Here is a 72089-nt window from a genome sequence, read left to right as displayed (position 1 = left end):
AAGAGAAGAATCACAAAATTTCAGTACTAAAGACATGACCGTTTAAACGCATATAAATGACAATGTGACCTAAACTTTGCCCGCAGACCTCAGTTTATCAAGTCTAATGAAAACTAAAGTGCTACCTTTTTAACACAAAGGAAAGCTGTGAACTGGAGTACTGACAGTATGCACCAGAATGATGCATAATCCAGTCACCCAAAATGTTGCTACAGGATGGCCTGATTAGCTCCAAACGCTACAGTAATGTCAAAGTAGCACTAATTGCCATGGGCCACAACAAAACTTTTTCAGTTGGTAGGAAAATGTCCTTTGTCATATCCCGTGCTGAAAGCAAAAATCCGCACAGTGAGTGTCATATTGTCATGGAGCAAAATTTAGGTCTCCATTTCTACCCAAAGATAATATGAGGTGATTTCACAATGAGTTCCTCCTCTCTGGCTGGTATGTTAATAAGTAAAATCACTAGATGTAGTCTCCGGGAAAAATTAAAAACCTGCAGTTCCTCCTGAACAAAGGTTGACACCTCTTACACAGACAGACTATGATAATTATGAACAAGTTACTGTTTTAACAAGGTAAATATGACTGCCAGTAATGCACAGATATATTGGTACACATCTTTCTCACATGCTGTTGTCTTTCTCTTATCTGTGACAGTATCCCTTGGAGACGTGTGCGTGTGTGTGTGTGTGTGTGTGTGTGTGTGTGTGTGTGTGTGTGTGTGTGTGTGTGTGTGTGCGTGTGTGCGTGCGTGCGTGCGTGCATGCGTGCGTGCGTGCGTGCGTGCGTGCGTGCGTGCGTGCGTGCGTGCGTGCGTGCGTGCGTGCGTGCGTGCGTGCGTGCGTGCGTGCGTGCGTGCGTGCGTGCGTGCGTGCGTGCGTGCGTGCGTGCGTGCGTGCGTGCGTGCGTGCGTGCGTGCGTGCGTGCGTGCGTGCGTGCGTGCGTGCGTGCGTGCGTGCGTGCGTGCGTGCGTGCGTGCGTGCGTGCGTGCGTGCGTGCGTGCGTGCGTGCGTGCGTGCGTGCGTGCGTGCGTGCGTGCGTGCGTGCGTGCGTGCGTGCGTGCGTGCGTGCGTGCGTGCGTGCGTGCGTGCGTGCGTGCGTGCGTGCGTGCGTGCGTGCGTGCGTGCGTGCGTGCGTGCGTGCGTGCGTGCGTGCGTGCGTGCGTGCGTGCGTGCGTGCGTGCGTGCGTGCGTGCGTGCGTGCGTGCGTGCGTGCGTGCGTGCGTGCGTGCGTGCGTGCGTGCGTGCGTGCGTGCGTGCGTGCGTGCGTGCGTGCGTGCGTGCGTGCGTGCGTGCGTGCGTGCGTGCGTGCGTGCGTGCGTGCGTGCGTGCGTGCGTGCGTGCGTGCGTGCGTGCGTGCGTGCGTGCGTGCGTGCGTGCGTGCGTGCGTGCGTGCGTGCGTGCGTGCGTGCGTGCGTGCGTGCGTGCGTGCGTGCGTGCGTGCGTGCGTGCGTGCGTGCGTGCGTGCGTGCGTGCGTGCGTGCGTGCGTGCGTGCGTGCGTGCGTGCGTGCGTGCGTGCGTGCGTGCGTGCGTGCGTGCGTGCGTGCGTGCGTGCGTGCGTGCGTGCGTGCGTGCGTGCGTGCGTGCGTGCGTGCGTGCGTGCGTGCGTGCGTGCGTGCGTGCGTGCGTGCGTGCGTGCGTGCGTGCGTGCGTGCGTGCGTGCGTGCGTGCGTGCGTGCGTGCGTGCGTGCGTGCGTGCGTGCGTGCGTGCGTGCGTGCGTGCGTGCGTGCGTGCGTGCGTGCGTGCGTGCGTGCGTGCGTGCGTGCGTGCGTGCGTGCGTGCGTGCGTGCGTGCGTGCGTGCGTGCGTGCGTGCGTGCGTGCGTGCGTGCGTGCGTGCGTGCGTGCGTGCGTGCGTGCGTGCGTGCGTGCGTGCGTGCGTGCGTGCGTGCGTGCGTGCGTGCGTGCGTGCGTGCGTGCGTGCGTGCGTGCGTGCGTGCGTGCGTGCGTGCGTGCGTGCGTGCGTGCGTGCGTGCGTGCGTGCGTGCGTGCGTGCGTGCGTGCGTGCGTGCGTGCGTGCGTGCGTGCGTGCGTGCGTGCGTGCGTGCGTGCGTGCGTGCGTGCGTGCGTGCGTGCGTGCGTGCGTGCGTGCGTGCGTGCGTGCGTGCGTGCGTGCGTGCGTGCGTGCGTGCGTGCGTGCGTGCGTGCGTGCGTGCGTGCGTGCGTGCGTGCGTGCGTGCGTGCGTGCGTGCGTGCGTGCGTGCGTGCGTGCGTGCGTGCGTGCGTGCGTGCGTGCGTGCGTGCGTGCGTGCGTGCGTGCGTGCGTGCGTGCGTGCGTGCGTGCGTGCGTGCGTGCGTGCGTGCGTGCGTGCGTGCGTGCGTGCGTGCGTGCGTGCGTGCGTGCGTGCGTGCGTGCGTGCGTGCGTGCGTGCGTGCGTGCGTGCGTGCGTGCGTGCGTGCGTGCGTGCGTGCGTGCGTGCGTGCGTGCGTGCGTGCGTGCGTGCGTGCGTGCGTGCGTGCGTGCGTGCGTGCGTGCGTGCGTGCGTGCGTGCGTGCGTGCGTGCGTGCGTGCGTGCGTAATGTAAAGGATGTCATCTGTCTATTAACATGTCCACGTGGGAATGAATATGTGGGAAAAACAACCGGAGATACCAAACAAAGAAAAGTGGAGCACAAAAGTAATATTCAAGACATTTGTCCAGTAGCTACTTAATAAAAATGAAGCCTGTTATAGTATGAGCATGGAATAGAGAAAGTACAGTATCTGTCAAAAAGGGGACCTTGAATTTCCAAACTTGGCACTTGAGGCATGAGATGTTTTAAAGTAGACTTTCTTACAGAGTAATTGGTCTTACATTTGTTATTTTCAAAAACAAATAAAAAATGTAGAACAGGATTAACATTGGCTAAATAGAGGGAATTGTTTATGTCAACTGTTCACCCCTGTATATACATATTTGTTTAGATCTAAAATATGTTATAGAAATAAGGAAACGAGCGCAATTCGTATGATGTATTGAAGATTTCAAGTAGGAGTGAAGCGGGACTCATGAGGGAAAAAGTGAGAAGAAAGACTGTATTGCAGAACCGACATTAACCAACTGTTTATGAGTTAGCCAGGTTTATTCCGATCGATCCAGAGGCTTCCAACTTCGATTGAGAGATAGAGATTCACAGGCGGACAAACAAATGCTGTCAAATTTTCTTTGGTTGGTTTTAGGGCAGTGCTCTGTCACTAAGAGGTAACGGACAGAATATAAGCAAAAACATGTCAATAAAGTTTATTTGTGCGCTTAAGTGTATGTATCAGGTACTTCATAGATCATGATCATCATTTTAAAAACACTGCCATTTTCTAACTATAGCTATAAAGGTACACCTTTTTTCCCAGGGTTAAACTTGTGTTTTGTTCTTCAGCAAAATTAATAATAATTAGAAGTACTCTGTTTCAATTTTTTCACAATATAATTTCCAAAAGTAATTCCTTTTATGCATACATCATGATGCAATAACTATTTATTGCAATGTCAACACTATTAACCCGTTTTCCCCATTTTATCCTGCCTTGTTGCTTGGTATAATATCATTGTGCCAAGTAACTAAAGATACAGTATGTTGCAGTAAAAAGAATGGGGAATAAACATATTGTTACAGAGCTGTTTGATTTTGATGGACTTTGAGGCATTGCTTTTAGCTGAATCTACTGTGAAGCCATTTTGGTCATATATTCCAGCATTGTGTCTCACACTAAAACGTTCATCTGTCATTTTGCGACCAATCATAGCCGAGATGGGCCCGTGCTGCTCACCCAGGCCTCCTCCAGCTCCTCTGATGGCCCACTGGAGAGCTCACTTCTCTGCAATCCCTTGAGAACTATATAAAAGCATAAAGCAAAATTATGCAAGCCTAATGTCCTCTTTAGAGAAAATATGGTATAATATTTATAAACTCTCCACTTTCTACACACACCCCTGAAGAGTGCAAATGTAGACACATAGCTGTGGATGGTAATGCAAGTTTAATGGAGTCACATGGAAGGGCACATATTCATATTAATGTGTCAAAGCCATAGTGTTATGTCAGCAAAGTTAAGGCATTTTAAAACTACATATCTCTGATATTTTCTTCTTCTCTGAGGCATCCTGCCCATCTCAGAACATCACACGTACCTATGTCATCCATATGTTGCTATACAGTCGGTAGATCTGTCACTGCTCCTTGTGCTGAAGCTCTTGCACTGTTTACTCTGGTCCTAATTTCAAGTTTGAAGTGAGAGGTACATTTTGCGATGTCTTTACGTGTTTTAAACCTGTACCTAGCAATGTCTATGCTATAATAATAATAATTGGATGAAAAAAAAAATCACTCCACATGTGAATGTGTGAAGCATACTTGTAGATGTGCCATACTGGAGATTGTGAATTCTTCTGTTTTTCAGTCAGTCTGTTTAGCCTTTTTTCATGCATGCCATGACACACGAGGGCCTACACTAAAGCAAAATACAGTATAATGGAGATGCCACTGTAAAAGGAACACGTCCTTTTTATAAAGATCATCAATTGTTTAGAACTGATAAATGAATATCCTGCGTGTGAGAAGTGTGAAGCAGTGGATCAAGAAGAATAGCAGGACCATTCATATTAGCACTCTGCCCCGACTTTCAACCCTAATATTTAGTTTAGTCTCTTCATTAGTCGCAGTTTATAGTAGCTTCCTGAACAACGTGTTTAATAATGGGTTTTTCTCTTTCTTTTTCCCCTCCCAGAGTGTTTTAGTTATAAAAAGGTAACATAATTTCAATTAAAAGGACATGAGAAAGTTTGTGAAGTTTTGTCGTACAAACATCAACCTTCAGGTTTTTGTTTGCACTACTACGGAGCACATGCAGAGAGTTGTACCACAGAGAGTTTGGCGATACATTATGTTATTCTGTACATTTACCTTTCCTCCTTGTCTCTTTTTCTCTCACAGGAGAGGAAGCTGTGCGCATTCCCAACTATCGAGATCTGTGGTTCAGACGTCATTAACTATATGGTCCCACTGTCCCGTCAGACAGACTTCTTTGTTCCAGAGATGAAGGAGGAGGTCAAAACAGATGTGAAAGAAGAGGACTCTGACGAGGACAGAGGAACTGACATTACAGGTACTATTATGTTAATTCCAACCCAACACCTTTGTTACTGTTGAGCCCTGAATTAGGAAATAATTGACAGCATCAACCAAAAAGCTCTGCCAAAGAACAGAGTTTAAGATGCTGAAAGAAATGTCCATTTGTTCCACTGAAAATTAAAGTTTTAAAAAGTTTAAAAAAACAAAACAATGAATCACGTGGCAGTTGTTTTTTTGTGCTCTGTTGTTTTGTCATCTTATTGCAGCCTAATGAAGCGTGTTGATAGAAACGCAGGTTAATGGTTTAGGCACAAACAAAGAGGAAATATGTGGCAACTCTTAGTTTGTCCAGCACCTCACTGACTCCCCTCCTGCTCTTGATCACATAGGACAAATGATATATGAGACTCTGTAATTGTTCTGTCACTGCAAGTATGTGTCTTCAAAGGCTAATGTCTTCTCTGCTGCTATTACTCTTTCAAACTTGCTGGACGTGTAGGTTGGACCCGTGGCAGTATTGACTTTGTCATTGTACAAATCACCAGAGAAAGTAAATGTTGCTGGGTTGATGGGACAGAGTGGGTGCACGTGGGTTGATTTACACCAGGTCCTGACTGTCCTGAGCTTAGATCATGTGAAATCTCTTGTAAACACAGCTTTAATATAGAGGAAGAATCAGGGAGAGGGTCTTACATGATCTGTACATGTTTACAGGTTCTGGCACGTTTAGATTGCGGTCACCATCAAAGCAAAGTGGTGCTACCCGAGACAGGTGATGGCCATTCTCCAGAGACACACAGCAGGGTTGTCTACTGTAGAGCCACTGACATTCTGCTGAACTGAGAATCAGGGCTATTCACAACTTTAAATTAGTTTGTCAGCATCACCAGACCGAGACTAAGTTTAGGTTATTGCTTGTCTCTCTAACAAATGAGAAAGTTAATAGCAAAGTGCTAAAGTGCTAGAAAATATTTCAGTAGGTTCATCCAGATAAAATTAAGTTGATCTTGCATGTTTTCTAATCACGATTAGAGTCATTTTGCACTGGTGCATTTATTCACACACACGTGCACAAACAAACACATACACACTCACATCCCCATGTGCACACAAATGTCTCCAAATCTGTAGTTGATTTCCGTGTTCTTTTTCATTAATCCACCCATCGTTTTCCCCTCAGACAGTCAGGCACTTAATGCCGAGTTTCTGAGTCCGTACCATCTAAAATGGTTTTAAACTATAGGTTTTAATTTTCCAGAAAAAGGTGGGCTTTAAAACATCAGCACCTTGGGCAGCATAAACCTAGTGTTAGCAATGGTTCGATGTTAGGTGAGATGGATACCACACTCATGCCTGTGTCTAAAGTGCTACAGTAGAGAGGTAATCAGCTTAGCTCAGCATTAGGACTGGAAGCAGGGGAAATAGCTAGTCTGGCCCTCTCCAAAGTTCGAAAAAACATCTACAAGCTGTATTAATTAACGTGTTATATCTCATATATCTAAATGTAAAGCCGACAAGTTGTGATTTTACTGTGTTCAGAAAGAACGCAAAGTGAATTTTAGAAGATGATTGTACACAATGTCAATGTAAAGACATGATTAGATGCAAATTCACCCAGGGGAGTGCAAATTGACATAAAGATGCGTCTTTGAGGGCTGAAAATGTCTCAACTTAGGAAAAATTTGTAGGGATCCCAGGGCTTTATGAATCTGTTTCATAAACATACAGACATGAGAAGACAAAGGAGACAGGTTGGAGAAAAATAACAGAAAACCAGTCTCTGGTGAGTTCTGAGGTTGAGCTCCCACACAAACAGACACACACAGACACGGTTGGTGCATCCGTTGCTAGTCAGCTTACAACTAATGCGCAGTCAGTACATTGGCTGTTTGGGGGGAATGAACACAACGGTCCAACTGTGAAAAAAGCGCGACAGACGCAAGGTGAAAGTTTGCTTTGCTTTCTCTATGAAAAAACCTTTAGAGGGAGTTAGGTGTTTTAACAGATTCTTGACAAAGAGCAGCCAGGTACAGTGACTTCCTGGATTCTCCACAAGGTAAGCGTATTTCCCTAAACGTCAAACTATCCCTTTACTGCAGTATTCAAAATGTTGCTATATAGAGGTATAAGTCAAATTAGTGTTCATCACATGTAATTAGAGAGTTATTTAGTGTACTCAGTAAATGAAAATGAAGAGCATTAGGAATGGCTACAAAAACACTTGACTTATGCTTTATGAGCTGTTTAAAGGGGTATGAGATTCTTTTTATGCTCCTTTTGAAGCATTTAACACCCAGGGCTGCTTTATTGTCCACAAGAGCTGAGAAGAAGCTGTTGTGTGTTTGGCGTTGGCAGAAGGATAAACTGAGTTTCAAGAGTGATAGAATTTTTATTGTGAAGTGTTACTTTTATCAGACTGTAGACCGCTGTATATTCTGCTGTAGTGAAAATTTGAATGTAAACTAATCTAGGTTGTTTCTTTGTAAAGTTTTGTTGAAAGCTTTTAAAGCAGATTTTTCTTTTCAACTGAATAATTCTCTAACCTGTTCAACATTTGCACAGTCAGCACAGTTACTCTAAGTTATACGTCAACAAGAAGGCAGGCATGAGGCTGTTTAAATGTCTACCTGACTGTGTGCAGTGTTTCTGTGTCATGGCTGATATGACACAGAAACACTGTCATGGCTGGTATATATGTGTGTTTTTTGAATTACTGTTGGTTTGTTACATGAATTTTAGGGCTCAGGACCCACTGTTAGAAATAGAGACTTGTGTGTGTGTGTGTGTGTGTGTGTGTGTGTCTGTGTGTCTGTGGTGTGTGTGTGTGTGTGTGTCTATTTTGGTTGCGTGCGTGCGTGCGTGCGTGCGTGCGTGCGTGCGTGTCTGTGTCTGTGTCTGTATCTGTGTGTGCATCTGTGTCTGTGTGTATGTTCTCAGCCTCAGACACACTCGAGCTTTCTTAATGAGAGACAGATCAATCAGTGGAGCTAAGCTTTGTCTGACAAGCCACCCGTGGAAATCCCTCCCCGGCACCTGGAAGATTGCCTTCGACTTTTCATCCTTCATCCACTGTCCAAATTATAGACTGACTTGCCCATAAACTCTGACTGTGCGTGAACACTTGTCCTGCTTCCACCATCACAGCACAGAGTGAGGCGGTGAACACTCTTTATGATAATCTGGTGACCACAGCAGCCACAGTTTGTGCTGCGAAAAGCTTGTTAATCTTTTAAGGACACAAACCAGCCTCACTGTAAAACAGGCCAGTGGGCTTCATTTTTATACCATTTATGCCAACGATGAATATTCACTTCATCACAAAAAGCCACAGGGGACCTTTTGAAATCAGCTAAGGTACAGTACAACCTTACAAAACATGGCATGCTAAACTTATCGACAAATTTGAAATCGTTAGTTGTACACTTTTTTATTTAATGTCTGTTTTTTAATTGTAAGCACTGTATAATTGCACATCATTAGGTGATAATGCTTAGTACATGTGTGTGGTAACAATTATCAGAGGTAGCAATTATCATCAGAACCCGCTTTGTATCTATATAAAATGTGTTGGAACAAGTCCGAAAACAATGCACATTTTCATTTTGTGCAGAAAAGAAACCAACAACCTCAAAATATGGCAAAAAAGTTTTTAAACTCGGTTGACATGGAGAAGCTGGTGTATCAGTAAAGCTAAAATGTGAAAAGTGCAACAGAAACAGGAGCAGTGAGTAAATTTTGACATCCATAAAGCATATGACTTAAACATCCACTTAAGTTTCCACTCCACTGTGCAGAGACGATGTCACCAGTTAGGAGTCCGTATCCTTCCTCGACTTATTACATGAAACAAACATAAATGTCATATTTTCTATCAATTTTTGCACATTGTTTTTGATAGTTTGAGGTTTGACGGGCCACTTTTAATTACGCCATCTCTTGCTACCTTCTTCTTCCGCAGTGGCTTAATGGCACCCAGCTGGAGAATTAGCACCACCTGTTTATCTCAATGTAGCCAACTCCTGATAATCAATTAACAGTAGTGGATGGAAACTCACATTCACTCACATTTTCTGTCGCAGATTGTGTGGGAATTCAGTTTTAATTTGCACTAAATTTAGTTAGAAACTCGAACACTGTTATATGAAGATGAACTCCTTAATTTTTAAAATTTTGACTGTACACTGAGCCTATTGCCTTGTTTTGTATTTACTCTGGGTTTTTTTTACTATATTACACTCTTTTATAAACACACAATTTTTTTTATATAACATACTGCACATTGGAACAATACAAGTATGTATTTCCATCCGAGCAGCCCAAATTAAGAATTGTCATTAAACACAACAATACATTGCATTTTTAGGGATGAGTATCCTTAAACGCTTCTTCCTCCCAGCCCTCATTTGTAAACAAGAAGATTCACCTACTGTATCTCTTCTTAAATTCGATTTATGTATTTCCTGCCACACTTTTCTCACCATCAACCTAAACTCTGATTCTCCGAACTCTCAGCATGCCTCAGCCCTGTCTGTGTCTAATTACCTCCTTAAAAAAATCCTCTCCTCTGTTTTAAATAGTTTGAAGAACAAGACCTTGATTTTCTACTAATAATCCCAATGGGCCCAATTTAGCAACTAATTTAGGCAAATGTTATCTAAAAGACTTTCAGAGGCACAGCTGGCTTCAACCAGGGTACCAATTTCAGGACTTGCTTGCAGTTGTAGAGGGGGTGAAACTTGTCCAGTGTGTTGAGGCTCTTCCTCGGGGGGCTGTCCACCCAATTACCCTAAACAGACCCATTATTTCTCGCAAAATTCCTTGTATTGTAAAACGAGTCTCCCTGGAAAAGTCCTTTTACGCAACATGCAAATGAAATATAAATCACTACAGAATCTCCATTTATATTCATTTTAAAGCAATACCTCTGAGCCACACCATATTCACACCAGACTCATTGCACTGAAGACCATTTCCCAGCAGTTATGTTTGGACCTGCTAGCTAATTAACAGGCCCATAAATAGGTAATATAAATAACTTTAATGGACTTCCCATATGCAATATTCTTTACTGCAAACAGGATTAGATCTGCTGGATGTGATAATTACATTTCTGAGTGATACTGAGATTTGAATGGATGAAAAGAAAAGACTGACCTTAGTCTGGAGCTCCGAGACTCCCTGTTTATTGTTTTTGGGCCCCTGATGACAAATTTAGTGCAAACACACTTTGATGTGTGGATGAGATTTATTTGGAGTTTGAAAGCAGCATGAAAATGGATCGGACAATAGTGTTTCAGTGTCCTGTGGGGGAGTCAAGTCAAGTCAAGACAGATTTATTTGTGGAAGACATTTTATAGCAAGGCCATTCATTTTAAACAAAATAAGATATCTTAAGTGCATACTAAAAAATAGAAAATCGTCAGTGTACTGCACAGGAACAGAAGAGACAGAACTCTAAAAAACAAGTGTTGGATTGGCCCACATTACGGCATTTATCTTGTGGATGGCACAAACACCTAAGAATAACAGTAGTCAGGGATAATGAATGGCTATTCGGTCACAGAGCTCATAGATCAAAGACCAATTAGAATCAGGTTTGGTCTGAACGCCTTATCAAGCTGATTGTGTGGGTGAGGAAATCTCCATCAGTTAGGCTAACGGACGTTCTTCTTGATGATTTCGAATATGTATTAGGTGCTGCAGTCAACGCCAGCAAGACCATTCCCTCCCTGCAAAGCTATAATTAGCTGTACAGAACCACAATATGGAATAATTAGATGCAAGTTATGTCACTAACATGTTGGTCCGTGATCTGTGACCTCATATAAAAGATCTTTTCTCTTTTTAATTATATTAACCTGGTTTCCCTGTGCGCCGTTGAAGCATATCCTGATGAGCTTTAATAACCAGATTGAAGCTGAAGGAATTTAGGTTTGTATCATTATAATAAAGTATTGATTTAAATTTCTCTGAGACAGATCTGGTGATTTTTAAGCGACCAGAGATTTAGGAGTTTTATAAGACCAACATAATGTTTCTCATCTTTGATCAAAGGATGGCGGAGGACGTAACTGCATGGGCACATACCTTTACATCCTTGCATCATCTTTGATGAGCTTTAATACAAAGCTCAGTGTTAATGTTACTCAATGTATTAACCTTTGTTGTATACAAATGGTGATGCTTTTTAGCCGTGCTAGTGGCATGGCTCTAGGGAAGGCAATGCCGGTCAGTCTGTTCCAGATTAAAATGTCTCAACATTTGTACAGACATTCACGGTCCCCAGAGGATGGATCCTGACGGCTTTGTTGAGCCCTCTTCCTCTAGCGCCACAGGAGGTAGACATTTGCAGTTTCGAGTAAAATATCTTGATAGTTATTGGATGATTTGTCATGCAATTTGATGCATACATCCCTGTCCCCAGAGGATGAATTGTAAGAACTCAGCTGATCTCTTAGCTTTTCATCTAGTGCCATCATCAGGTCAGAAGTTTTGTTTGTCCAATACTTTGGTTTATGACCAAATTCCTGCAAAACTAAAGACATTCCCGTCAGCCCAAGCTGTACTTTGTGTTAAGTGCTAATCAGCAAATGTTAGCATGCTAACAGACTAAATAAGATGATGAACTTTGTAAACACTATACTTCCTAACATCAGCATGATAGTATTGTCATTGTGAGCATGTTAGCATGCTGATGTTTGCATTTATCACAAAGCCGGGCTGTGCTTAAGTACAGCCTCAGAGAGCTGCTAGCGTGGCTGTAGACTCCTATTACCTTTGGTTTTCTCCTAACAGAAAACACTTGGTTACAGACCGTTAAATGGTGTATCTAAACAAAATATCATTTTTCCTTTTCCTGTGATCATTTTATTGGACAGGTTTTGCACAAAGATTACTTAGACAGCCTACTTTAAATGTGTCTTTTTCCTATGCTGCTACAGGTGCAGATTCCCACAGTGACGTGAGCTCAGTGAGCGGCAGCATGCCCTGGGACAGCAGAGAGACATCCCTGGCCGCCTCCACAGCTGCCTCCCTGGCCTCATCCCTGCCTCTGAGGGATGTAATGGATGCAAACGAAGACATTAAGCACAGGGACCACAGCGACAGAGACTCAAATGAGTCTTTGGGCAGCGGCTCGTCCTTTGAAGAACTTGACATGGATCAGGAGGAGCAGGGGGAGGGACAAGAGAGGGAGGAGAAGGAAGAGGGAGAAGCAACGGAGCTCCCTGAGGGTGAAGATGGAGCTAGAGAAGCAGTTGAACTGGAGGCTGAAAAGAAGGAGTCCTTGGGGGATGGAGAGGAGTAGGGAGGATGCTGAAGAGATAAGGGATGAGGCCCTTAGTTTCTCAGTTGTTGCTATTGCTGGTTATCTGTCATGTAATCTCATTGGTGGATCTAAAGCTGTACATGCCGTGACCAACATGCCATATTTCCGCGCCTTTTTAATTCTCTTATTGAAGCTTGTACTTTTTGTTATACTGTAATCTAATTTTTTAAAAATAATTCCTGATCTTATATTTAAACTGTCAGGATAGAACAACAGACAACCCCATGGGGTTAAGTATTCTTAAGTAAACCTAATTTTCTGTGCACATGGTGTGCAGCAAATGAGAGTTAACATTTGTTTAATTCTATATTTCATTTCAAACTGTCATCTTTTGAACTTGAGTTGCCAGCATTCAGATTAGAAGCGGCACTTCAGTTAAAGATCCAAATCAAAGGAAAGACACTGGATCATCACACAGTATCTTTTTACCCATGTGTGACAGTTGATATTGTACTTCACTTTCAAGTTCATGTCCTGAGGAAATGTATCTCACGTATTTGTGTGCGTTACCTGACTTTGGTGTCTTTATATATACTAATGATTGGGGTGAAAATGTGTGGGAGCTAATGCTTTAGAAATCGTGACGGAACTATTTCATTGTGTTGTTTTCTTTCTTTTTTTGGGGGGGGGGGATTTGGAAAATATCTATCACACAGGAAACTCTGAAGTCTGGAGCAGAGAAAAAACTTTTGTCAACACCAGTAAAATTACATTACCGAAGCCTCCAGAAGCCTCCAAGTCACCAGGACTAGGGTATATAACAGAATTTAAAAATGAAAGGGTTTTTCCCGTGGATAATGTACAGAACATTTATTGTCACTCTGTACTCAGATAATTGCTGTAGTTTTTTTATCGTAATGTTCTCCTCTATAGTTGGTTTGTTAAACAACTCTACAGTTCTGTTTGTAGCCAAAATTCACTCACTTCCAGAGACTAGTTGTGTTATGTTTGTGGGATGAAACTGTTGGCACCTTGAGCCATTGGAAATAATGTACAGCACATTGCCATGGTTGTGTCTTTCTGTCTGTAATAAAATTTTAAAAAGAAAAGTTGGGTTGCGGGAATCAGTTGTGCATAGATGTTTCTGCACAGTAAATTGGATCACCCTTATTCTGCAAAGATGTCTGTTAAAAACAGATTTTAATTTTAAGTTTTCTAACACAAAACTACATCATTACTACAATGAACTGAGGACCATTCTTATCCATTTTTATTTGTCTCCATCCCAACCGAGACAGAGAGACGTAACAAACTGTGGGTGGCAGTGGGACGCATTGTTGTACAGAAGTTATTGATGAGGCAGTAAGCGCCTAACAACTTATTAAGCTCTCTCTTAAATGCTAACTACTTTCATGGTTTCACATTCTAATGAGTGCCAGTGCCAGCGCTTCTTTGGGAAAGGCACAGACATGGAATTTTAAAGCTGAATAAAAGAGAAATGTTCAAAAAAGAGCCAATAGTGGCATGATGTGTTTTTCAGTGCAAGTTGATCAAATTAAGCACTGCTGCTTTAAGATTTTCTTTTGGGAGCAGTTTCACCTGGCACATTTAAAAGGCTTAATTAATGTGCACAACACAATACGAACGTGGGTACCTCTGGGAAGCACAAACACTCTTAAGAATATTATTACAAAATGCTATTGTATACAAATTCTGTCACCTTAGCAACAGCTGAATTGATCTGGCCAGCATTTGATTGAGCGGTTTGGCATTTGTGTCACAGTTTACTTAATCAACTGTGTTTACAGCGGAAGAGGGAGAAAAGGCTAAACAGACTACTGATTTTTGATGGACATACGTGTTCTTTAGCTAGTGGGTCTTAATGAGCATCATGACCTATAAGTACAAATGTTTTCATTCAAATGGAACGCACAGTGACTTTACTGATTTATACACCATCAACCAAAGAGAGAAAATGCCCCTCCTGATCCTGGCCAGGCCGACATAATGGTGGATATTAGCTTATCACACATCTATTGTATATTACAGAAATAACATATACAATGATATGTTTTACATAGTTTGTCCACCAGAGAATATGTACAAGTTTTATTGTTTTAATCTGTGAAACCTCCAGCTCCGTACACATATCTTAGTCACAATTCTCTTAAAATCAAATTCAAGAGCGCCTTATCAACAGTGTTTGTTTATGTTTGTGTTTATCTATAAGAATTAATATTGAACAATAAATTGATACTTTAAATGCTGAAATATCAATATCGGTATCTTCCACAAAAATTCAGTATTGGTCTGGCTATTTTGGAATATTCCAAAGTGCAGAAAAGAACAAAGTCTGTGATGGCAGAAGAAATGCTGTAGATGGGTGACAACTTAAAGGAAGGACATGAATAAATGAGTGGAGAAACAAATACATTTGCTTCCATACAAGGCATGAGGGGTCACTGAATTGTTTAACGAGTATGAAAAGGATGTGAATGATTCACATTCGCCAGATGTCATTACTGTTGGACGCCTATAGGAGATTTTGGACCCTTTATGTGTTGACATTGCTCTTCACCACATCATCAAAATGCTAAATGAGGCAATATACAGTATTTTGGAAGAATGGTGATCATCCCTTCAGCCTTCAGAAACTTCTAGATTCTTTGCTAAGGAGCACTGAGTCTTACTGGGGCTCACGGTGACATGTTTTGCTGTTTATTCCTTTAATTTGCCCCCCATGGTTCTTTTTACTTGCATGTCGGCAATATAGAAATGTAGCATCATCTCTTTTGTTGTCCATCTAGGTCAACCCCGTGTCTAGCCACATATCGCCCCAGTTGTTTGGAAAATGGGAGAAACAATGGACTTGCTTTCAACAAGCTTTAAAATATTTCACCTAAATACCGTCGGTAACATTTTGTTTTCCGAGTAGACTCTGAGATTGGTAGCTATACAGCCTACAGAGGTGTCATCGGTATGCAGGGATAGATGCCCTCACCACATGTCTGTTGCACTTTCAGTCTTAATCCTGGCACCCCAACCTTTGTCCGGAGGCAAAAATGAAAATCAGTCTGGAAGAGACTGCGATGACACACTGGGTCAGCAACTGACTTAATTAATTGTGAAACCCACAGGGGTGTCATGCAGCTTTGAGGGCACGGAGATTATTGCCTCCCATGATGTTAATTATCAATCTCATTACACTGCACGTAGAGAGAGATAGGGGGAGATGTCTCAGCATACAAATTTGGATGCCATACCCTTGCGTGTCTGAAGCTGCTTTTGGCAGGGTAGAGAAGAGGGTCGCTTCTCATCCCTCTCAAAGCGCATGTCCTCTGTGCGCATCACTGTGCCATGTGGGACTGACCTCACACTCTCCCGTGCCGTGTCACAACTTGTTTGTGGCTCCCAAATAAAAATTTCCACCGCTGGAGATAAGCAGTCTCCAAAGAATGCTTATTTTAAAAAGCTGTACTCCCCCCCTCCAACCCCAAACGCTTGAGCAAATAGGGGGGTCGACTCTCTTAAAGCTTCTCCCGTTTGATACTCACATCCAGTCCAACAGCTTTCAAACCAGAACAAAACGGCTGAAAAAAAGCCACATAGCCTTTTCCGATATGCTCTAAATGACATACTGTTGATTTCGTACACAGTTGCGATGAAACAGAGTATCTCCAGGACTGCTCTTGTGTGGAGCAACTGCGTCTTAGCTCAACTGCCCAAGACCCTTTGAGAGTTCAGGCTCTCCCAGGTTGGTGCGCTTATCCGCAGCGAGCGCGTTTGTCAGCTGATATATTTGAAAAATATTCTTGCCACACCGAAGATTTTGGAAAGCCTACGTGAGTAACAGGTAAATTTTTAAACTTTCTGTCTGATTCCCTCATTTCTCGCGCGCTAAAGCAGATAATCCGGCATCCTATCAAACTCAGCAAACGTCACCTTTTTCTTCAAGGTTGGTCCTTAAACTGATGATCTTTCTCTTGCACACTTAATGCTCATGAAAGCGAAACGCCATTTTTTTTTTTTTTTTTTTTTTCAGGACATCGACGTGGGCGTCAGTTGCATTTGTTTTAAGCGTGTTTGGGGAATGTGACTCTGGAACCTCCAGGATCCCGCGGCTCGTCGTGTGATTTTGGTTTTTTTCAGCACCGCGGCCAGCTCCCTGCGCGCGGTCCAAACTTCGGCCAGCCACACTCGCCTCCTTCATTCATCCATCCAGCTCCAGTGCAGCCACACCGATTTCCGGGCTTAAAAACAACAACAACAACAACTCCAAACTGCTGCAAAGGATGCTGCCGCGCTGGGTTTACACAGTCTACTCATCGCACAGCAGCGCTGGAGACTGAGGAATCCCGCACAGGTAAGGGATGTTGTGCGTCTTTGTCTCGACTGATTTGTGCGTTTAATGCCTGAAGGGTGCATTTTGTTGTGGACTTCTGCAGCCGGAACGGGTTTGTTGAGAAGGTAAACTAAGTCAGTTTATTCAGGTTTGAATGTGTCGAGGAGTTGACCTCACCCTTTTTGTTTTATTATGTTGAAAACATCCTTGTAGTTAACATGTAAAAACGAAGCGGTTGAAGGAATCAGTCAGTGCGTAATTTGGAATTTTCTCTCTTTTTTTTTTTCCATATCGGAAATTGTTTACCGTAGGATGACCACATTTTGCTTCCTTTTTGTTTACCACTATCTCTCTGGCTACAGCCATGTCTACTTGCTGCACAACCTTCCACATGTGCGAGGCAGCTGAAAAACTACTACACAGGCGCTGCAGTACAAACCAACCGCCATGTCTCCAGCCTCACTCATTTGGGAAAATCACTGTGTGTAACAAAAAGTGCGAGGCACCGCCGAGAAAGTCGATTAAAAATTCAAAAACTTGAGAATTAGTTTGTGTGCCACAGGGTGCTGGAGAGAAGAAGATCTTCTGCGCAAACACGATTCATCATTTCGACTGGTTTCTATTTTCGGAGAAGGCTTTTTCTTGAGAGTTTTATATTCTCCCACCTCAGAAATTGCATTGTTGTCTATTATTACTGTCGTTTCCCTCTGCTATTAAAATGAACATATTAATTATCCGAATTATTAGAACCACATCAGGGCAGATTAACATCATATTGTTGTAAATTAACATGAGAACAGTGAGATACTGGATGTGGGGCTACAGACAGAGTGACGGACTGATAATTCTTCGATTATCAAATCATCAGGAGTTTCAAATGCATTTTTAAACACAGGAAGAATATAAATGAATACCCTACGGCGCAAATATTTAGAGGCTGCGTCGCTAATACTGGACAAAGTCATTAAGGGAAGTCCCAGGGGTATCTGTGCTGCATATTCAGCAGATAAAACACAATAGAAAACCCTCTGAGTGCAGTGTATCTGTGTGTGTGTGTTGACTTCAGTCAACACAACGGTTCATATATGTGTGTGTGTGTGTGTGTGTGTGTGTGTGTGTATATATATATATATATATATAATATATATATTATATTATTATATAATAATAATAATATATATATATTATATATATATATTTAATTGACCACTAGTGTATCAGAAACATTTTTTCTGGATTTTTTACATAACAAAATATAGCGTTTTAGTAATTCCTCCTCATGTAAGACTAAGAATCTGGAATGATGTGTGAGCCCAACATTCACAGCTGAAGATGTTGATTACTGTAAATTATTCAGGTCATGGCTGACTGAAGAGGAACATACTCCACTGCCGTCATCTGAATCCAGAAACAGAAAAAGTAGCAGGAGGAGGCGAGGCGGATTGACCTGCGGGGTCCCTCCACCGCTCAGTCCTGCATGCAGTACCCCTCACCTGTTACTTTTGACTGGACTCTTGCAAGGGGGACACACTTGCAGTGTTGAATGAGGACAATGAATGCTGTTCATTAGATTGAGTGTAGGACAACCAGAGCTGGGTAGCAGCATGTAAGAGTTTTAGAATAATGCAAAAATCACTCCTTATCTGCAAAGAGAAACCAAAACAGCAAAACCTCTTTGTCAGGTATGTTCACTTGTAAAAGCTCAAGCTGAATGCCTCTAGTACAAGCAACTCTATCATTACAACAAGCATCTTTAAAAACCCTTTAAATATGTCTGTTTTTGTTGTTGCTGTTGTTTTTTAAATAGCTGCTACAGCAATCTATAAAGTGTCTGTCCATTAGTCATAAGTAAACATTGGTGTCAATAAATGGTTATCTACCAAATCATTACAATTAACAGAGCATTGCTTAACTTCGTAGTTTGAAGTTAAGAGGCATCTGCTTATGGTTCATTGTCACAATACACTAGGGTGGTATCAGCTACCAGCTAGCAGAGATTAAATTGCTGTATGATGAATCCCACCAGTCCTATCAAAAAGGACTCAAAAGACAGCTTAATGGCTTAGTTTTCCTTATGATCACGCATGTACTTACACAGACATGCACACACACACAGGTGCAAGTGAGGCACATCAGTTGGATGTCTGCCAGTATCATCCATATAAAGTCTGGTATATACTGTACACCTGATGCCTGTAACATCTGTTAAATGAAATATTTAGTGTCCTTCTGCACTATTCTACATGTAGGTATTTATGTACAGATTTTTATTCTGTATGCTAATAGTTCATCTGCACCAGTGTTAATGAGACGCATTTGTGTGCCTCTTAAGTACGAAGGGAAGAGAAAGTGACCATGAAAGAAAAGAAGTGATTGAAAACAGTGTCCTGGCACAAATTTCAGAGGCAAAGTTTCAGACAGAATGAATGGAAATGATTTCAGTGTGTGTGTTTTAAGGATGTGCAGTAGGTATATTGCATAGAAATTGAATTTCAGCTCACATATACACATTGAATGGGTCTGCAAAGTCAGCCCCACCATTCACTGACAATGCAGCCTTGATAAAATCATGGTCAAATAACATATTAAACTAAGAAAAAGCACTCTACTCTCAATAGATTTCTACTCAAGTAGGACGATTTAAACATGAATTTACTCACGTGAAAGCATAAAAAAGCTTCCTATTAATTAAGGATATGTGCATGACTCTCAGATTAAAATTATCTGTTGCACTGACTGCAAGTGACACATTCCTGTTTTACATTCTTTGTGTTCGCATGAAAGATTCCAAGGTGAGTCCCCGGTCAGCCACATCAATATTTTTGATGTTGTTTATTCCTTCTACTTCCAGCTCTTGCTTAAATAAATTCTATCTTCAGTAATTCTATTCGAGCATAATAAGCAAAGCATTTCCATATCTGTGATCCACAAAGACTTAGCACAAACTGTCTAAAAGAAGTAAATCAACTTGTGTTTGCCCTTAATTTGGGGGCGGGGGGTGTAAAGACATACGGCATGTTTATACAGATAGATTTCTTGATAATACTGTATCTGTCAAGTCAGTGGACAAGAAGGGTCAGGCAAGCTGAGCTCTCTCCACTTCTCATGCTGTTGATGTACTTTTAAAAGAAAGTGTCTTGAAAAATTAGATGTGGTGGTAGCTCAATTGGAGTGATTTTCCCACTCAGATTGTTTCATATTAGCAGTTTTTAGCGGCCTGAAAGGGTAAAACTACAGTATTATGTAGAAAAGTCTGAGTTTTTTACGAATTCTTGTCTTGGAAATCATCTTGTAACCCACTAGAATAGTCTCCTGACCCCTTGTAGAGGTCCTGACCCCCAAGTTGGGAACCACTGCATTAAAGTATTGGACCTCAAGCTCCGCCTTTTAATAAGCATTCTGGTGAAAGGGGTTGATAACTTCAGGGTTTTTGCACTGCACTTCACAGAGATCAAGAAGTTTGAGGTACTGTATGTAATTGTACGTACCAGACTGATATTGAAAACTGAGCCATATGGTTATATTGTTAGATATGTAAAAGGGATCACTTCTTACCTGAAATCAACTGAAAAATGTAAAAACTTTGAACTGGTTATTTTGAATAATTAGCATGTGGCATCAATTGCTGATGGAAAGAAAAAAGACACGTATTTATGTGGAAAGGTCAAAGATAAATACAGTAAAATACCCATAAATTTAATCATCATTCAGATTTGTAAATCTTCATTATATAAGAGAAAACATTCTTGTTAAGGTCACATTTGCATGTTTTATTTCATGATGTTAATCTGCAGTTCCAGCTTCAAAATGAACTTCTGCTTTGAAGACTAGATTGACGTCTCATGCCTACTTCACAGGGACAAGCGCCTGTGATATCTTGTATAAATGAGGCATAGAGGTTAGGCATTATTACCATAGACACTGTCCCTCCATCCTCTTAGTGTCCAGGCAGTGACAACAAACACAAGGCTGCTAAATCAGATTATATTTAGGATGTAAAGGCCCTGAGAACCTATTTTCACAATCAGGTTCTTACTATGAGCAGTGGGGACATGTTAGAACAGTTTGGTTATTTCATTTGAGAGACATCTGTATTGGTGCTGTTTTCTGTTATCTTGTGGCAGGGGCTCAGCTGAAAGAAGACGTGATGTCACATACTTCAGGGCACCATTCAGGATTTAGCAGCATTTGAAACAAAATGTGATGACAGTTGTGAGTTGTTTGCCTATGTTTTCAGGCCACTGTCAGTTGTGGTGAATGACACCACACCCACACAGTCCTGATGAAGCAAATCAAGAAACTTGAATGTCAATTGTTGTTAGTTATAATAATTTAATTCAGTGTTTTAGAGAAAGACTTTGGATTTGACACCAGGTTTTCAGTGGCTATGAGGAATACGCTCACGCAATTTTTGTTGGCAGAAATCTCTCAGTTAAATCAGCAGAAGTGCTGAGATCTGAGTGTTATTGAAGAGCTGAGTTAAAGTGAAACAAAAAACCAAAAAGGTAACACAATGACCCTCTGAAATAAAGATGGAAATACCACTGTGTAATCTTGCATGGTGGTATTCCCCCAAAAAATACAACACCTTACTCTGAATGCAATGAAATTTTAATTTTGCCAAAGCAAGGACTACATTAATAGAAATCGAAGCTGGTATATAAAAACAATCCTTATTGCTCTGGGATATATATATATATATATATATATATATATATATATATATATATATATATATATTGTTTATTTATATAAATGATGAAATTTAAAAACATAGAGGAACAGAATTTGAGCTCTCATTTCATCACATCTAAAAAAAAAGTAACTTCAACACTGATATCAATTGTAAGTCCAGGTTAGTCTAATGTTTTCCAAAAATCCTGGTGTTTCAGGCCACTTTCTTTTAACAGTGTGGTGCTGTGATGATGAATAATGCAAATATACAATAAAAGCCTCTAAAAGAAAAGCACCATACATCCATCATGGTGTTCGAGCCAATCATAGCCCTGGCAGTAATGATCTCTGAGAGACAAAGAGAGAGGATGAATGTTTGATGAGGAAGGCAGAATGGGGCTCCTGGGAGGTGAAGGGACCGTTGAACACATGCAAGGGATTCCCCCTTTACAGGTGGAGAGAGAGGAGGAGATGGATGAGGCTGAGGTGACGTACAGTCAGCTTTGAAAGATGGGGTGAGCTGTTTGTAAAACCGGCATATTAGCATACATACTGTAGAACAAGGTGGATTGTATGATATTCAGGAGCTGAAATGAGGTTCGTTCTCTATTTACTTTCTAAAATGAATGTAACAGAAAATAGTGAGGACCTCCTCACTCTCTGGTTGCCAATTGTGTAATTGGTCTTATCAGAGAAGGTCAGCGGTTGTGTTTTCGGGAGACATTTCATTGTTTTACTGATGTATCTCCCGGGTTATCATTGATCTGGTCAGTCTTCCTCGGAAGATTAATTCGACTGGATTCAAATACAACGTTGCTTCTAGGTGGTGCTCAGAGATAATCCATTTAGGATTTCCTGTGAATATCTTATCTTTCATCACTAGCTTCTATAGATCAAGTTAGTGGCCATCTGTTTTTTTAAATGCAAGAGTGAGGCTGAAGCACCTCACTGTGCTCCTGTGTTAAGTTGCCATGTTACTGTTGGAATGAGTCCCTGTGAGTAATTCCACAGAGGTTAAGTGAGAAAAACCCTGCCTCGGAGTAACTGATTAGTTTCTCCACCAGTTAGTTAGTTAGATACGGAATTAATTGTTCTAAGATGGAACAATGCTTCTGTGAAGATGTATGTAAACATCTCTGCAAACCTATGCAGAGAAGGGTGTTATGGGTAACTGTTGGTCACAGAGGCTTGCAGAGGAGCTTAAGATAACACCTTCCAAATCTCAACAACGCATCCTGCGGGAATGCATGTCGAGCATGCAGATTGGTTGATCTTCATCCAGTTGAGAGGCAGGTTAGAACCCCATTAATTTTCACCTACATGCTGCTCAGAAAAGCACATTTCATTTCAATACGTTTATTAAACAAAAACGCCAAAAAAATCGCAGCTTCTAGCTTCTCAAATTTGAGGACTGTCTGCTTTTTCTGTTTCATATAATGAAATTAATCACTAGTTGTGAAATGATAAAATCTTTAAATATCCTAAGCCAAGATAAAAGTTGGGCAAGCAAAAAAATATCTTTAGAGGTAATGCTAGAGCTATTCTTTATTTTTCTTACTGCCGACAAATCCCATGAAAAGACCAAAATCAACAATGTGGTAGTCCGTCTGCCAATACATTCTGACTTCCCTTTCCTTAGTCTGTATTTCTCAATAATTTAACATGTCTAGATTCAATTTAAAAAAGGCTCAGTATTTTCCTAAACCCGCTGGTCACTAGTTTTGAGCAAATGTTACTCAAACAGAAGTAAATAGCAAAATGCTGGAGACTATTTTTTGCCGCGGATTAATATACTCAACTCAAAACAGATAGTATGCGTCTTCATGGTAATGAGGGAACATGTCAACAAGTGCAACGGTTTTTTTGTTGTTGGCAATTAGGAATATCGCTAATCTTAACCTTTAATGTGTGTCAAGAAATTCAATCGAATATCAAATATTCAATAGTTAACCATCAAAGAGTTTCATTTGTCACAGGTGCTCCCAGGATTTGAGCTTCGTGCATTGTGCCTGGTAATATGTGTGTGCCTGTGTGTACTGTATGTGTGTAAGCACTCTTGAGCCTTCTTTCCCATTAGCAGATCATCTTCAGTCTTCCCCCACCCAGGACCATTCTCTTTGTCAGCTGGAAATGTGATTTTAGGGAAGCCTGACTCCCATTACCTTTGATTCCTCTTAGCCAGGCTCCGAGTCATTCCACTGAGCTCTCCAACCTGCTCGTCCAGGCTCAGGGCTGCATATACAGTAGATGACCTCCACTCTTCAACATTGGCTATTGCCTGGGGGGAGATTACCATATTAATGCTGCACCCCACTCCTGGGAACAAATGAGTGTCATAAAAAAATCAGCCTGGATAGCATCTTTCTCAAACCCCACCCTTTTCCCTCTTTCACTGCTGCCCACACTGTCGTCCATTTTCTTTTTTTTCTGCCATCGCATCTGCTATCTTTTCTTGGATTTTTTTTTTGGCTCCCATCCACTCCTCCCATTCCTTCACACAGTCTGGTTTGAAGTGTGTAAGAGGCTGGCAAGCTTTACGCTCTTGAATTAAAAAGGCCATCTGGTGAAGAGGGAAACAGAGATGGCTGTATAGGAGGAGAGAGGAAAAATGAGAGGCACGGTTTTTCTTTGAAGTTAACGTGTAGACAGAATCCTGGGTGGGATATTAAATCCTAAGTGTAAATATTAGTGCCTGTCCTTTATACATACACGCAGTATTTAGGAATTGTATCGCTCTCATTTAGTTTATGTGCTACGAACAGAGCAGAACTCAACAGCTATCCAGTTCATCTCTCAAGAATTTTCATGGGTTTGAGAAAGGAACAGTTTAACATTTTGGGAAATAATCTTATATGCTTTCTTGCCAAGAGATCAATGAGCAGAGGATATCACCCCCATATTTGTACGCTAAACTGGAAGCTAGTATCAACGGGTAGCTTGCGCAGCTTAGCGTAAACGATTGAAACAGGGGGAGAAAGCTAGTCTGGCTCTGTCCAAAGGTAACAAAATCCACCTACCAGCACCTCTAAAGCTCAATACTTGTCATTTTTTGTTGGTTTTACCCACACAATAACTGAAATGTAGAAACAACATATTGTGGTTTTATGAGTAGGTTATGTGCTGGGCTATTTCTTGGCTGGGAGCAGGACTCCAGGAAGTGACTACATCTGGCCAAGAAATAGTCTGTCACATAATTACCGTCATATGACCACAGTTTTTTTTTATAAAGATTAAACAAACAAGATACAACAAATTCATTAGTGAGCCATTTCCAGTTTCCAGTTTCCAGTCTTTGTGCTAAGCTCATACTTTGTATACAGACATGAGAGTGATATCAATGCTTGCATCCTACTGTTGGCAAGAAAGCAAATAAATAAGTGTAATTCCCAAAATGTCCAACTTTTCCTTTAACCGATGAGCTTCGGTAGGCAGATTTTATTACCTATTCAAACTATTCCTTTAAGTGGGATTTTCAAATTAAATGTCTTAAAGTAAGGATAAATTTGTACATATGAACTGTTTTGGCCTAAAACATGAAGCACTCCTCAAAAAATTGTAGCATGTTGAGGAGATGTGGAGAATAACAACCTTTATTGCTTGTGACTCCCCAACGACAGCTTGTTTAAAAGTACATTTTTCCAAAAGGAATGTGTATGCTATCATAATAGGCTGGTTACTGGAGTGAAGTGAACAAAGACAGGGCGAGATAGAGAGTCCACTGGTGAGGTGGAGGCCCCCTGTGAGAAAGCAGGATCAGGGAGGAGACTGACAATGCGTCAGCCAGAAACCCTTTTGTCACCATTCTCTCTTGAGGCTGTGTGCTTAAGTGCTTTACCAGTGTTATTGCTGACATTTTTTTCCACTGCAGAATCTATTAAAAATAAACACATTTAGTCAGTTTGCAGCCCAGACTTCCTTCGGCATTTGGGTATTTATGATGGCAATGTTTCACATGCTGCAGAACTACACTACAGCCAGAATACACTACCCAAACACTAAAACGTTCTTGTTGTACACAGTTGCATTCTTTCACTAGTCTGGGGTTGCCTCTGTATGCAAGGGAAGCAGTAGTGACTTTTCCCATATGGGCAGGCTGTTGCAATGGATTTTTTCACTTGTTGACAAGCTGCTGAGGGAGCAAATGGAAAGTCTGACATCCACACACTTATTTTGTGTGGGGAAAAAATGACCTTTTAAGTTTCACTGACAGTTTATCAAATGTAATGCAACATGTCACATCCTATTTCTTATTAAAAGACGGCAGTGTTTGCACCCAAAACATCTCTAAGGCCATAATTCTTTATCTAACAACTGAGAAAAGTGATGGATCAAAGATAGCAATATATAAACATATCAGTGGTCTGAAACAGGGGCTTTTATCATTCAGTTATCATTGTATTTGGATTGTGTTGTTGTTTAAAAGGCAGAGCATGAAAAGATCTGACTGAAGTCTGATCAGTTTGGTCAGTTCACATTGCAGGCTTCCCAGTTCTCCCATAGGACCTAGCACCATGCATGGTCAGACTGGCCCACTTGTCCTGGTCTGTCTTCCACTTCCTCTTCACTCTCTCCATCTACTGGCAAGTTTCCATGGAAACAAGAGGGAGAGAATGAGAGAGGATAAAGAGAGAGAAAGACTGAGAGAAATAGAGAAAAATCGCAAAGAATGGGGTCTGCAGTTGGAGTCCTGATGAGAGCTTTTGTTGTTTTAATAGGTAAGTCATAATTTTGAAACAGACAGAAAGAAATATGAGCATTAATATCCTGCTGCTCTGTTTTCATAATCTCTCATCAATACAGGTAATTACTGCTTGTCAGCCTTCTTTACTTGTTTAGACAATGGATATGAGATAGATCATTCTGGCTCAATAATTTACTCCGATAAACTTCTCCCACACTCAACAGTCTGCTTAATTAAGCCTCTGGGATTTGTGTGGACTGACACCTGGACTGAACAATAACCCTGTGTTTTTTCAGTTGCCAATCCATTTATGAACTGGATCAGCTTTAACTCTATACATGGAAGTGTCACATTAAATCAGGAGGTGGTTTAGCACAGTATTGATGCCATATTTACAACAAATTTGAGTAACTGAAAAAATAAATTTGTATTTATTATACTGATCTATAATTTTACTATTTCAGGCAAAGGACCTCTTATATGGTGTAAGGAAAACAGTATACAATAAAGAAAAACAGCTGGACCACTTCACGTTTAAAGTAATCTAACTTGAAGGAACAGTTCAACATTTTGGCAAATAAATTTATTTGCCTTCATGCTGAGAGTTAGATGAGAAGATCAATACCACCCCAAAATGTTGAACTATTCCTTTAACAGACTGCTAATCCTGCACAATAGGGTCACTTCTGCCCAAAGTATAGTCTGTTTTCAATTGTATTTTGCAGTAACTTGGTAGCACAGATGTTGCACCTGTTCCTTCTTTCTTCTTGTTCCAAGGAATCAATTTTGTACCTGACCCCAACTTCTGACCTGGCAGCGCAATTGTGTATTATTATTAGTTTAAATGAATGCATGCAGTAAATACCTTTACATTCCAAGGACAGAGCTTTACTCCAGAATTGAAGCTATAATGTTTTTCCAACAACACTGCAACCCCAAATGCACTCTTTTTTCTTAGTATGAGTCACATTAGTCTTACTAACATGTTTTTTTTTTTTTTTCTGGGAAAAAGAACTGCTCACATTTTGGATTTGCATCTTGCTTAGTATTGAAAATAAATAATGTACAACATGACATTCTGCAGAACAAATGAATAAGTTTATGTAGCTCTAGGTAAAATCACACTAATTCAGTCTGTTGGCAACAAAATTAATTTGTATGCTTGAAATAGATTTCAGTTCTTTATCTCCTTTTTATTTGTTTGTGGATTTTTCTTCTTTTGTGCATAAATTGTGTTTTTGTAAGACTGTCTGAGTAGTTAATGTGATTTGACACAATGTTCATTGGGGACATGATTTGTTGTCTCCATAGACTTCCAGTGTACAGAAGCATGTGCACATGTGATTATAAAAGAGTTGTACAATCATCTGCCTTAGAAGGGTAGCAACATGAGGTCAGACAGACAATAAAAACAGGAGGAGAAAAGGAGTTTGGAAATATTACACACACTCTGAATGAAGCCTCTAACAATGAGAGATTGACTGCTGCTTTATTGGCTGCTTTAAAACACGAGAAAACCATTTAGAGGATGTATGTGGTATCCTCAGTGAACCCTGCTCTAAAGGTGAATTCTCACTTCAAGCTTCGGCCAACAGTTTATTAGTAGATTATTTCCAGAATATACAGTATATACTTCTTTTAATATTCTGTCAGTTTTTCTGCAGAAAACATGTTGGTAATTGTCTATAATTTGTGTAAAACAAAAGAAATGTCTTGTCAAGGTTGATTCATCTTGTTGAGTAGTCTTTTTTTCATTCTGCCATTTTGTCAAAAGCATCATCAATAAGCATCAAATGATACAAATATTCACTCACTTGTGAAGTAGATGTCAAATATTTCTATGGGACGAGTCAGTCCCTGGCAGACACGATTTGTGTGAGACAAAGGGATCATTGTACCACAGCTCAAAGGCTGTGACTGACTTTCTCTCTGTTTGATCTGCAGGCTGTAATCTACAAAAACTCTGAAGAAGACAAGGACGGAGAGGATGGCACTGATCCTGTAAATGGCCTCTGTCAGAATAAAAACACTGGTGCTTTGAGATCTGGTGCTGCTGCGCCTTACTGTTCTTCTCTTTGGTGCTGCCGCCATCAAAAGCTGACCAGACGCTGACCAGAAACCATAGGCAGGACAGTGACCTTGTTTGGCCCAGGGATATGTCATTGGGGAAATCCCCTGTGTCGGGGGTGCGCCCTGTGCCCCGACCACTCTGGCTGTCCCACCTCAGCCTGCTGTGCTTATGTGTGTCACTCTTTGCCCAGGCTCCCCAGGGTTTGCCTGTGGTAGGTTATAACACTGACTCCAAGAGGGAGATCACACTGGAAGGAGATTTGATGATTGGCGGCCTGTTCCCTGTGCACCAGAAGGGTGAGGGGGCAGAGGACTGCGGGAAGATCAATGCTCAGAGAGGGATCCAGAGACTGGAGGCCATGCTGCTGGCTCTAGATGAAATCAACAAGGATGAGCGCATCCTGCCTGGGATCAGACTGGGAGCTCATATACTGGACACTTGTTCTAAGGACACATATGCTCTGGAGCAGTCTCTGGAGTTTGTCAGGGCCTCCCTTACCAAAGTGGATGACAGTGAGTACACGTGCCCCGATGGCTCCTATGCCATCCACGACGACGTCCCTCTGGCTATCTCTGGGGTCATAGGAGGCTCCTACAGCGATGTCTCCATTCAGGTAGGAACTAATGAAAACACACTAACTGAGTGGGTGGACTCGCCACATTGCATCCGTAATACAATAATCAATTTTCAGTTTGCTGTTGAAGATCATCTTTGTTTCATGCCGTGAAATGAGTTGGTTAAAAGCGACATTAAATTTGTCAGGCAGTACAGTTACAGAAGGGGTATTTAACTATCAGCAGCTACTGATGGCTTGAGAGAGAGACAGAAAGTGGAGGGAGTAGGAGCACGAGAGCCAGTGTGATGGATGGTCATATAACTGTCCATTTAGACGTAAGTACCATGTGTAATTACCCTTTGTGAGATGTTAACACAGGGACTTAATGAGTATTGGTTCCGCAAGGAGGATCTGTTTACCTGTATGCCCATATGCTTGACTGATCTAATTTAGAAGATCTCTTTCTCTTTCCCGGTAGTTCACACTTCAGCAGTCGGCCTTTCACTGCCAGACGTGCTGCAGATGTTGCGCTCAGGACGGGCTGACAGGATGACTAGTGACGGCATGATTACTCTCAGCAGCAGTGCTCCATTTGGCTCAGTCAAGCTGATGTGATGAAAGCACTGCTAATTGGCTCTCCAAATCTTCAGCTGTAATATAGCTGCCACATCAATGTAATTTCAAGTAATTGTGAGAAGAGATAGTGTGTCTCATGGAACTGCAATTTGTAAATATCCACAAATATAAATATCTTAAAGCATTAACTTAAGCTGCTCATCCTGGCTCAGTCAGCCAGAGGACCGTGTCTGCTGTCTCGGCTGAAGAGTACGGTTCGCCTCACTTGAGACACGTGGCCTCATGTTTCAGATATCTGCTTATCTGAAGAAAGGATGTACTTCTGCCCATCCAGAAATAATAATTGGCTTCAGATAACTGATAAAGCACAGATAATGTAGGGACCCCTGCCAATAACAGCCTGCTTTCCCCCATCAATACTTCAGGACTATAGGCTGGTGGTGGCGCCCTTTCATTCTTTGTGGCCAGCAGTAGACATTTCAGCACTGATATGCCATCAATAAACTGACCACAGTAAATAGCTGCCTCAGTGTCTGCTATCATACAGATGTTTTCTCAATTGGGCATGTGAAAACTCTGTCCATATTTGCAAAAAAGTTTAAAACAGTGTGTTGAATTCTAGGTTTAATATTCCCCAATCATACTGGAACTCTGCAAACATCTCTGGATTTTTTAGAGTTCTTAAACAAATGTTTTGGTTTCCCTGATGACAAAAAAAACAATGCCAAACATACAGTACAGTGCATTGATACATTATACAGGTAGAGAGCCCCTGGGAAATGATGTAAGAGGAGGATTGAGAGCACCTATAAAAAGGGATTCCTGGAGAAAAGGACAGTTTGGAAATAAAGGACTTGATAAACGAGCTGTAATGTTAGTGAAACCCTGCATCTGGGGCTCCTTAGAGAGTGCCCTTGTCCTGCGGTAATTTATGGATGTACTATAACAAGCCTGAGGTCTGAGGTCTGCCCTAGCTTCTCACTGAATCTTCCTCATCAGTAGGAGTACACCACAGGACACCGTTCCCTTTCTCACCATGTTAACCCTCTATATTGTAATGCAGTTCAGTTATGAGGTGTGCTAGCTCTTGGTGAGCATCTAATCCTGGCAGTCAACTATGCACATAGCCTCAGGAACTGTAAATCTGCTCATACCTTCATTTCTTACCCACTTGCAGCGTTTTAAAATTACATGATCTCATTATTATGTCCTCTACAAAACATAACACTGGCTTTCCTTGCACCTTATTTAATTACTCTGATTTAAAGATTTTCTTTGTGAAATGTTTCTGTTGAAAACAAGTGGTGCTCTTGTTTACATATACTACTGTCCTGTTATTTTCGGGGACAATGTTAATACACAAAGAAAGGCAGTTGGGGAATGAGAATATGTAGCATTTCGGTTCTGCCACAGGTTGTTGGTCTGCAGATACCACCTCCACATAATGTCTCTGTCCTTTGTAGCTGCCTGGTTTGTGCATAATATATAGCCACTCAGACATTTAGGTGAACCAGCCTGGCTGTGTGAAAGGGGGACAGTTAAGTCAGATGAGTGTATTTCACCCCAAAGGCAAGGCACTTACAGGACAACTGACAATATTAGTTTAAAGACCCTGATCGCCATGGCGACATGGTGGAACATGGCGAACTGACAGGTGGTGAGAATGCTGAGTTCTGTCTAAATCTGTCACAATGAAAGAGCGTGTTGCTGTGCTGCTGGTGTTGTGGTGTGACAATCGCAGATATGGGGGTGGATCTGGCCGCAGGCCTACCCATGCTGGCGTTGCACGGGCACAGATTGAGTTAAGTGTGGAGGCGAAGTTCTATGACGCTCTCGAAGGCTAGGTCCTGTCTTCCCCATCTGTGGTTGCAGCCGGGCTGTCTGGTGGTTTGGCAGGGGTTGCGTGCACACAGATGAAGAAGAGGGATCAAATGAGGGATCATGTTTCACAGAAACACTGAGACAGTGACAGGCAGATATGATCGTGGAGGGAAAGAGATGGAGCACGTCACATGGCATCATATGGCGTCACACCATTTGACAAACCACACCTGTATCTTAAAGAGTCACTGGGAAGTCTGTGATGCCATCTGGACAGTTTGAATGAATCTGCTTGTAGAAACATTTATGTGATTCAAGTGTTTAACCCCGAACATCTTCCCTGTGGTCTATCTAAACAGCAGGTTATCAGTGCAAGGTGAGTAAGGACTTTGTGATGACATGTTCAGCACATTCAGCATCTTAATTCTTGCATGAAGAGCTGGAGCACTGACAAGATTCATCTTTGCCCCTACAAAATATTCAGCAGCATTGTTACACATTGAAAGCAGAAATGTTTTAATCATAAAAGATTTCCAAACTGCTGCCAGCCTGCATCTGGTCTATGAATTTAAGTTGCATATAGCTGCTTTATAGAGGGAACATTAGCCTTATTACTCTGTAGTGTCCTAAAGGTGTTGGCTAGTCAGAGATATATTATATTCTACAATTACATTCCAGGAATATCCAGCCTCGAGCTGGCTTCTAATTAATACATGGAAGGGACTCCACTTTTGTTACCCCAACAGCAGTCTGTGCTACTAAATATGAGTCACTGGTAAGAGAGGATCCCCGAAGCAAAACATCATATTCACCGGGGTACATTAGAAGAACAACACCTCTGGAATGTCAAATACTCAAATGTTCACTAAAGAATTATTCTCAGGCATGAAACAGTGATAGAAGAAATTTCTGGAGTCAGTCTGCAAACAATGAAAAATAACCTACTCTGATCTTACAGAGAGGTGCACAAAAATCGCTGTCTGGTAGCAGAAACCTGGCTTTTCCCAGGGTATTTGGAAGAAAGCTCTTATTGTGTGACGGCACCTGTGTGAATTAATTGTAATATTTTAGCACACAGTCTGAGATGTGGTCATTTTTACTGATTAATGAGAGAGGAGAAGACACACTCACAAGGGTGCATGCTGGAGTGTAGCTCAAGAATCTCATTTTCTTTTTTGTTTTTTTATCCACAAACACCCCTATTTATAGAATTGTCTTCATCTGCAGGTGAAAGTGCCAATCTCTGGAGCACACATGAGTCATACAAGGGAGTCAAACATGGATACACACATGACAGAGTTCATGCCAGAGAGAACAATAATGATGAAATGTATCAGTAAAACCATGCAGTGATCATGCATTATTCATGGATAAAAGTAAAGAACGTGCTCTGAAATTGTAAATAATGCACATGTGATTGGATTATTCAGTGGCTTGGCAGAACCCAGTATTTGTGCAGCTGCAATACATATCATGTCCACCACACAAACTCAATGAATGTTTCCTGATATTAGATATGAATGACAGGATGGCAGCGGATGGCAGAAGTCAACTGAGCCCCAGTTTGGTTTGTCCTGTACGTGGATGTTAAGTGAGGCTAGGCTGCACTCAGCACTGAGCGGGTCTGTGATGTTAGTATGACCGAACACAACCGAAAAAGAGATGATAATGCACTGTGTCACGGAGGAGAAAATGAAATGAATGGAAGCAAGCACACGTCAAAGCTGAGTTACTGACTTTGAAAGTGAATGGAAGCTCAGCCATAGCTTAACATGTCGTGTAGTCTGAATGGTTGCATGGCTCTGGGGCACCTGAAAAACAACTGCAGCATAAAGGAGCTTCATATTATTTAGCAGGATGAGAGGGCAGGACCTGCCCAGAAAACATCCTCACTCTAGGTATCTAACAGTTCATATTTCCACCTTGTTAAAGCTGTTGCCAGGCAACTAAATCTTAAGAAATAAACTAATGACGATCCAGTGCATACTCTAACTATACTTTATGCGTGTGCTGTATGTGCATGTGTGTCTGCTCCTCATGTATGTGTTTGCATGTGTGTTGCAGAGTGCTGCAGTGGGCCGTATATGTGTGATACTGAGTGGAGCTAAGGACTGCGGCTTAGGGAATACAGTGTTATTGCTGTAGAAGCACACTGAGACAGTCTTCTGGGAAGAGCAGATGGGCTTTTCATGTAGAAAAAATCATGACATCTCTACAAAGTAGGCCTGATATTTCCTGGACCAGGACATTCTCTCTGTCTCTTATTTCTGTGTTACTGTATATCCCTAGCTCCGTTATTTGACTATTGCCCCAACTGTGTCTCTTCTGACAATCCTTACTTCTTTCTTTATTTCTTTCTCTTTAATGCCTCACATCCATTCAACAGTATGTTAAGCAGACAGAAATCAAAATAAATGCATGAAATGTGCTGTAGATATGCTGCATCTCCAAAGGATCAAAGCATATTTTTAAGAAAGAAATTTCTATTGAATTTTTCATCAACCATACCAGTGAATTCTAGACTTCCAGCATTTGTAAAGGCAGCATATTTCTACAAACTAAAACACTGTGTTGGTAATATTTTTGAAATATACAAATTTATGGGCTTGTATCAACTTTTTTTCATGAATAAATAGCTTTTTTTGCTGTGTTATACAACTGTGTTTTGACATTTCAAATGGGTATTCTGTATTATTCTAGCTCATGGTGTTCGCTGGTGCCTTGGGGATATCTGTATGGAAACAGTATACGACAGCTGAAAAGAACAATCCTGTTACTCGGTGTCTCTGTGTCAAATACAGCTACCAGGTCCTGTAAGCTCTCATTGCTTGGGAGGAAACCACTTTCACAGTAATCTGCTCAGCACCAAACCCTGCAGTGCAAAGCCACACTGGGCCGCTTCTTAATTTTCTTAATTAAATAATATGCTGTCTGATGCAGGATGATCCCTGTAACTGAACGTGTGAGACTGTAAGCCGTACAGTGTGGCTAAAACCTCAGGCAATCAAGAAATAGTGGAAAATATTTGACACATACTTGCAGTTTAGTCTTAGAAAAATCAGATCCGCTTTACAGGTAAAGCAACAGTTTTTACAGGGTGTATGTTAGTGTTCAGAATCCCCTTGTGTGCAAACTTTAGAGATTCTATAACTGTAATGTTCCTCCTGTCCTTTCTACTGGGTAAATAGTCTGCGAAAAACTGGAGGACTATTTAGTTTTCTTTTGAGTACTGTGAACATTAAAATCACAAAAATCATAAAAATACTAAGAAAATAAAATTCTGTTGCATAAATCAGTATAGTGTAACTGACATCAAACCTTATTTTACTGAATTAGGAGATGTTACAGGTTGCTTTTGAGCAGTGCAATGATTAAACTATACATTTCATAGAAGTACCTGTTGTAGTAAGTAATATTGTAAGACAATGACTGTCAGCAGGTGAAATAACAAAATTTACCAAAAATTACTAAATTAACTACACATACACATACTGACTTCTGTTGCAACGATGAAGGTTTCCAAATCAGAAAACAAATTCTCGCAGCATCCTTACAACCTACAGCTGTAGGTAGGAAGATACGACAACCTCCAAGCGCAAACTGCTGAACAGCTGTGTCTGCAGGATATAAACTTGCCATAGAACCCTTCAATGCACTGCACATTTCGCCCTTTGGCTCAGCTTTTCTGGTGTCATGTGGCTTATTCCTCTTCTTGTCCGCTCTTCTTGTCCTCTATTTATTAAGCTCCAGGACTCCTCTGCTCTTTTGAGAACATTACGGTTGAGATTTTTGACTGAGAATTCTCATGCCTGTGTAAAAAATTGGGAAATGGCACCCTGGTTAAGAGTGCATCGCTGCACTTTATTAGTCTATTGAAATTAAAAAGTGATCAAAAAGAAGAACATGGTCACTGTCTGGACTAAAGACTCCATATCTCCATATGATCCATATGTGCCTTCTGATATCTACCAATGGTCTCTACACTTAAAATGTGTCAGTCACAGGCTTTGGAAGACACAAGGGTCTGGTCTTTCATTTAAGGTATAGGAACATCTATATAATGATTTCTAATAAGCCCATTGATTCAGAGACACGTCTGGCACTGTGTTTTACAACCTATAAGCTACACGTAAGTGGATTACTAAACTGGCTTACAGCTCCTTTTAATGCCCTGCAGAGAGATCACTCATTCATCACCGTGAGCCTAGCCAAATTTCAGCAGAATGGATGAATAATGCTGCAGGGTTTTTTTTTTTAAACTTTTGTATCTGTTTAGACTAAATTATGACATCAACACAACTATGCCAGGCACCCAGTACAGATGCAATGAATTGATGTCATATTAACTCTATTAAATATCAATATACAGACAAAGGTGCCACAAAGAAAATATGAAGCTCTTTTTAAATGTTTGACCACATGATTGAGTATTAAACTAATTTTATGGAGAAGGTAAAGGTTTAGATGGACTGTTCATCTGGGTTTCATTTCTAAAAAGAATCACCTTTGTCTTGTCCTTAAACTTACAGGTACATCTATGCTAATGCACCACATGGTTAAGACAGCTACATGTGGCCTTACTACCTTGGAGTCAGATCCCGCCAGAACCTCCTGTATCTTCCCTACAGGAGCCCTCTCAGCCTTTCTAACTGCCATTGTGTTAAAACATACCAAGGGAAACCAGAATGTGTCCACCAGTGACGCGCCCTCCCTGAAACCACCATCTCAATGTGAGAATCACCTGTGTACTACCCCAACTAGGAAAATGGACCAGACTAAAACATACCTTTTATGATGGCAGTCGTAGCAGATATCTCTTAAATCCAGGTCCTGTCCCTTCTCATAATTTGTATAAACTTTCTGCACTCCTTCCTGGCTGAAGAAGTATTAGGAATATTATTTTGAACTGATAGTAATCATATCAAAGGTGCAGTAGAGAGGAAAAATATCTAAAAAAAAAAAAACTAAAAAAAAACCCAATCACTTTTATGGTAATTTTCACAAATATTTAGCAATGGCAATGACACACTCCAGTGACAATGCAGAATCCTGTATTTTACAGCAGATCATGCACTGAGAACCCTACAGCTTGGTTAACAGAAAAGAAAAGATGCCATATATGTTGACCAAGGGGATTATTAAGACCAGCACCAGTCCTGACCTCCCTGGGGCCCCAAGCAAAATTCTGCTAAGGGGCCCTACTACCTGAGTGAGCCATGAAAACTGGATGCCATTGCTACACAGTCACACCTAACACTCCACCACTCTCACTGCAGTCCTTTGAAACAGTGTGCTCCAACTGTCGCTCTAAGAATAGGTAGACCTATACAGAACAGAATGGGGTATAAACAAACAATATTTATTGAAAGGAATATTTTCTATAGAATCTTAAGTTGAGGGAATATTAACATTGACATAAATAAGAAATTGTAGAAAATATATAATGTACAAACTAATAAATTATAACACTAAGCTTTGGCTCTGTTGCCTGATAATTAGTCAAGTCCTCACAATATTATACATTTAGCTTTGGCTAACGTTTCATTTCATGCATCGCATATGAACGCATTTTCATGTGCGTTTTTCAGGCACAAAGTCACAGAACACAACCCTGGAGGTGGCTGGCAAGCAAGACACAGACAGACCAGGATATGCTCTGCCCAGTGAGGTTAGCGAGACAGACAGACTGGAGAGAGATGCACGGCAAGCTAGTACATCAATTTAACATTACTGCTGTTTGCTGACAACAAACTTGCAGAGGGGAGAGAACACAAGTTTACCTTACTGCTCTTCCCGCAATTCATTCTCATGTTGTCATTTTTTTCTCTTTTCGTGACCAGAGGCCTGAACCTTGAAGCAGGATTTGTGGATGTGGTTAATTGATTGTATTGATTGTCTATTTTTAGCTTTAACTGGTGAACACACTCCTTAAAGTTAACAAAAATGTCTATCATAGCAATTTTATGAGTAGGTATTAACTTATCTAAAACCTCTCACTGTTAAGACATACAGCCTCTTATTGTGTCAAAACATGTTGAAAGAGTCTGATAAAAAGAGTAGAGGGTGATTTTAAGTAAAGTTACATGGTAATACAATGATAATATTAATAACTACACTCTGTAGTCGGGGACTTCCTCCCTTAGTGCAGGAACACCAGGGAAAATGTTATACAGTATTTGCATTGCATTTTGGGTCTAGATTCAAAACATTTTCTTTCAATAAACACGAAAAACATTCTCATTCTCACATTCTTCTATTATAATTTCTACAATTAGCATGTGTTCTTTTTCACATGTGGAGGGAATTCATGGTTCAGCAACATACTGATGTCTTCTCGTTGACTGGAAATACAGCTGAGAGCTTTTGAATGCTTTATTACATGATACATTTTCAGGGTTGAAAGTGAAATGATTATTCAGATAGTATTTATGCGTCACTTGCCACTTCAGATCATACTCTGATTTCTTCCTAAGTGGGCAAGCACACTGCTGCCAGCTGTTTCACCACATATTGAGAGGGGCTGTCAAGGCAGTTTAAAGAGAGAGAGACAATTTTATGTAGAAATGTGATTACTAGCCTGTCTGCATAATCAGGGTTTCTACAGCTGACCTGAAACTCTCAGGGGAAACCAACCTGTGAACTAATACAAAATGCTCACTCATGTGTTTCCACAATTTAGATATTCATTTCGTTATTCAGTTGCTATCCCAAGGATGAGTAAGAAATAGTTGTAATGTCCAACTGGTAAATTAGCTCAGCATTGCCTCTGTATGACATTTTCCAGTCGCTCTTGATTGTGCTGTTGCTTTTTAGTTTTGTGTGAGATATTCTCTCATTAATTCCAATAAATCTGGTGGTCTGGAAATAACTGACATTGGCTCATTTAATATTCATCTCTCTGATCCTGCAGAATAACAAAGATCCCATGATTAAATTCCATTAAGGGCACATCACACTAGATTTAATGTAATGTCACACTGTATTTCCCTGTTTATCGGTGAGGGTACAATCTAATCAATAAAGCCTCTGTCTATCATGTTTGTTCCTCTCTTAAGGTGCATTTAATTTATGTTTGATATATGTTGACTGCTATGTAAATTTTGTGACCAATACACCGGATTTTTTTCAAACTGCCTGCAGTAAGGAACTCTTTAAATTGCCTCATACTGGCCATTTACGTTATATTTAATGTCTAGCTATACCGAGTAGGTGCCTTTTAATTGTTATTCACTTTAAAGGCAAAGTTTTATTTTTGCATTTTCACATTTACTATTTATTCATTTGATAACACATTTGTGACGTACAAATTAGGTACCGTCCCAGCAACAATCACTTAACATGTTGATCAGCTAATTCCAAAATGATTTCATAAATTTTTCTTGAGATTGCAAAGCCACACTGCAGTCAAAGATGTAACTATCTGTAGACACTGCTGGTGAATTGACAAGACTTTTGTTCATTCAAGATATATCGAAGATGTTGAGTCTTATAATATTTTCTTGGAAAGCTTAAGGCTGCTTGTAAATGTTCACATAAGCAGTCTTCTCCAGCAGCATGATTTGAAGCAATCCTTAGCCATAACAGGATGACATTTATTCAGGTCACTTGACAGAAGACTGAGATGGAATTCTCCCATATTCCTCTGCCATAAATATAATACTGCCATTTTGGTGAAGGTATACAGTTCTGAACTATTTGTGATGCACAACAGATCGCTTTTACTTCAGCCACAATATGACAATATAGGAATGATAAAAACTCTCGGACTTACCATTGGCATTCAACATGTTGTGCCATGAGTGTGCTGGTGTGAGACCCGACATTAAAGTCAACCAAATTTAGGTTGGCATTCTTTTGACTGATCAGCCCAGCTCCCCTTAGGCTTCCACAAAAGTGCCCGAAGCAAAACCTAGTTAGTTCCTGCTTCTGCACACTGCGTGCAGTATCACAACCCCGACAAACCTACTAAAACAGAAAATGCAAAGTTTCAAGATTCTTTGATACTTTGTGTCCCTTTCACTTCCCAATCCCTGTCCTCAACTTTTCTCTTTCTCCCCCTGTCCACTTCTTTCCTCTTTCCAAAGCAGAGCAAGAACTTTCTGAAAATGTGGTCATTTTCGTTGTATCGTAAATTCTATTCATTGTGACTAGCACCTGTGTAAAACTGAATTGTTATTTCAGTTTTCCTGTCTGTTTTTTTAAATTTATTTTTATTTTATTTTTTGTTTTCTTTGTATCTGAACCAACAGTTATCAATTGTTTGTTCAACGTTGCAAACCGCAATAAAAAGAGTTGTAAAAAAAACAAACAAAAAAAAACAAAACAAAGCAGGATCTCAGCACTCAGTCAGCAGGAGAGTTAAGTTGTGAAAGGCCCAGCAGGGGATCCAGTGAAGAAATGCGAGATTGAGTGGTGGGAGACTAATTGCAGCTGCAGGGGAATAAACATCTAGTGTAGCCAATTTCATTAATTTATTCAATGATGAGTCAATTAAAACAATTCCCACAGTTGGCAGGTGTACTGTATGTTTTCTGTGTGAACTATGATAAGTTAATTACCAGTTGTCCAATTAATGTCTCATAATAGTACTCATATGTATAGATATATACAGTCCTCTTAATGAAGTTTTACTGATATCGTTGAAGACTCATTCAAGTATCAAACATAATCATTTTTGTGTCTTTCCCTTTTCAGGTGGCCAACCTGCTGCGACTCTTCCAAATCCCTCAGATCAGCTATGCTTCCACCAGTGCCAAGCTCAGTGACAAGACCCGCTACGACTACTTCGCCCGCACCGTGCCCCCTGACTTCTACCAGGCCAAGGCCATGGCAGAGATCCTGCGCTACTTCAACTGGACATACGTATCTACCGTGGCATCAGAAGGTGACTATGGTGAGACTGGGATTGATGCCTTCCAGCAGGAGGCTCGAGCCCGTCAGATCTGCATTGCCACTTCGGCCAAGGTGAGCCGCTCCATGAGCCGCTGGAGTTACGAGAATGTGATCCGCTCCCTGCAACAAAAGTCCAACGCCAAGGTAGTCATCCTGTTCACGCGCAGCGAAGATGCACGTGAGCTGCTGGTGGCAGCCAACCGCATGAACGTCACCTTCACCTGGGTGGCCAGTGATGGCTGGGGAGCGCAGGAGAGTGTAGTGAGGGGAAGTGAAGCTGTGGCAGATGGGGCGTTCACCATTGAACTGGCCTCCTATCAAATCCCCCAGTTTAACGAGTACTTCACTGGCTTGCACCCGTACAACAACACCAGGAATCCCTGGTTCAGAGAGTTTTGGGAAAACCAGTTCCAGTGCAGCCTCCATGATCTGGGCTGTGGGAAGCACGCACTCCGCGAGGCTCCATTTCAACCAGAATCCAAGATCATGTTTGTAGTTAATGCTGTCTATGCAATGGCTACAGCCTTACATAACATGAGGCAGGCCTTATGTCCCAACTCCACCAAGGTCTGTGATGCTCTCAAACCCGGCAATGGCAGAAAGTTTTACAGGGACTACATTCTCAAGGTCAAGTTTGACGGTGAGTAAAATCTTGACGAATAATATTATCGCAGTGTTGCTTAAAAGATATGAATTTTCAGGACGTAAAGCTGTTCTCCTTTTCTCATTATTCCCTCATCAGTATAAAAGTCCCCGTTTAATCTCCCCAAGTGCACTTTGCACATACTGTATGCTGCCAAATTGGATTATATCCATTTAGATTCATTGTACTAATTCATATAAAGTGTTGAATTGGTGCAAGAGTAATTCCACGTGTTCATACACTGCAGCTTTAGAAAAGCTCGGTAATGATTCAATTTGCACAGATGAAACTATTTCCACAACCTCATGCTTGGAGGCTCATTCTTTTAATGCATTTTGACTTATGTGTGAACAGAGAGGGGGCTCTTCAGTTTGAATACTGCAGATACATATAAACATCACTCCTTCTCTCCGACGCTGAGAGAAAATATTCATTTTCTGCTTTTGTACACAAAGCTGCCACACAAAATGTGCAACAGTATTTGCATCCACACATCACAAATGATAGATCCACCAACTCAAATCCTCTCATTTTCGTGAATGCGCTGTATTGTCTTATCCTTCGATTTTTCTGGAAATACTGACATTTTAATAGGAGAAAGACGTGGACTACTGTGCTCTTAACCGCAATACTTCTCTGCTGTTCACAATTTCAAAAAACCCAAAGGATTTTACTATCCAGAGACTTAAATTAGCCAGTCCCTGCAGGCATTACAAGACTCTAAGGACAAACCACACGACAGATGGATTGCTAAGTGCTCTATACATTTTGAAATCATTTGATATAATGGATTAGATAAAGAAAATGCTGCATAATAAAGTCTAATTTTATGATATATAAAATAATGGCTGTTTATATTTGCAAAAGTATTATGTGTTACAATCAAATGATACAAACATTACTACACCTGAAAGGAATTCAAATGAACAATTAGTCAATTGACAAGAAAAATAAACAGCAACGATTTTGATAATAGATTAATTTGTTTAAGTGATTAGGGGGAAAAATCTATTTTAAGTGGTTTCATCTTCCCACGTGAGGATTTTATATTTTCTTTGCTATAAATCATAGTAAATTAAATCTCTTTGTGCTGTATAAAAAAGGAATTTCTGAATATGTCACCTTGGATTTTGGGAAATTATAATGGGCATTTTTACTATTTTCCAAAATTTTATTGACAATATGATATGTCAGTAAATTGAGAAAATAATCGATAATGAAAATAATTGTTAGTTGCAGCCCTTAGTGCACTATTTCATGACCAGGTATGCAGAAAGTTAATAAAATCAGGATAATGATAGTTGACTTCTAAAATTTTAAATTGGTGCTTTATTTCACCCTTGACCTTTATAAGGAAATTGATCATTATTTTATGTAATGTGCCATCTGTGTGGAATCCCCATTCCACTGTTCAATCCAGGGACTCCCTATCCATGTAAACTGACTCAAACTGTGGCTTCCATCATGTAAATTGACAATTTGCACCTGTTTCCTGTCACAGTCACTGTTCAGTGTATACTGTAAGACAAAAAAGAAATGTCAGCAGAGACACATGAAAAAGGAAAGAGATAAATTAAATGAGACTGAACAGCCACAAAAACATGCTCTGAAAGATATGAGTCCACAGTCTTTGTGCTCCCAAACAAGCGAGTCCAACTGTCACAAACCTAATAAACAAATGATGAAGATTGATATTTATGCTTTGCTTTCACTCTGACGGATTTGGTACCTTAGTTGCACTTGCCATACAATGACGCACACCTGATGTTTTCTAACTCTCTCTTTATCCTTCTCAACTTCAGCACCTTTTCGTCCACCAGACACAGAGAATGTTGTCCGCTTTGATGCCTTTGGAGACAGCCTTGGCCGTTACAACATTTTCCACTATCACAAAGAGAGTGGACGCTACGTCTACCGTAAGGTTGGCTACTGGGCTCAGAGCCTGACCCTGAACACCAGCCTGATCCCCTGGGCTGGCCAGGTTGCCCCCACCTCCCAGTGTAGTGATCCCTGCAGGAAGAACGAAGTGAAGAGTATGCAGCCTGGAGATGTGTGCTGCTGGATCTGTATCCCCTGTCAGCCCTACCAGTACTTGCAGGATGAGTTCACCTGTGCTGACTGCAGCTTTGGACAGTGGCCCCTGGCCAACCTGACAGGCTGTTACGACCTCCCTGAGGAGTACATCCGCTGGGAAGATGCCTGGGCCATTGGACCCGTCACCATTTCCTGTCTCGGGATGATGTGTACCCTCTTTGTCATTGGCCTCTTCCTTAAACACAATGAGACACCCGTGGTGAAGGCCAGTGGACGTGAGCTCTCCTACATTCTTCTGCTCGGAGTGCTGATGTGTTATAGCATGACGTTCATCTACATCGCCAAACCTTCCACAGCAGTGTGTACGCTGCGCCGCCTAGGCTTAGGCACCTCCTTTGCCGTGTGCTACTCAGCCCTCCTAACCAAGACCAATCGCATCGCTCGGATCTTCAGTGGGGTGAAGGATGGAGCCCAGCGGCCACGCTTTATCAGCCCGGCCTCCCAGGTTGCCATCTGTGGTGCTCTGATCTCCTGCCAGCTGGTAGTGGTGGTGGTCTGGCTGCTGGTGGAGGCCCCAGGGGTGAGAAAGGAAGTGAGCCCGGAGAGGAGAGACGTGGTCACCCTCAAGTGCAACAGCAAGGACTCCAGTATGCTCATGTCTCTCACCTACAACTGTATCCTCATTATCCTCTGCACGGTCTACGCCTTCAAGACCCGCAAATGCCCCGAGAACTTCAATGAGGCCAAGTTCATCGGGTTCACCATGTACACCACCTGCATCATCTGGCTGGCTTTCCAGCCCATTTTCTACGTTACTGCCAGTGACTACAGGGTGAGTTAAGTTAGGCAATACCTGATCCATAAGCATGCACATGCAGTCCTTACTGGAAGGTAACATTGTACGTTTCACCTATCAATGAAATGTTACTTTATTCTTCTCTAAATGACAGACATGCTGTGGTTACCATTTGTAATAAATTATTTTTTCAGATGTCTTTACGTTCTTATAATCTGAGCAAAATACATCCTAGCAGATAATGACTTCTTTTTGGGTTGAAATTGGGTTTTATATGCATGAAATCACAAACTAATGTCAGCTAATACTGAGTCAGCTGTCAGCCATCTCTGTGTTGCCTGTGGCTCTTAGGAATGTATGCTCTTTATTACTGCATTGCTTTAATCCTTCATAATTAGCTGCATACTTTAGTTTGATAAGATAAGAAGATAAGAACTTTGACTGTCCTATTTTACCTTTAAAATTTAAATATGAATGAAGTGAAAGTAAATAATAAAATATGGATGCTCAAGTCAGGGAGGAGTGTAACAGGGCACTAAATATCTTAGTCATACCACAACAAAACCACAGTTGTGTAGTAGTGGTATAAGTAGGTTTTCTAAAAACAAAAGATAAAAAATAATTTTGTTACAATTTAACAAATGATAATGGATGAAAGACAAAGAAGCCCCCTCACATTTCCCCTAGTCTGACATAACCAGACCTATCTCCACATCGCTGTGTCAGCTAGAGAATGTTCTGGCCTCATCCATTATCATTCTGCTATGGGGAAAAAATGCTCTGGCTTGTTTGTATTTCTATAAATCAATCAGAATCATCTTGGGCGGCGCTAAACATAGGATGCAGCAATGCTGCCCCTGCAAAATAGTTTTGGGGGAACTTGTTTTGGTGGAACATTTGCATGTGGAGAGGTGAGCACTGTCATTAAATGCCATCTCTCTATGTTTACCCTCAGAAGCTCAATGCAGACCATTGGCCATAATTGGAGAATTAAACTTTTTCCATAACCGGTGGACAAACATGCAAGAACGTCCCTGTTAGACAGCAAATGTTGTCAACATATTCTTTGTAGATCTCTACAAAAATTCACCAAAAGAGGCTGTTGTTGTTTCCTGTAGCAAAGAGGATTTTGAAATGGGTAACACAAGGATAGCGGAAGGGGAGGAGAATGCCGCGTGAAATACATGAGCAATTGTAGGCTTATACCCACAGTCTAAACGCGGTGAGTCAGACTACCTTTCCCCTAATTTAAAAGCTTTTGCCAGGAAGGCATGTTGAAATTTAGGCTAACAAGGTACATATCCCTCCAACCACAGCATTCCAACCACAAAGAAAAGAAAGGTTTTAAAGTATTCCGTCTAAAACAGTCTCTCTAAAATAAAGGTATATCCCCGCAGTGAAAATCCACTGCAGCACCTGAGGTAACCAGAAGGAATAAAACATTACCTGAGGGTATATTTGGAAAAACCTCTCCTAAACCAACATTAAACGAAAGATAGATGGATAGATAGATAGATAGATAGATAGATGTGTATACATGTGTAATACCGTTAATAAAGCAAAAAGATAAATAGTGGTCAGTTTCTGACAGTGCATACCGAATGGATGCTGATGTTCATCTAGACACAAGAACATACACTGAATTGATAGAAATTCTGAGAAAAGGGTAGCCTGAAACGTGGGGGTTTATCCCTTTGGGGTCTGAACAGCGTGGAGCAAGAGAGAGCCAGAAGGGAGAAATAGACAGAGGAATCCCCTGACACAGCTGCCTCCACAGAAACATGGAGAAGGCAGGCAAGACCATGAGCGCTGAAAGGGAACTGAACGTCCCTGTGTGTCCCTGTGCGTAGCTGTGTGGAATGGAGTGTGAAAGACTAGGATGCTGAATCCCAGCTGTGCCCTCTGTCCTGGGACTGCAGTGAGGCTCAGAGGAACCCTTCCTCCAAGCCCTCCGGGCTACGTGGGCAATTCACAGCCAGAACGGGCTCATCAGATAGACGCAAAACTCCCCTTTGACCGATGAATAATTACTGAAGCAACTGAGTTGGCACGGTGTCTCTAGTTTTTCACAGGGAGAGACATATTACTAGTGTTCTCCTAGTTTTACACCACTTCTCAAATTGTTGTCACAGCCTGATGCAAATATCCAGCTGAATAACAAATACAGATTTGATTGTCGTCTGTCATAAAATGTTAAAGTAAACTGAATACAATCTATCAGGCCATGAATAACACATTTGATTATCCTGTGAAATATTGAAGATGTTCTCCACACCCTGAGGGTAAAGGGCTAGCTTCATATGCCAATGCTGGTCATCTCATCTCAGCAGCAAACACAACTGATTAAACGGCCGGCGCAGTCAAGGTCACAGCACCACTGCCCGTTATATTAACTGATCCTTTTCACATCTTCTGGTCAGACAGTTAAGCTTGATTGACTGATATTAAATCAGTTCAGCACCATAATATTTTGTCTATAGAATAATATGGAGCCCATTGATGTTGTTGTCTTACACAGACCGGACAAAGTGCAAACATCAGCTCTCATAGTACCACCGAAGAGTTGAACCAGGAAGTGCCTAAACACAGAATGTATAGCCCATTGAGGAAATACAGGAATAAATCCAGCGACGCAGTATTAGTGGAGGAAATACAATTACAGCATTACTCTATCTAGATCAGCTGATGAAGCCAGTGGGATCAGTATAGCATTCCTTTTTATACCATGAATATTTTTTACGAAAATGCTCATTAAACTAACTCATATGTCTAATTACAGTAGGTTACAAAAACGAACAAATTCATTCCACCTGTGAAATCTCAGATCACACACTGGTCTCCATCAGTGAATTACTGGTGGGTTTTGTCAAGGTCCATGCCGGCGTAGCTAGACTGACTCGTAACTGGTTCATCCAGTAAAGCGTTTCAATAAACGCACGAAGCCCAATAAAAAGAGGAATCTCGTCTCTGCTTAGAAGTTCTCTGGAGGAATAAAGCTACCTGAACACAGCAGACATCATTTATATCTGGAGCAGCAGTGTTTTATTCGTGAAAGAAAGTAATACGTTCAAAGGCCAAACACAGTAAAAACAAGAGTGAGTGGAGACAAGCAGAGACTGCAGAAGCCATACTTCAACATCGTGTTCTCCACATTTAAGTAGAAGACCTCTGGAAAAAAATTACTGCAAAAGCAGATTCCTTGTCCTCCGCACTTCCAAAGCAACATCTTGTGAATTATTAAAACCACTTAACAGGTCATTCCCATGCAGTACTGTCTGCGGTTTTATTCAAAACAGTTTCTGAATTAAGGAGAGGACATTTAGCCTCTGCTCACTTTGTTATTGCTCAGATAATTATGCATAAACTGTCCCTTTGCCTCTGTATGTTACCCTTAATCCATGTATCCTAATATGAAGGTCAGAAAAATGGAAATGCTAAACTTTGTGAATTTACATCTCCCCCTTGGACCTGAGTGCATCAATGTGTGCATTGTATTTCTGAGGTGGCATGAGGTGAACCTTTATGTTGCATTCATTGCACGTAGCAACCTACAATAAATCTCAAGATACAGAGATTCAATGATTTAGTTGTTTCACATTACATGGTACACTGTGACCTTTAGTCATTAACCACTGTGTTGCAAACATATACAGTACATGTCAAATATATTATATATTATAATATATATTCATTAAATCATTTTATTTTTTATAGATATTTTTGTCAGTTAGTTTTTATGTTAGTCCCTATGTTCTTATAATTAATTAACAGTGGATGAATATTATTGCAATAATTAGTAATTATGTACTGAAAGAGAGTAAGATACTGATGATAATTAAATAGTGTTCTGTTAATAAAAACTGGCTAGATTTTGTGTCAGGTATATCCCTTCCTAAACTAAAGGATGCTGTTATTTGCTATTATCATGTTATCTTTGTTGGAGAGAGTCAGTTTGTGCACAGCACAATACTTGGTGCCCACATTATTTTAATACCGACATTAGTATTCAGGGTGATGACAGACACCTGCTGTGCCTTGTGAAAATGAAATGCACCTGCCACACACCACACGATGCTGGACTGTATCCTGTTATCCAGGAAAAACAAAAAGAAGGCTGAGAGAGGGTTGGAACTGAAGGAGCAGACTGATGACACACAGCAAAATGTGGGCAGGGTGAGGAGAAAAGAGAGCGGGGGTTACGCAGTTGATTGACAAGCAAAAAAACAGAGCACTTAACACCTCTCTTTAGCCGTCCCGGCTGCTGTCGTCCTCCTCCCTCCTCTGTGGCACCTGGTTTTGATTCTGAATTGTACAAGATGTCCTTATCGTGTCTTTTCTGACTCCTGAGCCCCTTTCTTATTAAAATGAATATTCTTGAAAAGCCAAATGTTCCTCAACACCATGACTGTGCTTATAAGATTAATCATCAGGGGAGTTAGTTGAATACTTTCTTGTAGTTTTGCAATTCCCCTCAGCCATATGAGCTCCGTGGTTGACCAAACATTCAAATAAACATTTTTAAGACCAAAAAATGTTACTGAGAATATCAACGTTAATTAACACTGAGACTTGAGCTGTGTGTGGACATTAGTACTTAAACTGGTGTGAGATTATGATTGGTGCTTTTGCTGGGGTATAGGGATTCGGCAAATTAGAAATGTGAGTTTACTTTTTTGTTACATTTTAGTATACATAACATAAAAGTTAACTCCAATCACTGTGTATCACTGAGTAATATCTGTCAAATATACAGGAGATGCAATGGTAAGACCTTACAGCCAGACTACCAATTAGCTATTCATGGTTTTGGTTCTTGAAACTGAATATCTCACCTGCCTTTCCTCCTCTAGGTGCAGACAACCACCATGTGCATCTCTGTCAGTCTGAGTGGGTCGGTGGTGCTGGGCTGCCTCTTCGCTCCCAAGGTCCACATCATCCTGTTCCAGCCGCAGAAGAATGTCAGCACCCTAAGGGTGGCCACCACCCGCTTCAGCGTCACCACTGGCCCAGGCTCCAGTTTCTCTCAAGGTACCTCCTGATACACAAAATCAAACTAAAGATAATTACTCAAAACAGTGATGCATTACTCATAATGCAAATATGATGTTATTATATCATTTGTAACTACTTTATCACTATATGAGGCCACCTTTCAGTCACACGTTGAACACACTGGCAAAATTTCACCTAATTTCACATAATTCATTACTTGATTGTCATATTGCTAATTCATCTGTAAGCATGTGGTTCTCTAGGCTGTTTACAATACATTAGCTCAGTGGAAAAGGAATAACAGGGACATGTTCTATATGTTACATACTCTATATGTATTGTTTGTGCAATCCAAAAGAACTTTTTTTTTTTTCTGCAGCATCAGCCTCCAATGTTGTTCCGACAGTGTGTAACGGTCGAGAGGTGGTGGACTCCACAACGTCCTCCTTGTGAAGATCGGCTGAGTTCCTTTGCTAAGCATTGTAAACAGAGTTATATAATCACTAGTCCTGAATCAGGTGTCTCGGATATTACAGAGGTCACACAGACAATTGTCCTGACTTAGTTGTCCTCAAAGTGCCGTGAGTACAATGTCCCAATTATTTTATTTTGTTCTTTGACTCGTAGCGATTTTAAATGAGATGCCAATAAAGTCGCATATAGCCCTTGTTTTTATTGAAGATTCTACTTGCAACAATGGAGTAAATGATAGTAAATCTGTTAAATGTAATATATACAAGACGTTTTTAATGTAGATTTTGGTGAACCAGTTTGTGCTTTCTTGTAATTTATGTAAATAAAATGTGTTTTTTATTAATACCAAAATGACTTATAGTCTGACTCTTTCTATGCACATCATCATCATATGCAAATTCCAGAGGACAATATATGCAAATATGCTTTCATGTTGATTTGCTTAGCTTGACATTGTAGACACTGAAAAAATGGAATAATCCTTGTAGTCTTAGTACCCTGCACAAATCTGCCAAACATGCTGTCGTACTACATTGTTACATGTCATCTACACCCTTGCCTACTGCTGCTACAGCTAAATATGTATAATATATATAAACTGCACATATACAGCACTTTTCAGCCTTTTAGGACAAAGCCCTTTATACTTTGCTCTTCTTGTCTTTGCTTCTCACTCACCCATTCACACCAGTCACACAATGATGGTGACAGAGCTGTCTCTTCTCAAGGACGCTTCAACGTGTGGACAGAAGGATCCTGGGATCGAACCATCAACCCTACGATGAATGCAAGTCCTGCTCTACCTCCTGAGCCACAGCCTTTAAAGAAGTTAATGTTTAACCTTTGACTTCTATGAAAGAAGTGACAATTCAGGTAGTCAAGTTGCTTGACTATTTAAAATACAGTATATGACGATATTAAATTATTTTAATGTGCATTCAGTTTGGGGTTAAAATCTGAGCTGTCTAACATATATCAGCTTCAGTCTACACAGTCTGCCAAGACCAGACAGTCTCTACATCAAAATTACTAGCACAAATATCATCATCTGTTGATATGGGATAAAATCCACCAAAGCTGTCCTAGGAATACACACAGCAGTCATAAACCCTGCATACATGAAGCAGATGCTCTGGAAAATAGACCCATACAGTATCAATGACTTAACACTGCCATCTTGTGTCCACGTTGTTGGATCTGATCTTGTACATCACACCACGTAGGCAGCCCTGGGGCTTGCTGTAAATAAAGCATTTGCATATGGAAGAAGTGGACTAATAATCGGAGCACTGTCTTACTTTATTAGATCTGCTCGGTGGCCATCATCAAATTACTAGGGTTGTATAAGCCAGGTACAGCATGCACTGCAGATGTTATAGTAAGAGCATGGATGTCAACCTGTGCGTAAAAAGCCCCATCATATTAAGCTAAATATTTACAGACATAATTATTACAAAATACAGTATGGTTTCTGGGCAAAATGTCTGACCAGCAAACTTTATTTTGGTCACCTGGGCGCACAACACAGGTGATAGCAGCAGTTTGTCATCAGAAAAATCCACACTGGGGACAGGCAGAACAAGTTGTCATGAACAAACACAGGACACAGAGACGGGAATTGTTACCAAGAATACCAAGAATTCCTTAGTCGTTCTTTATCATTTAAGTCTTTATCATGCTGAACACACACACACACACACATTCACGACACACTCTATCCTTCTGTGCAGTTATTGTATGTCACACTACTGAGTTGGCTTCTATGATGTTTTTGTAAATTTGGCAGAGAAAAACCACTAATCAAGTATATTATTTGAGAAGAGGCGCCGTATATGGAGCTTAGTTTTATACCGGAATTAAGAGGGATAATACTGAGAAACGAGAAAAAAGGGAGGTCATGGAATGTCCCGTTCCTTCTTCTTTCCTTTGGGGACTTACAATATACTGTATATACTTACACTCAAACTTATATACATAAACTATATTATATACAGTTACAATATATAAGATATGAAAATGAAGTGTGGAGCTCCTAAATAAAGCAGGCACTTTACACTGCTTTTCACTGTAGCGACCCCGATCCCCAGTCTCCTCTCAGTTTACAGTAAATTTTAAAAAAAAATTCTGAAGTGAACTGGGACTAGTAAAAGTCAGGAAAAGTGGGAATTTGAGGGTGCTGTTGGCCACCCCAAATCAGAGTTTTCGTATTTGAGGTTGAGGAATAATGTGAATATAACGTGATATTATGTGACCACACCTTTATAGAAGTACCTGTATTATACCTGTATTATACCTGTATTAGTGGTGGGACAGTGGTGAGCCTCATCAATAGGCCTATTTCATTTGTCTTTGGCTCTCCTCGTGTCAGTTTTGACTGTCCTGAGAGGCGGAGGACAACCGGGGGGGGGGGGGGTAACGGGAAACGACAGTAACGGGAGGGAGACGCTATGAGGTGGGTGGCGGTGTTGCCACGACCGAACTCTCTGCAGTTCCACCGACTCCACACCAGCAGCAGCAAGAGGAAGAAGAAGAGGAAAAAGAAAAGAACAGCGTAGAGCTCCACCTCTTCCCCTCACTGCAGAGTGCCTGTAAACTTTGTACTCAGGCTTTTGCTCCGGCTCTGCTGGTTCTCTCTGACCGCAAGGTGAGTTCCCGGCTGCTGATGGAAATGCGGCTCTTCCTCGGGGTAAACTGGGGAGGGCGGAGGCTCTCCGGTTGCCTCGCCCCAAAACACATACAAACCACTGTTGTGTAGAGGTGAATTTCTATAACTGTATACTTTAGATTGCTGTATAAAGTAGCTGACTGTTAAGTAATCAGTAAGTACACGCATGTTTTTAGCGAATAGCCAGAGATGGCTATAGCTGGTCAAAAGGTGTGTGTGTGTGTGTGTGTGTGTGTGTGTGTGTGTGGGTGGGTGGGGGAGGGTAGGGCAGGGCTTGTCCAGGCATCGTACCGACCTGGCCGGTTTTCTGTGCAGGTGTTTTCAGCAGGGAGCATGGCGCCGAAGAGACGGGCTGCTTCCGCTGTCAGGGCAGGTGGCAAGAAGGTCAAGGAGGAGCCTGACGCGCCAGAGCCCAAGGATGCCTTCACCTCCGCAAAAGAGGCCCTGCTGGCTGCAGGGCCACAGGTAAACGGCGCAAGGAAGGTGGATGAGCACTGCCCACTGTCAAGCTCCGGGGAGGTGAGAAAGATGCAGCGTAACATTAGGTCTCCTCGAAGTAGTCGCTCACCGAGATCCAGGCAAATGACGGAATTTTACGCAATCATATTCAAGTTTAACTTTGAAAAAAGTTCTGTATTGTCTCCGCCAGGTATATGAGGGCTACGACTGCACGCTCAATCAGACGAACGTCGGCCATAACAACAATAAGTTTTACATCATTCAAGTTATCGAAGCAAACAACAAATACTATTCATGGAACAGGTGGGGTAGAGTGGTAAGTTTGTCCCGCGACAGATTCCTACTAAGCCACCTTACTTTACGTACTTTATTTTGTTTTACTCGTTTCTCTCTTTAAATTCTTAAATATTAGAAACTCCTGTACTTTTTTTTCAGTGGGATGAAAACGTCTATTTGAGACAGTTTTCCTTATATTTGATTGTTTATTTGTATTTAGCATGTTTCAAAGGGCTTGCTTGAACAAATGTCCTCAGTGGGTCCTTGGTGAGTTCAAACTATTTCTGCACATGCTGTGTGAACATGACTGGTTTAATTTACTGCGGTGATAATGTCTGGTTAAATTGCCCGTGGTTGCCTCATCTCTAATCTGAATTCAGGGGGAAGTGGGACAGTCCAAACTTAATGGGTTTGATAAGTCGGACGGCGCTGTCAAAGATTTTGAGAAAAAGTTTAAGGACAAGACAAAGAACAACTGGAGCGATCGGACGACTTTTGTGTCTCACGCCGGGAAGTACACACTGATTGAGGTGGATGGAGAGCAGGATGCTGAGGTCAAGGTAATGTAAATGTACATCTCACTGGAACAAGGAGCACTGCGTTTGAATATGAAGCCTAAAGTTATTAGAATTATGAGAATTAGAAACTAATACAACCAGTTACCGCTGTCCATGACAGACTCCATGCAAGAAATTGATGAGGGTGTTTCGGACATTTTCTACCTTTGCATTTGTTCAATTAGCAAAATCTCACTGGGTGTACTCTTTGGTATTGCAGGTGGACAGTGCTGAGGGAAGGACTGTCACAGTCACTAAAAATGTCCTACCTTGTACCCTTGACAATGCTACAAAAGAGCTCATCCAGCTCATTTTCAGCAATGATATGTTCAAGGAGGCGATGGAATGTATGAACTTAGGTGGGTGTGTTTCAGTCAACCAACCCTTTAATACAAACAAGGTCATATAGTCTGCAAAGGGTCACTAAACACGGTGCTAATTTGAAAATGATCTTTGAGCTTTTTGCTTAGAAATGTAGGCAACTTGGAGATCAAACAGTGCTCAGTGTGACATGTAAATGATTGATCCATTGCCACAAAGGGGGATGTCTGCATGTACACAACACATCTCTTTGTTTCAGCATTTTGAACATATCCGATCAGTATCTTGGGCTTTGCTAAAACAATCTTTATTATTACATGTTTTTTTCTAGCATTTTGAAGCAGCTGAACAAACAGTTTGCACCTAAAACAAAATAAACTGTATGAGATGCCTATTCTTAGCAAAAACAGAAAACATTCAATAACTAATCTGGTTGGGATTCGAATTTTTGTGTTCGTGTGTGTGTGGCTTTTATAAAGACATCAAGAAGATGCCTCTGGGCAAGCTCAGTAAGCTGCAGATTGCAAAGGGGTTTGAAGTGTTGGAGGAAATCGAGGCAGCCATGAACCAAAAAAGCGGAAAAGCGCGCCTGGAAGAACTGTCCTCGAAGTTCTTCACCACAGTCCCCCACAACTTTGGCCGGAGCAGACCGCCCACCATTGACAAGAAAGAGATTGTGGAGGAGAAGAAAGAGATGCTCATGGTTAGATTTTTTTAGATTATATGTTGGATCAAGCTGTCTTCCTATGATGTTTTCTCAGGCCTAAAGTCACTCTCCTTTTACATGCTCTATAAAGGTGCTGGCTGACATTGAGCTTGCCCAGACTCTGAAGTCAGAGACTGAAAAGGCTCGGGAAGAGATGATAGAGACGGTTCCCCACCCTCTAGACCAAGACTACAGTTCTCTAAAATGCAGGCTCACTTTAATGGACCATGATACGGAAATTTTCAAGGTACTGTGTCAAAAGTGATAATAAGGTTCAGTAAATACAAAGCCCTTGTACTGTCATGGGTGATCTTGGGTCATCTTCCATTCATGTTGTCCTCTTGTCCGCCTATATTAACTTTTTTTTTTGCATTTAAAGAACATAGAAAAATACCTGAAAGCAACTTCAGATGGCTATCGTAAACCAAAAATTGTCAATGTTTGGGAAGTCGATCGAGAGACAGAGGTAAGAACCACAGACTATCTTGTTTGATGCAATACAGAAAACTGTAGTCCTGTGACCGAACACACACGTTGCACATTACAGGGAGAGCGCTTTAGCAAGAATGATAGTATGGAGAACCGCCGTCTGCTGTGGCATGGTACAAACATAGCGGTGGTGGCAGCTATCCTGAGGAGTGGTCTTAGGATAATGCCCCATTCGGGAGGTCGAGTTGGTCGCGGAATCTATTTTGCATCTGAAAACAGCAAGTCTGCATGTTATGGTGAGGCTTTATGAAGACAGGGATTAAAGAAGATAACGATCATAACTCTATGGTGTTTGAAAAATCACATTTCCTGTCGTGTATTTTTAGTACGCACCTCTAAAAATACTGGAGTGATGTTCCTGAGTGAGGTAGCCCTTGGCAAAGAATATACCATCACCAAAGATGACAGTTCCTTGAAGAAGGCTCCTGCAGGCTATGATAGTGTGGTGGCACGAGGATCAATTGAACCAGGTACAATACTTCTTCAGTTTTAGTCATTCAGCAATGCCTGTCAGGCTCTCAAGGTGACTGCCAGTACGCTGAGCCACATGTCTTTTGTGTCTAAAAACTCAGGCAGTTAGGGCAAAGTATGCACAACAGTAAGTCATGAGAAACATGCAGTAGAAAGAAACATGCAGTTCTTGTTCACGATCATGTTATTTCAATAAAATTTTGCTTGGCTCATTTTGTTACTTAGTTCCCAAAGATTGGTCAAAAGAAAGCATTCGAGAACTGCTGTGTTAAATTATATCATGCAGCTTCTTTTGATTTTTAAAGTTATCAACTCCTGTGTTTTAAGACCCCACCGAGGACATCGTCATCACCCTAGACGGCAGGAGGGTTTCTGTGCCTCAGGGTAAGCCCGTACATCAGCCCCAGTTCTCAGACAGCTACTTCAGCAACAGTGAATACCTCATCTACAAAGAGAGCCAGTGTCGCCTTCGGTACCTGCTGGCGCTGAACATGTAGCGCTAATGCAACTCAAGGAAAGAGGCAGGACCTTTGAAAGAGAAATGCTCCTCAGTCCTTCTGTATAAGGGGCTTCTTGAAAAGCTTGGCTACTGTTGTTTTCTAATATAATATGGTTGTCGTCTTTATTCCTACAGTTATTGTGTAGATGTTCCTACCATAAGTGGTGTATACATCACTGTGCCTTATATCTCACGCAGTGTAAAACTGGCCTGTGTTTGACAGACTGCACGTCCTTAATAACAAATACTGAGAAATTGTATTTACTTTTTCCTTTACCATAACAAAGAGAGTGTACTTTTACCAGTCTCCCGTTGGTGTCTTTTACCTGATCTTGGTTTTTAAACATCTCAAAGGGCTCTAAATCTTTGCAATATTTTGTTTTTGAAATACATACTGCACTTTGTGTTCCATTTGGCTTCTCAGCTCTGGTTTGAGTAGCTTACCTTTTAAATATTGTTTTTTTTTTAATCCAAATGGAAATGAGAATATAAACCTATTCCTCAGAAAGAAAATATCGTGGAAGTTTATTATGCAACTATATAGACATTTGGAATAATAATAATAATAATAATAGTAATAATAACAATGATAATATAGTAGAGCAGAAGTAAAAATGGTATCCTATGCACAGAAATGTTTACAGTTGGAGGTATGAAGTTTACTTTATGGCTAATGTCCAAGTATTGTTGCAAATCTAATAATTTGTTGGACTGTTATCAAAGACTCTGAAAGTGCTGCTGTTGTGTAAAGTAATATAATATGTAACTCATGAATTGCTTAGGCAAACTTCTTGCCCAGTGGGTCTTCCAGCTACATTATGTTGGTACCAAATGTCACCATGTGGTGTCAGTAGTGAGCAACTCCCTTTCGTATGTAATTGCCTCAGACATAACTTGAACCAGTGATAAGTTAATAAACTGAAGCACCCTCCCAACGTGTTCAAGCCCTTTTCCTTTTGGGTGTTGAGCTTGAAGACTGGTCTTTTTGTGTACTTGCTATTTTAGGCGTTTCCCAGTCATATATCAGTCATTGTTCACTATTGTATTTCATGTAAGAACATTTTTTTATCCTGCTGGGTGACATTTGATAAAAAGTAATACAGTTAACTTGCATGACAATAATACAGTACATGTAGAAAAAGATGGTGATGATAGTGTGTGAATGAATTAAATCAAATAGTCTTAAATATGCAAATAAACTATCAGCTAAAAATATTTATTTAAATACTTTCATATTTACATCCTGTGTAGCGAACTGGAAATGCATATAATCAAATAATCCTGTTCTCAGTATCAGTTTTGCATCACATTGAGGTCAGATAATCCTGCTCTGTGACCTACCTGTAAATACTGATTCTTGGGCCAACACTGAGATTTAAGTTAAAAATTAAGTATAGATTTACTAGACGAGAGCTTTCACTGGGAAAATCTAATCAACATCCGCAGAACTATGTAGTTAATTTTACTTGTCCCTGTGGTTCTACAAATGATACAAACTTCTGTCTAAACATTGTTCTGATCGCTGAGACAATGCTGATCAGATCTGGGGAATTTTGCATAATATGAACAGTGTCAGCACCTCATGCATTTTCACACTTATTATCTCAAGGAAGCTGCAACAATGGGTCAGAACAGTTAGACATACTTATTCAGCCAAGCCAGATGAAGACTTTTACAGATGGATGATACATGTACTGTTACCTTTTACGCTTCAACAGGCATATTTAATAAGAAAATATTTAGTGCTTGGATGTACTCAGGCTTTAGGGCTTTTTAAATTTTAGTGAACCACTGCTGTTGAATAGAGGTAACTAGGGTATAAAAAAAACAGTACTTTGAAGTACTGGTACTTTACTTGAGTATTTCCATTTAATACTATATTTCAGAGGCAAATAAACTTTTTTTTTTTACTCCAGATTAAGATTTCACCTACAGAAAATCAAAGCATTTAATAAAATAGTACGCATGTTATAGATTAAACTTCAACCAGCAACGATAGTAAAATTTTGCTCATTTTGGCTTTGTGTCATTAGAATTTTAGTCAAACTCACATGTTTAACGTGTGAAATTCTAATAACAAAACACTTTTTGTGATGGGTTATATTTTTCTATACAAGGGAATTACTCATTTATGATTAGACCTAAGCTTTATTCTTTTTTTTTTTTTTTTGTGGTCATTGCCATCTGATTAAAGAACTTTGCGCAGTTTAAGAGTCCAGCAATTTATAAAGTAACTGGATACAGGTAGCAAACGCCCACCAGACCCTGAATACATTTTCAAAAGTTGTAAAGGTTAGATGGTTTGTTTGTCCTATGATAGATGGAAAACTAGAACATTGGTTACAGTCACACATTAATGCATCAGTGATAAAATTTCAATAGTATATACACTGTATATGATGTAACACAAGGACAATTTCTCTGCTAAACAAGCATTTTTATTTTTTATACTTAAAGTACATTATGTGGGTAATACTTTTGTACTTTTACTAGTACTAAGTACGATTCTGAATGCAGGGCTTTTATTTATAATGACTTATTTTTACTATGAGTTGTACTCACTTGAAGTAAGGGGAAAAAATAGCATGCAGTTCGTTGTAGTGCATATAAGTAGTCTGACAGTCTTCCCCTTATTTAGTGGCAGTGGAGAAGTTCCACTCTCTAACAATGTTACAGTTGCCTCTGATTTCAGTAAATAATACTACTTGAACACAGACACAGAGCTAACTGGTAAATGTGACTTTCCCCTTTAAACTGGTGGCAATTAGGACCCAGGGAAGACTGGGCTCAGGAGGATGACAGTGGAGTGTGTGTCTATTTGAAAGGAAAAAAAACCACACAATTAAACACAATACAATGTGTGACAGTCACTGCCATACACAGCACAGGACAGGATTGAGAGTGTTTCTGGAGGAGGGGTTATGAACGAGAGGAAGCATCATCTCCCCTCCCAAAGTCATCATGGATTCAGTGATCAGCACTTTTTTAATTAGAGATATACGGGTGTGATGAGACTGGACCTCCGGCGTCTCAGGAGAACCAAACTTTGAGTTGACTGGATTTGATAAGATGGATTTTTAACTGGAACACTGACTATTTTACTTTTTGGAAAAAAAATATGTGGGATTTCAATAGAAGCTTTGTCATGTCAGACAACTGGTTCACCTGTTTGGTCTGAACAAACAGAGAGTGGATTATGGGTAAGTAATTTTATGGATAATCAGCTTTGCTGTTTTTTTAATGCTGTATGTGTAATTTTATTTTCGGTGATGAAAATCTAAATGGAACTTTATTTATGTTTGTTGTGTGTTACCACACACTGAGATATGAAGGCACTGGTATTTTCTAAATATGTTTTTCTCATATTTACTATCAGTGCACCATTGCATATTATACATGGGATACATATCATATATGGGGTGAATATCAGACATTGATTTTTTTCAAGAGTCACAGACATTTGACTGTGTCTAAAAAAGAGTGTTAAACAAATATACTGGGGTGCAAAACAGAAGCTCTAACCGAGATCACTGGGAGCGAACAGCTCAGATTACTGAAGCAGATCATTGCTTATTCTCCATGCAACTCTTATCTTTAACAGTATTGTAGAAAGGACCCTAATGGGGGTAATACTGATTTTGCATAAACAGGGCTATTCTTTGCTGTATTTTTCTGTAAACTGTTTTTGAATTTACCCACAAGTATATCTATTTAAAATTACAATGTGTAAACTGTTGACTAAATTGACATGCTTAAATGCTTACACTACCTTGTGTCATTTTGAAATCAACAGTAAACATAAATTTAATTGCAATATATTTATATTTCAGTACATATCAATAATATGTCAAACTATTCACACATGTATTTCTAATTGGGCAAAGCCTATACAAAAGGAAAAAATGATTGCTTTTTTGATACATAGATTCAGAATGAACCTAAAGTGTCTTCACTGCCTTAAAATTGTCTGTTTTCTTCCATTTACAGCCTGTTTCCGTCTTTTCAACAAAGGACATCCAGACATGAAGACATTTGAGAAACAAATGGAGGAAGTTGTGAACAAATAATGGCCGACAAGACTGGTCCTATGATAGCCTCTGTGCCAAATCAGTCTGTTACAAATCTTACCACTGTCCAATGGGAGCCCAATCCTACCGTGCCTGCTGATGCGAGCGTTGTCACAAGCTCCCAGTCACAGATCAAAGACCTTTTTGGGTTGTTCTGCATGGTGACCCTTAACCTCATTGCTTTGTTGGCCAATACGGGCGTGATGGTGGCCATTGCTCGTGCGCCTCATCTGAAAAGGTTTGCTTTTGTGTGTCACCTCTGTGCAGTGGACCTGCTGTGTGCCATCCTCCTCATGCCTTTGGGGATCATATCCAGCTCACCATTCTTTGGCACTGTGGTGTTTACCGTTCTGGAGTGTCAGGTTTACATCTTTCTCAATGTTTTCCTCATCTGTCTGTCTATCCTCACCATCACGGCCATCAGTGTGGAGCGTTACTTCTATATCGTACACCCGATGCGTTATGAAGTCAAGATGACCATCAACCTCGCTATTGGCGTAATGCTCCTAATCTGGGTTAAGTCAGTCCTCCTGGCTTTGGTCACATTGTTCGGGTGGCCAGCTTATGGACATCAGAGCTCCATTGCTGCAGCTCACTGTTCTCTCCACGCGAGCCACAGTCGTCTGAGAAGAGTATTTGCTGTGCTCTTCAGTGTGGTTTGTTTCCTACTTCCTTCAGTGGTTATCTTTGCTGTTTACTGTGCTGTGTACAAGGTAGCTCGTTCTGCAGCCCTGCAGCAAATCCCCGTTGTGCCAACGTGGGCAAATGCGAGCCCTGCCAAGGATCGCTCTGACTCCATCAACAGCCAGACCACCATGATCACAACCACCCGAAATCTGCCCCAAAGACTATCTCCAGAAAGGGCCTTCAGTGGAGGCAAGGCTGCACTTACTTTGGTTTTCATTGTGGGCCAGTTCTTGGTTTGTTGGTTGCCCTACTTTATCTTCCACCTGCAAATGTCTCTGACAGGCTCCATGCAGAGCCCCGGGGACTTAGAAGAGGCAGTCACCTGGCTCGCTTATTCCTCCTTTGCAGTTAATCCATTCTTCTATGGCCTGTTGAACAGACAGATCAGAGAGGAGCTGGTAAAGTTTCGACGTTGCTGCTTGACCCAGCCTGCGGAGTTTGGGGCATCCAGCCACGAGGGTTCCCTTCAGGAGAACTTCCTCCAATTCATCCAGAGGACCAGCAGCACAGCTGAAACCCACTCCAGCTGTGCCAATTCTAGTCCCAGAAACACTATAGACAACAGGATAAAGATCCCTGGACAAATACCTGAGGAACATGCCTAAACACTGACCAACATGAGCTATGGACTACAGTGCTAATATATTGGTCATGCCAATTTTTTTATGTTTGTGAACCTTTTTTCCTTAATGGGTAGGTTCACATTGAAAGTCTATCATAAAATAATACTGATAAGCCCATACTTACATTGGAAGGATTATCGGTTTCTGTAATTATTCCTCCTTGTCCTAACGGCCGCAAAGAGGTCCCTTCTTTAAAATGGTTACAATGTAAGTGATGGAGGACAAAAATCCCCACTGCATTGGATAATGCAGACTGCTTAACTCTCATATTATATTCAGCTAAATTTAAGGATGTTTTTGGCACAGAACAATAACTGTGGATTTTGTCTCCCATGACTTACATTGAAATTGCCTAAAGAAGGTATATCTTTGTGGCCAGTATGAACAAGAGGAACCATTTCAATGTCCAAGAAGCCTTTTAATGTACATATGGTAATGTCAATATTGTTTTAAGACAGATCTGAGAAAATGTGAATGTATCCTTTAAATATATGTTAAATGTCCAGTGCCTTTTACAGTGTAATACAGGTTGTTTTTTTCATTATAGGTCAAGGTGCTATGGCTGTACTGTAACGTGAAATACTGAAATAGTGATAAATGTTCCCCATGTGTATTTTTACAACATATTACAATTGGCCTGGTTTAATGATAATGATTTGTAGAAATGTTTCATATGTTTAAAATGTGTAAATCGGGAGTGTAACTACAATAACAAGGTCATGATTGGATGGATATTTAAATGTTTTATTGTATTTAATTAGGAACAATTTTTATTCCATATGAATATGAGTTGGTTCCACTCTTTCATTTGTTTCATGTCAATAACAATATACAGCATATGCAAATGTTATATTGATTGCTGACTCTGTTGAACTTTGTAAAGTATTGAATGTCAGTGTTGCCAAGCAGTGGTCCTCTATATCTAAGGAATAACTTGATGAACAACAACATAGTGTGAGTCCCACATATGACTATATTATCCCTTCAGAGCGCCAACATGGTGGGCTCTGCAGTGTGGGGAGCACTCATGAATCTGACAATACCTCAGAGTTCCTGTGTGCAACTGATATGCTGATAGATGGTGAATGTCATCCGCTCCTGTCGTCATGGAAATGACGACAGGAGCCTGTGACTCACATAGCAACGAGGACCTTTCGACTGGATGCATGCTTAAGCTTTAGGTTCTGATTGGAGTCTACTAATTCTGGCTCATGCCTGCTTTTCATATGCAGACTGATTACACAAGGTCTATAAGCTCAGATAGAGGCTCATTAACACGTGAATAGTGGCCGACGGTAGGTAGCAAAATTCCCTGCGACTATGGACTGCTATAAGAGTGATATGGGTATGGTGAGGCGGAGATAGCGAATTTACAATGGAAATCATTACTGGGCATTGATAATGCTCTGAGAGTGGTAACAAAGTGCTATTTTATGGCCTCTGCTGTTTGTATTACTCTTTCACAAACAGAGTAATAAAAGACAAAATAGTGTGGTTACAGCAAATAACAGCAAACACCATTTTGCTGTCACTAACTGGGATATAAAACACTCTTACATAACTGTGTATATCTAATGCTTTGAGTTGAATTCTACATTAGCTTTCTTAAACAGAAGGATATGGATTCTGCATAAACACGTACAGTACAGAAATATGTTGTGAGACAAATGTATGGATGTCATCCTATATATTTTTATATGTCTGTTTCTCTCTTTAATGCTCATTCTCTCTCTGTCTTTTTACATTTAATTCTCTTCACAACTGTATTGCCATTAAATATTGAGAATTTCTCTACACCAACAGGGCAAATTTTACATTATTAATCAAGTGCTGATTGGATTAATAGCAAAAACTGCTGACAATATAGGGCGGAAAAGCTACAGAATTCCCAACATGCATGCTGAGATTTAAATTTCATGAACAGACAATGATTAAAAAACAGGATCGGAACATCAAGTACATCTAGATACAGTATTTGTAAAGCTAAACATCGGTGAATACAAATTAGGACACATTCTAGAAGACAAGATGAGTGAAGATCACTTACTGAGCCAGACTTTTCACTGTTGTGCAAGCTGCAGAGGAAAGTTCACTCACTCCAAAGTCAAAAAGTGTCAAAGACCTGATCTGGGATAACCGGATTAAAGACTCGTGCAATGGTAGCATACACACTTCGATGCCTCTTGCGGTTGGCAAGAAAATAAAAATCAAGTCATGAAGTCTTGGGGTGTAGCCTGTCAGTAAACGCCTGCCTGTTTAAAGTGTTAACCAGGAGTGAGACAAGTGGTTTGAGGAACACCACATGGAAAAGAGCAAAGGAGATTCCTGTTGCCAACACCAGAGGAAAATCTTATTGACAATCTTACTGATAATAAAATAATCACTGTTCTCTTCCTCTGGACATGTAACCTACAGACTCCGGACAGATTCCAAGACATTCATGATGGATTTTTGAAATACTCAGTGTAGCATACCATCCAACATAAATTATAACTGGGCACGCACACAGGATTCAGTTTACTTCATACAGTATTCACAGTTTTAATATGACTCATGTTATTTGTGAAAGATTTGTAACTTAACAACACGTGTATGACCATAGCACATTCCACTGTGACAAGTGAAGCATCACCGTCAATACTGTAAACTGTAAATTATAAAATTTGAGCAGACTTCAGTATTTGGATTTAACAAGGTTGGGCGGAACAGCAAATGCATCGCACTGTAAAAAGTACAAACTCTACAAAGTATTTTCGGTGGAGGGAAAATGAACTGTTAGGAGACAAGTACTTATATTGTGCCAGACAGCATTCATTGACAGAACCTAATATGGATAAAGCACGGTTGATGTTTTTAATTTTGGTAGGGTACTTTTATGTTGTCTTCAATACCCAAATTTTTAAATTGGCAGCATAATTTGTTTTATTGTGATCTTTCTCTTTCATTCAACTCATGATATAAACTTTGATTACAATTATTATTTTACAAACCAGGAGATGTACCAGATGTAAGGAAATTAGCTTCTGTTAAGTAGAGGATCTACAGACCTCAGGAACAATCACAAAACAATCTGTGGGGCTCTTCATCACCATGGTTTCCACACACACCACTAATCATCAGCTAATCAGACCCTGCCACCACTCCACTACCATTGCAGTATTACTGCCGCAACTGGGAACACAATTTCTTTGGTATTGTTGCAAACATTGGGAGAAAATGAGCTTTTTTGGGCAAAGTGCAGCTGATTTAACCATCAGGTATAAAAATTGAGGATAAAAAAAAACCAAAAACTACTAGACAAACCATGGCCAACAGAGTGTGCTATATACCATTGAATTCTCCTCCCTCCTCTTTGTTTGGACAAAGTAGGCTTTTAGGAATTTTCAACAAACAGTGAGATACATGTTATTTTCAAAATGTTACTCACATCTGAAAGTTCACAAGATACTAGAGTCTGTGGAATTTATAATGGCCAGATTTGAACTGGGGATCAGTGTAAATAAACAGCAACAACGAAACATGAAACCATTAGGCAGTAAATTTTATAAAACCCGGAGAAAATAAGTGAGAATGCCATGCAACTAATGCACAAATTCATCATGTTGCAACATGCTTTGGGGAAAACAGGACCTCACATGCAGTATTTGATTAAAGCAATGCAGATATTTACCAGAAAGTGGACTATATGCGCCACGAAAGATGTACAAGACTGGGTGAAGCAGGTAACTGCCCCAAGGTCTTGGTCCATCAGAGGCCCCTGAAGGCCCCAGGTCCACTGTACACTATCTGCTCAGCACCAAACAGAAGACAGATACTTAACTTAAGATATTTAGCGACTACCTGAACACTGTTCAGTGAACACTGTGGAGCATTCAGCACCTAAAGAGCCAGATATTTCCCTGAGGAGGTGGTGAAAATCAAAAAAAAGCTAAAAGGAGAGAGAATATTGGACTTGTGTACATTGGCCGGTGGCCAAAAATTAAATTCCAAATGAAAGCTATTGTTGCTATGTATGTGGTGGATGTGTAAATAAGTAACTTTTTACTAACAAGTTCATATCAACTTTATAAGATCATAATACTCCATATCTGAATCTACTGTGTTGTCAAGGGATGAGACCAAAAATAAGTCAATGCAGTAAAAGAGCCTTATCAGATCATTTGCAATTGTCTTTATTTGGGAATGTGGTGTTCATATTCCTAAATAAATTCACTTTAATGATTTGGTTCCAAATAGAACTCCAGTGTTTTTTGTCTGCTGGGTGCTCTGTACTTGATGGACACTTGAAGTCCTCAGTGTACATACAGAACAAAATGCACAGAGAGTAGGAGGAAAGGGCGGTCAACAGAGTCAACCTCACACACTAAGATGCGTACATACCACAGGCATCATCGCAGGCATCGTATGCAGTGCTACAGTAGACAGTAACACAACATAGAGTGAATACAACAATGAGTGGGATGGCAGTCACTGCCTTTTTTCAGGGCAGAGACTGACAGTGAAGGAGCAAAGTTCCAGCGGGGATGGATGATTAGGAGGGTAGCGGTGAAATGTCTGTTCTTAATGGACCAACACTGTCAACACTGCCTTTATGATAGGAGGACTGTATAATCATAACAGCGAAAATACTCCCACTGATCACCATCATTCCTCCAATATTTAAAGAGGAAGCGAAGACTTATTTTATACTGTTAGTGATGGCCACTTCTCAAGGTGGTCTAAATGAGTTCTTCCTTGCAGTGTGTCACATGGTAAATGCCAGTAAAGACAGGACTGTAAAAGCCAATAAAGGCATTCCTCAACAAGAGGCATGGCCGTCAGCAGTCCGCTATGTTCCACCCGGGTGTCAGAGACAAGCCTGCAGGGGTTAGTGTGGTAAGCCATCCTCCTGCTGCACCCTGCTCATCCTCCATGTTTCTAATGACATGACCACAGCAGTCAACCAAGCAGAGACACAGCTAAACCTAGTGGAAATGGAGGACCAGAGATTAAAAGACAAGAGACCAGCAGGGGAACTAATGGATGTGGACATACAATCTGAAGATCTGGATTCAGCCCAGTGACACAAGGCCTCTGATTCACATCTGGGATCCCAAAAGAGTTGACAAGAGTCTAAAGATAACTAATGTGGACTGTCACCAGGATTTAACCAACATAAAACACAAATAAACCTTAACTGAGATCACGCGGCATAGGCCAAAGGCTGAGGTACAATATATCATATCTGTCTGGAGACACAGAGAACCTGACAAGTCAGTAAAATTAACAATCCTGCTGCACGTGCTTTGCATGCCACTCCTCCAGTCTCTATTGGACCACGTGAAGTAGTTCTGTAAAGAACAGATCTGTGAGTTCACCCCCGTGCACTGACTTTTATTTGAGGTGAAGGATGATGAGGAGGATACATGCAGTTTACAAATATAACTTGGTGCTCAATTTTAATCTCGGTTAATACAAGACTGGAAACTAGATGTGGCAGTGGCAGTTAAATGTTAATATGCTGCACAATACTGACCTCAAGTGGACATAATCATACACACAGTACTATTTTTGTTCATTTCTGTAAGATCCTGTAGTACATAGTACATCAAATGATGACAGAATAACATTGTGTGTGATTAAAAACTCCTCAGTGCAGTACATACATGTGCCTTACCCCTCACTCTCATTCTGAATGTCAAGATTTCGTAATATATAACTTCCACACCTAAATTTCCAAGCCCCCAGTTCTCAGTGTTATATTTTACACACTTGGGAAAACTTTTCCCCAGAAATCACTTACATTATCTGTGTGTGTGTGTGTGTGTGTGTGTGTGTGTGTGTGTGTGTGTGTGTGTGTGTGTGTGTGTGTGTGTGTGTGTGTGTGTGTGTGTGTTTGAGGGTGTGATTGCTGAGCCTCCCCTCGGTGCGGAGCTGTGATAAAGTGTGACTGTGGGGTCGGCCCTGTTTATGGCGTCCAGACTGCGGTGCTACTGCTTGTTCTCACTCTTGCCGGCAGTACCAGTCTCACTGGCAGCAGGGCTCCCCTTCACTGCTCACCTGCCTTCACATCTTGTACCCCTCCCCTAGGAGTCTAGAAGGATTTCTAATTTTAATTGATGAGATAAGCTCATGTTTTGTCCACTTCCCTGTATCTGCCTAGGCTGATCGTGCCCTGTGTGCAGATCCTTCTCATCAACATGCACTGGGTCCCGACTGTGTGGGGAAGCTTACTGAACATAATCATCATTGCAAAGTGCTGTGGTCGAATCATCATCCATCTGAAAAATGATGAATATGGATAGAAAAATGCACTGTGTGTAAATGTTGGATTAAATCAGAAGCTATAGACAAAAAAATAGTTGTAACAGACTTCATACTAATTCCTTGCAGGCCAATTATGATCTGCATCATAATTGTTTGTATATTTGTGTAGCTGTCATGATATTTACCATGCTGACATAGATTTCAGCATTGAAACTACAAATTTATAACAGAAAACCTGTATTACAAACAGGGGTGTTGGAATTTGAAAGAAATGAAACAGAAAAGACGCTCATGACTTGCATTATGGGATGTGTAAAATCCAGCAATTTTGGAGCTTTAGCCACACCAGAGCCTAGAATCAGGATATCTCAAATCCAATCAATTCTTTTTAAAATCTACCTCTTTTGAATCTCTTAATTTTATGGAATGGAAGTAGTAGATCACCGGAGAAACCCCTTAAAGATAACAAGAGTGTTTGTCTGCCAACAGTAGTCAGTAATTTTGATGCACAGATTTTCATGCTCAGATATATACATGTTACGTTGCTGATTTTCGGAGGTTTCTGAGAATAACTTTGAAGATTAACCCTTAATTTACATGAACATCTGTAACAATTTACAGCCCTCTGGAACTAATCTGTAAAATAAAACTATAAATAAATAGAAATAAATAAATAATGAACAATATTTTTTACATGTGTCCAGAGAAACACCCAGCACTGTGCATTGCAAAGGAAGCACCGCCCATATTGTAAACTAACCTGAGTATCTGTTACCAACTCCAACCACTGAATTCTACTGTATATGACTCTATATATAAGCCTGAGAGCCCAGCATATCTGTCAACATTAAATGCTGTTTGAGGTATGCCCACCATGACTGTCTGCTGAGCTATTTCTGTCCCTCTGCCTCCGTGCATAACTGGCCCTTTACTCTCTCCACTGCCACACCAGGAATATTCCTCTTATTGGGTCGGCTCCGAATCACATGCGCTGTGATCCCATTGCACCCCTCCCTCCTCGTCCCTGCCTCTGCCACCAGGGAACTGGGGCAAGGAATGCCAGTCCATGCTCCCAAGTCACGCTTCCTGTGCTGTTCTTACACCCCACTGATTGAGATAAAAAGCAACAGGAGCTGGGGGAGCTATGAGCCCTTGTGCCACTTTTCATAGGGACCTCCTCCTCTTCCCCCTCTTTTTGGTAGCACCATGCTGTATGAGTTTGTTTATGAAACATACTGATATGACCGATAGCAACAACTGCACAGCTTAAGGAAGACTGAATCAGAGTTTTATTTTGGGGGACTATTGAATTTTATGTATTGGACCTTGCTACAGTCTGAAACATATGAGGAGGCTCAGGATCTGCCTTGTGTGAACTCTTTCTATTGTGCACCATTAAGACTGTGATTTTAATGACTGATCCACTTTATGAGATTAAGAAAATAAACATGTTGATTAGAGTAAAATAGCAAATTACATATTTTCATTTTCCTCCCTCCAAGTTCCAGTGACTGAATCACAATTTCCTTCATGTCCAATCAGCTAACCCTAACCCTACTATACAGTGAGTGTTTGTCAACTGGAAGTCTGCAGTGGCAGTAAAGGCACATTTATAGTCAAAAAACCACAACTCATGTTAAATATGCAAACTTACTTTTTTTCTACTTCAAAACTACATGTAGGTCACTTCACCACCAGACTTACAGCATTAAACATCATGAAAGAGTTGAGATATGAGTGCTGGTTCAGTGAGGTGAATTACAATTTAAATCATTCCTTATTATCAATTATCTTCATATTGCACATCCACCTTATTTCGTATAATTCTCAGGAGTATCGAGGTAACCTTACACTCATGGTGACGATGGCAAAATTTTTTTCAACAGTGCTTGTTTTAAGGTAAGTTCAGTATTAGTACACCAAGCACTGCGTCCCAACTAGAGCTGGAGCAGGACGGTGTGTTTGTACTTACTGCCTCAATCTGTGGTGGAAGTTCGTGCCACTGTGCAAACTCTGCCCACGTAGCCCCACAACCCTATGTGAAATGTGACACAGCCCTGGGTTCTCCTTTAAGGCATGCCTTTTCTGTCTGCGTGCACTACATTTTGTGTGTCCGTGTGTGTGTGTGTGTGTGTGTGTGTGTGTGTGTGTGTGTGTGTGTGTGTGTGCACTTTTGCAATTTCTGTGTGTGTGTACAGGGTGGGGGTCAGGCCTCCATTTTTACCAGGACGACTGCAGCAGCTGTCCACTGGCATGTCAACGAGAGCGTCACATTGGTGATACAGGGGTTCAGAAGTGAATTGAGGCGGCTGCGTGAAGTCTGATCCAGGAAGGTTTACCCTCACTGTCTCCGGCCTGTCCAGGACCTGCAGCCCCACCATGGCGGATCAGTACCAGTACAACATCAACGAGGAGAAGATTGTGAAGGACAGCCACACCAAAGAGATCGACCTAATTAACAGAGACCCCAAGCAGATCAATGAGGACGTGGTGAAGGTTTGTGCAGCATGGAGACAACACGCTGTCAAAGAAAGGATTAAGATTAAGTAACCCCTGTTTCGGCATGTGTGGAAGCATGTGGTGATAATGTATTAAGTGGTTGCTAGGAACAAAGACAGGAGAACAGGTTATTATGTTGCCTGGAAAACCCCTAATGAGACCAAGAGCTATTCCTGTTGCCTGTGCAGAACACGAAGTTTATTTTGAGAATGGGGTAGAACAGGGTGAAACTAATACACTGTGCTGCCGTGTTTTATTTATGTTTGACTACTGTTTATCCTGTGATTGTTGCCTTGACATCACCAAAAATCATTTTCTGTAAAGACAGGACTGAACATACATTTAGATTAGATTTTGTTTAACTGAAGGCAGTTCATGTAAACATGTTCAATGAAGATGGTAAATCACGAATTATGAGCTGTGCATTTTTAGTGTCTGCATGGCCAGTTTGGAATGATCCTCAGACCTGGTCATGTCTGTTTTCAGAAAGACACTGATAAAGATTAATGATTAAACATTTTTAAACCATAAGGCTTGTCAACTGTACTCCTAATAGTCTAGTTACACTCAGTAATAAATTGGCACTGAAAGTTCTAATCCATTCAATAATTTTCTGGTAACATTTCCAATTTTTCTTTTTCTTTGCTATACCCTCAAAATAAAGTGGATTAGTTATATCTATTGAGCGGGTGCCCCTAACTAGTTGAGAACTCAGATTTACGAGCTTTTGACCACATCTCTTATTTCTATAGAACATAGACTGTTCTTTTGCAGAATTTGACTTTAGCAATCCTCTAAGAGCTGAAAGAGGCCAGACTAAACAGAGAAAAATATAAAACAGCAGCTCGTGCCCAGCCATTCGCTCAGAGGATGAGCTCGGGCTGCTACCTCTACAGGAAATGGACAGCGAGTCTTTACTTCCAATTCCGATCCTATCCAGTGGTCTGGAAGAAAAGAAAAGGTTTTAGATGTGCGGTGCAGCTGCCTGCCATGATTACTGACAAGTTAATTCTCAACTGAGAGTGTGACAGCGCTACTCCAAAAGACCAGGTGGCAAAACTGGAATAGAGCTTTTAGAATAATTTGGACCCAAGAGCTTTTAGAATAATTTGGATCGAAAGCCACTCCACATCTCTGCCTTTTTCATTCTATGAGGTGCAACTAATCATTGGTTTCTCTGTATCAATTTGACCCTAACACTCTGCAGCTTTCACAAGCATAATCTTTACACTTAACAATGGCATGTGCATATTACTTAGCCTACAGAGGTCTGATGGAGGGAGATGGATAAAAGAGGTATGCCCTCAAAGAAGTGCATTAATGAAAGCCTCTTTTAAATTTCTTATTAGGTGGAGTTTGAGGACATCATTGCAGAGCCTGATGGTACACACAGCCTGGATGGAGTGTGGAAGCTTAGCTACACCACCTTCACTGTGTCTAAATACTGGTGTTACCGCATCTTGTCCGCTGTCTTCGGTATCCCTGTTGCTCTGCTCTGGGGCTTCCTGTTTGCTTGCATCTCCTTCTGCCATATCTGGGCCGTGGTTCCCTGCATCAAGAGCTGTCTGATTGAGTCACAGTGCGTCAGCCGCATCTATTCTCTCTGCATCCAGACCTTCTTTGATCCTTTCTTCGAAGCCCTGGGCAAGATCTTCAGCAGTGTGCGCGTAGCACTGCGCAAAGAAGTCTAAGAACTCATACAGTAGTGTTTTTAGTATGATCGGATGAAGTGTGGTATCTTTTTATACACCAGAAGATCAATCCTGGAATTTTGCTTACTGCCCGATACTTCTCCTCCCTTCATAACATGCTCTTCCCCACCCTCCTATCCTCAAGCCCTCAGCTCTGAGTCCTGACATGCCCAGTGTGCCTTTTGCCACCAGAAGCTTTTCGACAGCTGCAGCAGTCATCGTGGTTCTATCACAGCTCTGGCACTCCTGGAAAGCTCCGGTTCCTCACTAGAGGGCCGAAGAGGGCCGCCTGCCATGAACAGGATCTGTCTGCCCTCATTCATTTCTATCACAAATGGCTACTCATTCACAACAAATGAAATGAACTCCCCAACACTGCTGCACCTTTGGACGACTGGACGATGCTTCTTGTATGCGTTACATTTGGCTATTCTTAAAAGTTATATTGATGCTGTATGTTGCTGTGTCCAGTATTGTTTTACTTCACATTGACTGAATTTAATTTGACACTTATAAACTGTATATGTAAATTTAACTTAACTAGAAAAAACCCTGACAGAATGAAAGGAATTTAAAATATTTTCTGAATGTAATTACATTGTCCAGTATTGTCTGATTTCTCTATGTATTCATAAAAATATTCCGATATGTTTCCCTCTTAATTTGTGATGGCTCCAGAGTAACTTGAACTAAACTTCCTGTATCAAAGTGTGATGAGTGGAATATTAAATAATTGTTTGCATATTTCAGTCAAGTATGTGTAAACAAGAATGAACCTAACTACCGATGGCGTTAAGTGAAAACCTCTCTACGAGAGCCATTTTAATGTTCCACAGGATTATTTTGATTTGAAAGAAAAGCATAAAAACCTTTGCTCCCACTGTGGACCTGCAGTGTAGAAAGTAAAATTATACATGGGCTGAAACTTATTTAAAGACATATTACAACTGATCAAACTGTCCT

At 41.0% G+C, this 72089-nt stretch overlaps 5 protein-coding genes across 5 annotated transcripts in view; all 5 read left to right on the top strand.

Annotated features, from left to right (window-relative positions):
• tex264a (testis expressed 264, ER-phagy receptor a) overlaps window positions 1-13798 on the top strand; it is a 71681-nt gene extending 57883 nt beyond the window's left edge. Inside the window, exons 3-4 of the mRNA XM_040116408.1 lie at window positions 4914-5085; window positions 11993-13798. Of these exons, the coding sequence (XP_039972342.1) occupies window positions 4914-5085; window positions 11993-12357 (537 nt within the window). The 3' untranslated portion in view covers window positions 12358-13798. The remainder of the gene's footprint in view (window positions 1-4913; window positions 5086-11992) is intronic.
• Window positions 13799-28171: 14373 nt separating this feature from the next.
• Window positions 28172-48849, top strand: grm2a (glutamate receptor, metabotropic 2a). The gene is made up of 5 exons (XM_040116126.1): window positions 28172-28699; window positions 39734-40571; window positions 42377-43440; window positions 48255-48432; window positions 48776-48849. Exons 1-5 carry the CDS (start codon window positions 28172-28174, stop codon window positions 48847-48849), a joined length of 2682 nt encoding a protein of 893 aa, XP_039972060.1.
• A 2543-nt stretch (window positions 48850-51392) lies between these two features.
• Window positions 51393-56252, top strand: parp3 (poly (ADP-ribose) polymerase family, member 3). Its single transcript, XM_040116127.1, has 11 exons — window positions 51393-51514; window positions 51851-52054; window positions 52185-52310; window positions 52651-52830; window positions 53048-53186; window positions 53628-53851; window positions 53946-54101; window positions 54234-54320; window positions 54402-54579; window positions 54670-54813; window positions 55142-56252. The coding sequence occupies exons 2-11, from the start codon at window positions 51869-51871 to the stop codon at window positions 55309-55311; spliced, it is 1590 nt and encodes a 529-aa protein (XP_039972061.1). The 5' UTR covers window positions 51393-51514; window positions 51851-51868; the 3' UTR covers window positions 55312-56252.
• Window positions 56253-58826: 2574 nt separating this feature from the next.
• Window positions 58827-60672, top strand: gpr61l (G protein-coupled receptor 61-like). The gene has a single exon (XM_040115807.1). It carries the CDS (start codon window positions 59380-59382, stop codon window positions 60670-60672), a length of 1293 nt encoding a protein of 430 aa, XP_039971741.1. The 5' UTR covers window positions 58827-59379.
• Window positions 60673-69140: 8468 nt separating this feature from the next.
• The window catches only part of cav3 (caveolin 3), a 3476-nt gene continuing 527 nt past the window's right edge, over window positions 69141-72089 (top strand). The window contains exons 1-2 of the mRNA XM_040115660.1: window positions 69141-69432; window positions 70785-72089. The exon at window positions 70785-72089 is cut by the window's right edge and continues 527 nt beyond it. Of these exons, the coding sequence (XP_039971594.1) occupies window positions 69316-69432; window positions 70785-71126 (459 nt within the window). The 5' untranslated portion in view covers window positions 69141-69315 and the 3' untranslated portion in view covers window positions 71127-72089. The remainder of the gene's footprint in view (window positions 69433-70784) is intronic.

Source organism: Xiphias gladius, chromosome 21 (assembly GCF_016859285.1).
Source record: "Xiphias gladius isolate SHS-SW01 ecotype Sanya breed wild chromosome 21, ASM1685928v1, whole genome shotgun sequence".
NCBI classification, from domain to species: domain Eukaryota; kingdom Metazoa; phylum Chordata; class Actinopteri; order Istiophoriformes; family Xiphiidae; genus Xiphias; species Xiphias gladius.
The sequence above is the reverse complement of the archived record's forward strand: the minus strand, read 5'-3'. Positions and strand labels throughout refer to the sequence as shown.

What these genes read in the sequence shown, in the direction of transcription:
- grm2a (XM_040116126.1), top strand. Translation starts at nt 28,172, where the DNA reads ATGTCATTGGGGAAATCCCCTGTGTCGGGGGTGCGCCCTGTGCCCCGA. An exon ending in ACAGCGATGTCTCCATTCAG is followed by an intron (nt 28,700 to 39,733) that starts GTAGGAACTAAT and finishes TTCCCTTTTCAG; the next exon opens with GTGGCCAACCTGCTGCGACT. An exon ending in AGGCTCCAGTTTCTCTCAAG is followed by an intron (nt 48,433 to 48,775) that starts GTACCTCCTGAT and finishes TTTTTTCTGCAG; the next exon opens with CATCAGCCTCCAATGTTGTT.
- gpr61l (XM_040115807.1), top strand. Translation starts at nt 59,380, where the DNA reads ATGGCCGACAAGACTGGTCCTATGATAGCCTCTGTGCCAAATCAGTCT.
- parp3 (XM_040116127.1), top strand. Translation starts at nt 51,869, where the DNA reads ATGGCGCCGAAGAGACGGGCTGCTTCCGCTGTCAGGGCAGGTGGCAAG. An exon ending in CACTGTCAAGCTCCGGGGAG is followed by an intron (nt 52,055 to 52,184) that starts GTGAGAAAGATG and finishes TGTCTCCGCCAG; the next exon opens with GTATATGAGGGCTACGACTG. An exon ending in AGAAGAAAGAGATGCTCATG is followed by an intron (nt 53,852 to 53,945) that starts GTTAGATTTTTT and finishes TGCTCTATAAAG; the next exon opens with GTGCTGGCTGACATTGAGCT.